This window comes from Prionailurus viverrinus, unplaced genomic scaffold (genome assembly GCF_022837055.1).
Source record: "Prionailurus viverrinus isolate Anna unplaced genomic scaffold, UM_Priviv_1.0 scaffold_35, whole genome shotgun sequence".
Classification (NCBI taxonomy): domain Eukaryota; kingdom Metazoa; phylum Chordata; class Mammalia; order Carnivora; family Felidae; genus Prionailurus; species Prionailurus viverrinus.
In genome coordinates this window covers 619,456-689,068 of record NW_025927605.1, presented here as the reverse complement: position 1 = coordinate 689,068, position 69,613 = coordinate 619,456, and the positions used below count along the sequence as shown (strand labels likewise).

At 50.0% G+C, this 69,613-nt stretch overlaps 2 protein-coding genes across 5 annotated transcripts; one reads left to right on the top strand and one right to left on the bottom strand.

Annotated features, from left to right (window-relative positions):
- Window positions 1-11,170: 11,170 nt before the first annotated feature.
- DCAKD (dephospho-CoA kinase domain containing) lies at window positions 11,171-38,258 on the bottom strand. Of its 4 annotated transcripts, none has more exons than XM_047845497.1 (5): window positions 38,020-38,258; window positions 20,172-20,404; window positions 19,330-19,533; window positions 15,790-15,877; window positions 11,171-12,434 (listed from the first exon to the last, which is right to left on the bottom strand). In XM_047845497.1, exons 2-5 carry the CDS (start codon window positions 20,281-20,283, stop codon window positions 12,143-12,145), a joined length of 696 nt encoding a protein of 231 aa, XP_047701453.1. In that variant the 5' UTR covers window positions 20,284-20,404; window positions 38,020-38,258; the 3' UTR covers window positions 11,171-12,142. The 4 variants fall into 4 exon arrangements, with proteins under 4 accessions (XP_047701453.1, XP_047701455.1, XP_047701454.1 ...); XM_047845499.1 differs by having other exon boundaries at window positions 38,064-38,258; XM_047845498.1 differs by lacking the exon at window positions 38,020-38,258 and adding an exon at window positions 37,766-37,999.
- Window positions 38,259-38,424: 166 nt separating this feature from the next.
- Window positions 38,425-69,242, top strand: NMT1 (N-myristoyltransferase 1). Its single transcript, XM_047845495.1, has 12 exons — window positions 38,425-38,596; window positions 50,049-50,157; window positions 52,703-52,847; window positions 59,835-59,953; window positions 60,539-60,630; window positions 61,502-61,618; window positions 62,430-62,600; window positions 63,405-63,513; window positions 66,134-66,304; window positions 66,928-67,095; window positions 68,082-68,219; window positions 68,884-69,242. The coding sequence occupies exons 1-12, from the start codon at window positions 38,466-38,468 to the stop codon at window positions 68,902-68,904; spliced, it is 1,491 nt and encodes a 496-aa protein (XP_047701451.1). The 5' UTR covers window positions 38,425-38,465; the 3' UTR covers window positions 68,905-69,242.
- The last annotated feature ends 371 nt before the right edge of the window (window positions 69,243-69,613 follow it).

Sequence of the window (69,613 nt, the reverse complement as noted above, 5' to 3'; positions counted from 1 at the left end):
TGGGGGTGGGGTGGGGGGAGCGGCACAGGAAGTGTGACTATGGGATATGGATTCAGAGAGGACTCATGGACACCCCCGACAGACCCTGCCCTTGAGGGGCCGAGTCTGCACAGGGCAGCAAGCTAGGTGCCGTCCCCAGTGACCCAGAGTGTGAGGCTTGGAGAGGTAAGTGTCCAAGGCCTGGGACACGCAAGGGACTATGGGAGACGAACAGGAGGAAGGCAGGCATTTCTGACTAGGCTGTGAAAGGCTGCCCTGAAGGGGTGGCCTGTGAGCCGGGGCTTGCAGATGGGTGGGATCGCAACACGTGGAAGCGGACCACTGTTGCAGGAAGGCGGAGGCAGGGAGGGTGGACCGCACTTGGCAGGGTCAGTGAGTCCCGCAAGCTGGGCTGGAAATGAGGTTCCTGTGTGTGTTAGGAAGCAAGGGCTTTGTGGCGGAGGGCTCTTTGAATGCCAAACTGATGAGTCTGAAACTGTATTTGGTAGGCGCTAGGGATCACGTCAAGTCTCTAGCTAGGAAGAATGGGCTTAGAGCAGTTTGGGAGAGAGGATGCATATAGACGAATTTCTTTTTTTTTTTTATTATTTTTTTTAATGTTAATTTATTTTTTGAGAGAGAGGGAGAGACAGAGCCTGAGTTGGGGAGGGGCAGAGAGAGAGGCACAGAATCTGAAGCAGGCTCCAGGCTCAGAGCTGTCAGCACAGAGCCCGATGCGGGGCTCGAACCCACAAGCCGTGAGATCATGACCTGAGCTGAAGTCGGAGGCTTAACCCACTAAGCCACCCAGGCTCCCCACATATAGATGAATTTCTGCGCAGGATGGAAAGATGGAAGAAACCTATAGCAGGAAGAGGGAGAGAGAGTGTGTATATGTGTGTATATGTATTGTGTGTGTGTGTACGTGTCTGTGTGTGTATACACGAGCACTGCATATGTGTGTATATGTATGTGTGTCTATACGGGAGTGTGTCTATATTGTGTGTGTGCATATTTGTGAGTGTGGGTGTCTAGAGCAGTGGTTCTTACTCTTTTAGGAGTCACAGAGCCCCCCTAAGCCTTCACAAGAGCTTAGACCCTTAGCTTAGAAAAATGCACATACTCATGGTTTTGCTTTCGATGAGCGAAAGTGTGCTCTTGGATCTCCTGAAGGCCATTTGCTGGGCCTCCTAGGGTTTCGATCTCCTAAAATCCCAGCTCTGCGAGAGCTACAAGTGAGAACTTACCATGGCTCTCAGGAACCCACAGGAGTCCTGGGCAGCCTGGTGCTCTCCCCATACCTCTCCCCTGGCAGGACAATTCTGCAGCCAAGGCCGGAAGCACTGCTGGGCCGTAGGGCTGGGGCTGCTGGGGCGCAGGACCAACCACCCCAAGGCGTGAGAGCTCCAGGCGGCCAGGCCCTCTTCCCCAGCTCCCAGCATCAAGCCGAAAATGTCAGGCTAGACCCAGGAGGGCTGCCTCCCGGCCAGTGCTGAGCACCCTTTGCATTGTCCTGAAATAGCCCTGTTCACTCCTCCCCACAAATCCTGGTGCTGAGAACAGCTGAGAAGCAGGACCCAGGTGTCCTGGCTCCAAACCTGGAAGCTTCAGCTAAGCCGTTTCTGGGTTTGCTGTGTGGTTCCTGGAGAATCACACCCTTCCTGGGCCTCTGCTCCTACCCTCTTCTTCCAGCTGGAGCCTGCCTCCCCTAGGAGTAGGGTGGCCCTTGAGGACCCTGAGAACATGCCCAGCAAGATAGCCACCATGCAAGGGGTGACCTTGGAAGGGACCCCCTCCCAGTGTCCCCATTTTCTCCTTTCCTCACACATGCTCATGGTTTACAAAGCATACTTTTTTTTTTTTTTTTTTTTTTTTTGTGCTGGAATGGGGTTGCTCATGACCATCCCCATGTGCATTCCTGAAGCTCATGGAAAGGGCCTTGCCTTAGATCCCACAGTCAGAAAGCAGAGGCACCAGGAATGAAAGGAGTTTCCAAGTCCAGCTGGCAGCCTTGTCCCTCCATACCAGGCTGCTCCAAGTGCCAGGGGATGCCAGGAAGCTCAGTCCACCCGGCGCCAGGTCCTGCCCAGGAGAACTGGGGGCCTGTGGTGGACCTACTGAAGGAAGACCCTGCCATCGGTCAGTATCCCCTGCCCTCCCCCCGAGAGCCTCCTTCTGGGGCGCTGGGGCCTCTTCACAGTCAGAAAATTGACCCTCACAGGGGCGCCTGGGTGGCTCAGTCGGTTGAGTGCCTGAATTCGGCTCAGATCATGATTTCACGGTTCGTGGGTTCGAGTCCTGCGTCAGACTCTGTGCTGACAGCTCAGAGCCTGGAGCCTGCTTCGGATTCTGTGTCTTTGTCTCTCTGCCCCTCCCCTGTCCTCTGTCTCTCTCTCTCTCTCTTTCTCAAAAATAAATAAATGTTAAAAGAAGGAAAGAAAGAAAGAGAACAAGAAAATTGATCCTCACAAAAGGGCGCTCTGCTTTGCATTTCATGGGAGCACACTGTTGGCCCTCTCTTTCCAGGGGCCCCTCCCTACTGTCACAGAAGCAAAAGCCCCTTCCCTGTGGGTTTCTTATTCTAGACCTGTACTAGTGCAATATGGTAGTCACCTGCCACATGAGGTAACTGAGGCCTTGGAATGTGGCTAGTGCTACATGTTGAAATGATAATACTTCAGATATATTGGGTTAAATTTATTTTTATTTTTTAAAATGTTTTATTATTTCTTTTTGAGAGAGAGAGAGAGACAGAGAGATAGAGCACGAGCAGGGGAGGGGCAGAGAGAGAGGGAGACACAGAATCCAAAGCAGGCTCCAGGCTCTGAGCTGTCAGCACAGAGCCCAATGTGAGGCTCAAACCCATGAGCAGTGAGATCATGACCTGAGCCGAAGGTGGATGCTTAACCAACCCAGCCACCCAGGTGCCCCTATTGGGTTAAATTTTTAAAAAAATTATTTAAGCTGGGGGGACACCTGGATGGCTCGGTTGGTAGAGTGTCTGACTCTTGATCTCAGGGTCATGAGTTCAAGTCCCCCGTTGGGCATGGAACCTACTTAAAAAGAAATGAATAAATAAAATTATTTAAATGGTCTAAGTTAAATTTCACCTATTTCTTTGTACTTTTTCTTTTTTTTGAAGCTTATTTAGTCATTTGGAGAGAGACAGAGAGCACGAGTGGGGCAGGGGCATAGAGAGAGGAAGACAGAGAGAATCTCAAGCAGGCTTCACACTGTCAGCGCAGAGCCCGATGCGGGGCTTGAACTCACAAAACATGAGATCGTGACCTGAGCCGAAACCAAGAATCGGATGCTCAACCGCCTGAGCCACCCAGGCGCCCCTCTATGTACTTTTCAACGTGGCTCCTAAAACATTTTAAAGCACATACGTGTCTTGCATTATATTTCTTTTGGACAGTGCCGTTCTAGATAGCAATAGCTCCTCACCCCTGCACAGTGTTTTGTAGGATCACATTAAAAACTGGGAGAGAGGAGTGGGGGTTATGTGCCTCCGTCTCACAGATGAGAGTGAGGTCAAACGACTTTGCCAAGGTCATATAGCCAGGAAGGGGTGGAGGCCAGATACGAAACCAGGTTTTCCTGACTGTAGAACTGAGACCCACTTTCCAAGGCAATCCAGAGAGATACCTCTCTCTCCACAGTGGTGCTGATCGTCCCCGCCCCCCCTTTATTCACTACCCCAGACCAGGCTGAAACCACACTTCCTTCCCCATGCTCTGGGAACTTCCCACTAGAAACATCCCCCTGATCTAACCCCATTAAGACTAATGCCTCTTGGCCCTCCACTGAAGTCAGAGTCTTAACTTCACATTAGACTCTGTGGCCTGTGATTCTGCCCATCAAAGCTGGTGCCTTTGCCCTATCATTAAAAGCAGTGTTCTTCCGTACCTGCGGCCACTCACGGGAGTGCCCCCAGGGCCAAAGAAGCACCAGGCCACTGCTTCCTGGGTCACACCCACTTCCTGTCCCACTTTTGATCCTGATCCTCCCACGCCCCTGTTCACCCCATCTGCCTCCTCCTTGGGGGGGGGGGGGGGAGATGAACATACTCAATGAGGCGAGGGGACTGTTTCTTTAATTTCCCCCCCCTGTCCGTCCCTGGAACGTGATAAAAATACCCAGCATTGATCTTTTTTTCTTCCCCTTCTGCCAGGATAATGTTTACCCAGGTGTCAATCAGGAGAAGAATTTGGCTTCCTAATTTCTCTTCTCCTCCCCGGGGGCCACGCGTCTCCCCGCCTCACATGGACACTGAGCTGGAATCAAGGTTACTAATAATCCCCCAGCACACACAGACACCGAGAGCACATATATTAAAGTCACATATTGATTTATATTTTTGGGTCCCTCTGCCTTTCTGCCCAGCCTCAGCCTTTCTCTCTGCCAAGGAGAAAAAAAGAATTACACAGCTATATTTATCGCCAAGATGTTTAGCGTAAAGACCATTGTGTCCGAAGCTAAGTCCCACCCCCTGCCCTCTTTGGGGGTATTTTTAAAAAATAGCGTGGCACTGCCTCTCCGTAAGCATTTATCTTTTGTTGTTCGTTCTTTAACTTTGCCCTGAAGGAAGTGGTGAGAGATTTAAGATAGACTGTCAGAAGGACTTCCTGTGTCAAGTCAGAAGGACTTGACAGTGGCTGCCATCCCCCGAGGAGGCTGGTGGAGGGGTCTTGCCAGCAAAGATAAACCTGTTGCAGGTGGGAGAGGGGCCTGTGTGGAAGGTAACCTCTGGAGGTCAGCCACCAGTCCAAATAGCACCCTGTAATTAGTGGCTCACCATTTATGGTCCCATTTCACAGTTGGGAAAATCAAGGGGCTGAGGAGCGAATTTACTTCCCACTGGGGCTCCAGAGTCCATGTCAGCCTTGGCCTTCCATCCAGACTTTGATGCTGACAGGAAACAAACAAACAAACAAACAAACCTTTGTTCCAGGCATGGGTAACCCTGGCCCCGAGGAGTCGAGGAGCCGAGGAGAGGAGTCGGAGTCGAGGAGTCGAGGTAAGGCTCTCAGAGCCCTAAGCCTGAGACCTGCAGCCTTTCCCCACACCTTTCCTCCCACCCAGAATGCCTGTCACTCTGTCTGGCAAGGCAGCCATTTAAAAATGTCATATTATTTGACTCCAGTTCCCTCAAGGGGTTCTCGGAATGGAAACAACATTGAGCATGGGAACTCACACATCTTTTTTTTTTTTTTTTTTTTTTTTAAGTCATCTCTATACCCAATGTGGGGCTTGAACTCACAACCCCGAGATCAAGAGTTGCATGCTCCACCAACTGAGCCAGCCAGGAGCCACGGCTCCAACTTCTTAACGCTTGCCGGGGAGTTTCTTGCTCTCTCACATACCTTGTCTCCTGTATTCTTCACAAATGCTCTGGGAGGTAGAGTGTCGGCCTCATTTTACACATGGGAAAACTGCTTCAATGACTTGCCCGGGGTCATAGATCTGGAAAAAGGCAGGCCTCAACTACAGCCCAGCTTCCTGACCCTGTAGGGCTCACCACCTCACTCTCTGCCATGGGCGTAGCCTCCTGGCACTCAGTCTATGGTGACCTTCAGAACCCTCCAGCCTCCTTCCCTGGCCCGGCCTTGGGGTCATGGCTCCATGTGCTCACCTTCAGGCCCATCTAACTCCCCATCCTTGACACTGAGAAGCATCTCTTCTGGTTGTACCCAGATGCACCCGGGCTGGGGTCAAACCTTTCCCTGATGGAGCCCGAGTCCTACTGTTTGCTCAGCCTCTGCCAGGGACTCTGAGGGGCTGGCTACCCCCTGCTTTCCCTTTGGTATTTTCCGGTAGCTTGATTGAGTTATTTCCAACTCAGTGTTCCTTACTTCATTCTGGAACCTATTTTCCCCCCTAGCAGGGCTGAGAACTAATATCTATGGAGAGTCACCATGTGCTAGCCCAGTACAGGGCTTTATCCTTCTCTCCTGTTGACTTCCACAACAACCCTGCAAGGTGAAGGTTGAGCCTCTTATTACAGATGGGGACACCGAGGCTCAGGGAGCATAAATAACTTCTCCTAGGTCACCCCGAGGGTAAGAGGAGTTAGTGGGATTGGGGTCAAGTCCCTGTGACCCAAAGTCCTTGCTTTGGAGCTCACTCTTTTTTCTTTTTCTTTTTGGAGCTCACTCTAGCTCACTCCCACTGGGGGCTGTCCCCATCAGACAGGCCGGGTGAGGGCGGGGGCCAGACAGCGCAAGGCGCGGCGGGAATCAGCAACGAGGACCCTCCCGGGGAACTTTTCCCATTGAAAATCTGTTCCCCTCGCGGCCACGGGTGATGTATGGCTGGAGCTGATGAGAAACGTGCGGCGGAATGGAGGCGGGCGGCGCGTGCGGGGGCAGCGCGGCATTGAGATTCCGCGGGGCGCGGGGGGGCGGCGCGGGCCCTGACACGGGCCGGGTAATTGATCTGGAGGTGCCAATTTGCAGCAACTAAATATTTGGTTTCTGCCTCTGCCCGCTCCGCACTCTGCTCAAACAAACTTCAATTAAAAGCGAAAAGCGAAGGGGGGGTGGGGGGGTGGGGAAGGCGGCGCGCCCGGGTCCCCGCGGCCCGATCGATGGCGCGGAGCCTGCGGGCTGCGAGAGCCGCGCGCCGGGCGGGGGGCAACGCAGACGCGGGCGGGGCGGGCGCCCTCTTCCGGATCGCCGAGCACCGGGCGCCGGGCCCTCGAGAGGCAGAGCCCGGAGGAGGGCCGGCGGAGGCGGCGCTTCGAGTGGGGAGCTTCGGCTTAATCAGCACCGCAGAGCTCGGGGAGCCCACTGCGTGCCAAGCGGGGAACACAAATAGGGCCAGCCTGGACATCCCACTCCGGACGTCCAAGCCTGTGTTCTTGGGCAGGTGCCCCGGGGAAGGAGGGGCCCCAGGGCGCTGACCCCCTTCTCCCAATGCACCCACCAAAGGAACTTTGATGATGGCCTTGCCCTTCAACGGCATTCACTCGGTGTCTTTCCTGGGCGCCGCAGCGTTCCTGGAGCACTGGGAGCCTAAGGCCCATCTCCTCTCCTATGTCTACCCTTGGGTTGGCCTAGCACTTGGCCTGTATCCAAGCCAGGCCCCACCCCTGGTGGGGTCTGGAGGAGAGGGTTTGTAATTGGGAGGAACAGTGAGATCCTGGGCAAACGGGGAGGGGTTCTAGGGAGTTGGCTACAGCCTGGGGCAGAGGAAGGATCTTTGGGTCACAGTTGCCTCCTTTTGGCATTCAAGACAAACATGGCAACAATAGTCATTCACTGCACAGAAAAGTTTCTGTCCCTCAATGATCTTTCAGTTCTTTGGGGGAGAGACCCTAGTGCTGGAAAGGGGAGGGAGCTAATCAAGGGTGTTGGGAAGCAGAGGGATCTCAGGGTCTGCGGAGTGGGGTAGCCCAGAGGGGTAGTTAAGACTGTTCTGGGAAAGATGTGCTGAGGGATGGGGGTGGGGGTGGCAGAGGCATCCAGGTCAGTGTGGAGGGTAGGAGCAGGTTCAGATGGATTGACATGGGGGGAGTTGGGGTCCTTCCATCTGAGTTAAAGTTTCTTGAGGGCCGGGTGTGGGAGGTAAGGCAGAGGGGCTGAGAAGTTAAGTGAGGAAGTCCTTGTCCCCTCCCATATGGCTGTGCCCCACCTTTGGGGGCAGAAAGGTGGCTTCCAGACTTACCCCTTCACCGAGTGAGGCTGATGCTGGTCCACTCAACTGCAGGCTGCAGCCCCTTTCTTCCCCTCCTCCCCTTTAAACACCCTCTTCTGCCCCCCCCCCCCCAGGATCCCCTTGGTTCCCAGCTGGGTGTGGTAACACAGGTGCTGCTTCTGTGCATGGATGGCTTCCAGGCACCCAGATGTCTCTGCAGGGTCCTCTGGGCCAGGGAGGCCTGGATGCCTACCCCATTCCCAAACACAGGGCTCTGGGGGAGATTGGTCTCATCATCCCCCCTTCTGTCCGCCTTCTATTCCAAGCTGTTGCCTCACCTCCCGGGCCCTCCTCATGGGCCCTCAGTGCCCAGTTCTCTTCGTGGCTTGGGATATGGGTCTCTTATTACAGAGGAGCTGGACCCAGAGCTTAGTGTAAGGATGAGGAAGAGCCCCCGCCTGGACTGCCCTCATAAGCGCCCCCCCCACCCCCTCCCGCCATCCACCCCTGCTCTCCCACCCTGGTCCCTCCTAAGGGCTGCTGCACTCCTCAGCTGAAGCCAAACCGCTTCCCAGCCTGCAAGCTGGGCTCCCGCTCCCTCCCATTCCCTCCCTCCCTCCCTTCTCTCCCTGGGCGCTGAGCTGTGGAGCAGAATGATTTCCTGTAATTGGCCAGCAATCCGGCTGCCCGACTTGTTCTATCGACATGCTGGTTAGCTGGAAATTGTATTGGAATCTGAGCGACGGGGAGGGGAGGGTGGGGAGCACAAGGAGGATTGGGCCCCAGCTAGGTGCAGCCTCAGCTCTGTGGGTGACACAGAGGAGCCACGGCCAAGTCTCTTCCGAAAGGAGCGGGAAAGCAGCCCATAGGGCCTCACTACCCCTTTCATTTGGCTCCTTCTCTTCTGCCATCTCTGGTGTGTGTGTGTGTGTGTGTGTGTGTGTGTGTGTGTGTGCGCGCGCATGCCCGCATCTCCCCTGCCATCACCTATGTGGCCCCAAGGCCCAGGGTCATCACTGCCCCCCCCCCATTCCCTCTCCTGCCCCTGAGACTGGTTCCTCCTGACCTAAAGTGCTTTCGTCAGAACGAGGGGCACTTAGCAGACCTGGCTGTCCCTCTGCCATCCAGTATCCAGCCAAGGAGGCTCATTATGGAGTGTCCCGAACCTCCCTCTGCCCCTCCTTTCAACCTCCCCAAGGAAAGAAAGAAACTGGACATCTGAAGAGGAGTTGACAGTAACTCCTAGACAAAGACCCAAGGTGTAATTAAAGCCGCCGTGAAGGTAGTGGGAGGGGCATGTACTGGGAGTCCAGAACTTGGTGACTGTGCCTGTTGGTTACTTGGGCCCGACGACTCAACCATAAATCCTAGCCCTGCTTCCTTCACCCCTTCGCAGAGTTGACAGATTTCAAGGAGATAACTGCGTGAATGTGCTTTGTAAACGGTAAAGCTCTGCTAGTTACCGTAGGGCCAGCCCGAGCCTGGGGATGGGGACGGTTTTAGGGGCCTTGCCTGTCGCCTTCGCCCCCACCGAGAGCCGTGCGCAGCCTTCACTGGTGTCTTTGTTGTTCCGCGGCATAGGTAAGGCCCAGAGTCCGGGAATGGGGCGCGGGGCCCAAGCGCGCAGGTGGAGGCTGGGAGGCCGGGGTCCCAGGCCTGTCATCCTCGCGGGGGTGGGAGGGGACACATCCTTCCGCCCCGCGGCGCCAGAAGCCCGCGGGGCCCGCAGCTCCAGCAAAGAGGACTCGGCGAGCTACACCGCTTTTTAATTAGCGCCCGGGGCAAGGCGGCGCGTCCGCGCTCCCGCAGCAGCCGTTTGGCAGGGGATCAGAGGCGCCCGAGGTCCGGGAGTGGAGGCGGGAGCAGGACCAGGCAAAGTTAGTAACCGCTTTGCAAACGCCCGCTGCGGAGGCCCGACCCCAACCCGGGCTAGTGCTGCCACCTGCCGGCCGGAGGGGAGGCCTCCCGCTCCGGCGCGGGGCTGGGCTCCCGGTGACCTGGCTCCCGCTGTTTCCTCTGGAGCCCGAGGAGCGACCGTGAAGTCATGCCCCTGGGAAAGTAAGCCTTATTCTTCATTTTTTCCTCTCTTTTTAAAACGTGAGCTCTACGCCCCACGTGGGGCTTGAACTCACGACCCAGAGTCTCATGCTCTACCGACTGAGCCAGCTAGGCGCCCCCAGTAGGCCTTCTAAGGCTGCCTTGGGCTACAAAGCCTGGGAAAGGGGAGCGGAAAGGAGCGAAGTGGAAGGTGGGAGGTGGGGCAGGACCAGGGTACCAGGAGGACTGGCTGGTGTTTTCTGCACACCTCCCAGTCTGCCCATCCTCTGACATTTTTGCATCAGATTCTGCAGGGGAGAAAAAAATTTTTTGGAACTGTACAGTTTGCAAAGGGTTTTCACTGTCCTCCATTTAAGTCCTTTGATGAAAGCATTATAAAGCTAACTTGATAGAAGAAGCTCCAGTCAGGAGGTCACATTAAGGAGGCAGAGGCAGTGGCGGGGGGGGGGGGGGGGGGCATGGTGGGCAGGTGGCTCAGTAGGTTAAGCAGCCGACTCTTGATTTCAGCTCAGGTCATGATCTTATGGTTCAAAAGACTGAGCCCATCGTTGGGCTCTGCTGCTGATAGCAGGGAGCCTGCTTCCGATTCTCTCCCTCTCTCTCTCTGCCCCTGGGAAAGGCCTCACTCTCTCAAAAAAATTTTTTTTCTTAATTAAATTAAAAAAAAAAAAAAAACAAAGGCAGAGCCTGGCTCTGCTGCTCCCTGAGAAATCTCAGAGGTACAGCCAGCAGGGGTCCGGAGCCTGGCTCTGTGACCTGAATCAGATCCCTCCACCTCTCTGGGGCGGGAATCAGTGATCGGTTATGTTAGCTATAGGGTGTTGCGCATACAGCACACTGTCCAGAACGTCACAGGCATTCATGAGGAGTCATTTTCTCAACGACTGGGGGGACAGGGCGCTGTAAGGGGTCCGTGCCTTTTCTCCTTTTCCTTCTCTTGCCAGGTCCCACAGAACTGGGTCCTATCCTGCCCTGCCACCCCTACCCCCCGCCCCACTCCCACACAGCCAGACACCTCCTTGCTGAGTCTTTCTTTGCCCCTCAGGGGTGTGTGGTGACTTAATGAGCTGGCCTCCGAGGTATAAGCAGCTCTGGGAAAGGGGGCACTAAATATGGCCACCACAGCATTTGCATTTGTCACACTCATTTGTGGCCTTAATAGGCTGCTGGCCGCAGGATCAGCACCTCAGCAGGTCTGCCAGCTCCGGCAAGAGAGAGCTGAAGTGTGCGCTGGTCTAATTGGTCAGGGAAGGAAGATGAAGCGAGCGAGTGGGAGGCCGGCCCCAGCACCTCCACCCACCTCCCACAGGGCACGCCTGGGCCTAGATGGAGTTCTCCCGGGGCCCCACGAGAAGTCAGAGGGCTACCGGAGAGGTGGAGAGGTGAGGGACCCAGGCCTCAGTGTGGGAGGAGACCAAGCATAACCCCTTGGTCACAGCCACATCGGGAACCTGTCAGTCCACGGTGCGAGAGGAAAAACAGTAGCGCAGGGCACTTCAGATCAACACTTTATTAAGCACCCACGACAAGTCAGGTTCTGCGCCAGAAACACAGAGATGAACAGTCCCTACCCTCTAGGGGCTTACAGTCTAGTAGGAGAGACCACTCAGCTTTTGGCAGATTACAGTTCTGTGGATTAAAGTAAAACACGGCGGAGGGGAGAGAAGGAGGCTATCCCAGAGCACCTGACCCAGCCGGGGGCTTCAGATGGTGCTTGAGCTGGGAGTTAACCCACTGCAGAGAAACAAAAGGTATTCTAGGTAAGGGAACAGCACAGAGAAGGCACAAGGGCAAGAAACAGCCTGCTGCGTGTGGGCTACCAAGAGTTCAGGGCAAAGAGGACACGGAGTGGGAGGCAGACTGGTGGCAGGTGGTGAGCAGGTGTGGGGAATGCGGGAGAAACGCCAAGGTGGGGCAGTGGGTCTTCCCCCGAGGGGCCCAGCTACAGCATTACCTACGAGGGAGTTCTCACTGCATCCTGGCCCAGGGCTTCAACCTAGAGAATCCTGTCCGAAGGTGGCAGCCGTTGGTCCAAAATTATTTCCCTGCTCCACATGGCAGGTTTCGGTCATGATGGGGCATGTGCTTGGAGAGGGTTCAGGCCCCAGGGAACCTCCCAGCTTAAACACTGCCAATGGCCACAGAGAGAGTGCTTCTCACCCGCACCCCCAAGAAATTGACACAGTTTCCCACCATCGCTTTCACGCCCCATCACAGATACCATTCCATAGGTGGTTCCAGAGGGAGGGGCCCGAGGGAAGGTGAGGAGGAGTATCTACTGACAGAGGGCTGTTTCTCTGCCTCAGACAGGATGCACTCCAAAGAAGGGTCGGCCCAGTGCAGGGCTCAGCCCAGATTCACAGGGCGTGTGTGCTGAGGGGCTAGGGAGGAAACAGGATGCAGTTGTTACCTGCTTCAGCCTCTGAGGAGATCAAGGCCTGGGGCCTCCTGCGCTGGGAGTGCCCAGCTAGGGGGAGGGCAGGAGGTAGCGGGCGAGCAGGTAGAGGAGGCCCGCAATGCCGGCTAGACCTGTCAGGACCCCCAGCCTCAGTGGCAGGTACTCCAGGGAGCGCTCCAGCTCAGCATGCAGGAGGATCACCTGGCGTTTGGTGACGCTCCACTCCCCCGAGTTGTCTAGGACGTGGTGGGCCATGCGGGCCTTGTCTTTCAGGGGCAGCTGGGCCTTGATCCGGGCCTCCGCGTCCTCGCGGTTCAGGTGGTTCCGCCGCATCAGCCGCGCCAGCTGTGTGTCCCGGTCACTAAGGACAAGGCAGGAGGGCTGCTCAGGCATTGTAGGCCCCAGCCTCCCTCCCGCTGGCGAGTGACAGGGGCGGGCAGCCCCTTCCCTCAACCCTCTTTCGGGCCCACAGTCAGGGAGGGGGGCTACCCCCGCCTCACCTCACTCTCTGAGGACCCCGGCAGCATGGCGGGCTACCTGAGCCCCTTGGCATAAACAGTAGGGGGAAGGGCTGCAGCAGCTGTTCTCTGCCATCTGGGGTCCTGCTGCCTTGCCACTAGGCCTGAGATTTCCCAGTTGTAAGACGGGAAGATCTGGTCATCTGGCATCAGCTACATCCTGGATCCCTGGACGGGTGACCTTTACTGAAAGGCCTGTGCCCGCCAGCCGACCGCTTCCTATAGTTCCCCTGGGGCTTGGGCCTGCCGCATCCCAAATAGCTTCCCGAGCCACCGCAAAGACCCCTCTCCTTGCTTCACCACCCCCACCCCTTCACATTTAGAGCCGAGGTGGTGGCTGCTGTGCTCGATGCCAGTGACAGAGGGGGACAGGCAAGCCCCAAGGTGCTTCCCCTTAGAGCAAGGACTTGAGAGCTGGATCTGGTCCTTGGGACAGCGCTAGGCACCGCAGATTAAGCCAACCACCAGCCAGTCGCCTAGCTCCAAAAAAAAAATTCAAAGAAAATACAATGAAAAAAAAAAAAGAAAGAAAGAAAGAAAAAAAGGGCCGCCTGGCTGGCTCAGTCAGTACAGCATGCAACTCTTGATCTTGAGGTTGTAAGTTCGTGCCCCGCAATGGGTGTATAGATTACTTAAAATCAAATAAAATCTCAAACAAACCAACCAAAGGAAATTCAAAGAGTACGTCTTTCGCCCCCTCCGATATTACCACCTAGGTCCTTCCTCGGGAAACCCCCATCTTGCCTTTGGCTACACAGGAACCACCAGGCTATCCCGTGGGGTCGTCTCAAACCCCTCTCTAGCTCTACGGCTGCCCGAGCCCCTCGGTGAGAACAAGAGGGGGTGGGTTGCTGCAGCTGTTCTCTGCCATCTGGGGTCTCTTCGCTTTGCCACTAGGCCTGAGTTCTCCCAGTTGTAAGAGGAGAGGATTTGATCACTACAGTTTGGTCTCCACTTAGGCGTGGCCTAGACCAGAGGCCCTCCTGGGATGTGTCTTCTGTGGACAGACACAACCTGAACACCAGTTAATTCCAATGCCACTCAGAACAGAAGGCTCCAGAAAGTCATTTCTGGCTGGCCAATGAGAGAAGACCTTGCAGAAAGATGGCATCTATACTGGCCTTAAAAATAAATAGGACTTCTCATCATTTCCTTTGTTATGGGGGCAGCATCCTCTCAGGGTCGTGGGGCCGACCCCTGTGTGGCTAAGAACAAGGACTGCATCTTAGGGACACTGCAAATCTGGGGCTGTGGAAATCTGGGTGAAAGCATGGAGGGGGCTCGGGGCCACCTGTGAGGGCACATCCTTAGAAGGTGTGGGCCTAGAGCAGAGGGCTTCCTGGAATGAGAAGGCAGGGCTCCCAGACAGCCTTTCCTGGGGCTCAGACACAGCCCCATATGGTTAGTTTAAGGAATGATGCTATTTATGGTAATAAGATTTCTACCCAAACACTTACTCCTCAGTTGGCAAATTCCTCAAAAATGTGAATAATCATGTTTCAGTATAATCACACTTTGGTAAATGCCCCATATTATTTCAAAGGCACAAGGGATAGTCGGATAGTTAAATGAATCCATGAGGGGATCTTTAGTTTTGTAAAGTGTAAATCTCTTTTATGAAAAGCGAATAATCACTCATTCACATGTCTCCAGCCTCTCTCAAACAGCACCCGGGATTCCAGCAAAGGTTCCTCTGGCTGATGAGCGGGCCTGAAGGATCTGTAGAACAGGCTGAATCTGGGGGCGCCCGGTTGGCTCTGTCAGTTAAGCATCTGACTCTTGATTTCAGCTCAGGTCATGATCTCACAGTTCATGAGTTTGAGCCCCACATGGGGCTCTGTGCTGGCAGTGCAGAGCTCGTTTGGGATTCTCTCCTGTCTCTCCCTCTGCCTCTACCCCACTTCCTCTCTCTTTCAACATAAATAAACTTAAAAAAACAACAACAAAAAACAGGCTACCACAGCTCTCTCTGCTCTTAGTGAACAGACAAAGCTGGAAGGAAAGTGTGGCGAGAGAAAGGTGACAGGGCAGGCGTGGGTCTTCTGGTGACTGCAGATATGACCAGTGTTCTCACCTCTACTGGAAGATTCCCCCACCCTTTTCTGATCCCTTGGTGCAAAGTTCCAATTGTATTAAGACCCCAAGGCAAAGTCTTCATAGAGCGTACTTGGCCTCAGTTGACAGTCTTTCACAAACAGGGCCTAAAGAACCCAGAGAAGCTGCAGGTTTACAGGGGAGATGTGGGCCAGCGGGGGAGCTATGAGGATGTCTGAGTCCCTACACTGGGCTCAGCAGAGTCAGACTGGGCTTTAAGTGGCAGCCTCGGTGGGCAGCTGCGGGGGAGGGCAGGGTTATGCTTAGGGCATGAGCACTCCGGGCCCCACCTCCCGTGTGCTAGGAGCCTCCCACGCACCAGTCTCTGGAGAGCCACCCTGTGCCCAAAATACCCACAGAGCCAAGTGCCCACCTCTGTGTCTGTTGTACTTGTGGGTGGCATCCAGGAAGCTTCTGGGAGGCAGAGACACCCCGCAGCCTCATCTACTCTCACCCCACTGGGACTGTGACTCATTTTCTCTGACAGTCTGATCTGGCTCTGTTTGCCAAACCTAGATTCTGGTTTGCTTCGTGTCCTGAGGGATTCTGAGAACAAAGCTCCTTCCTTAGTTGGACTCTGACAGATCCCTCCCGGCAACCGTCCATTCACAGGCGCTGCCAATGGGTGACCCTGGACACCCCCTCAAGTAGCTTCCCCCTCAGGTTTTCTCTTCTATAACTCAGAAGCATCAACTCCTGCTCGGGAGACCTCATGCTGAAAGGTAAATTGAGTGAAGTAATAAATGTGGGAGCTGTCTGAAAAATTGAGAAATGCTAGAGGAGGGAAAAGGGATCCAGTGACTAACAACATGGTAGCTCAGGGCATCGGGGCCCAAGTGCCCCCAATGGCCAGCAGGGGGAGCCCTTCCCAAGCAACTAGGGAAATCTGGGGGCCTTCACTTCCCACGCCTACCTGGGGCATATCTGGGTCAGGCACAGAAGTGGTACCTACAGTCTCTGGACACAATCGCCCGAACCCCCAGTGCCTCCAGGTCGCCCAGTGGAGTAAGGGCAAAGCGATGTGGGCCATTTCTCAGGTACACGCTTTACTCCGGGGGCCCACCTTTCCAGCCTCGGTCAGGCCTGGCCCTGACACACACTCACCAGTACACGACCACTGTGTGCTTCATGTACTTAAGCAGCTTCTTGGTCTCAAACAGCAGGGGGATATCCAGAATCACATAGCGATATCCTGGGGAGAAGCCAGGAAACCCACAGTTTAATTTTGCAAACAAACACTGTGTTAGGTTAGGGAGTAGAGGTGAAGCCGTTGGCCCCTACCATTGAGAGCTCTCTAGCAAAGGGGAGACCTTGCAAGGATAGGCATAACCTGAATGCTGGCCGGTTCTGATGGCATCCATAACAGAACGCTACAGGGTCACTCCTGACCAGATGAGCAGAGAAGACCTTGCAGGAGGGATGGCGTTTATACTGGTCCTGAAAACCAGGTGGGACTTCTGATACTTGAACATGAGTTTCCTGAGGTGAGGGTTCCAGGAATGGGGGGAACCAGCAAAGCATGCGGAGCAGCGAGGTTCTGCTTCTCTGGCCGTAGAGGCCTCGCACGATGGGCGACGAAGCTGGTGAGGTGGTCAGGGGAGGCACAGAGGGTTGAGTTCGCCTTGACCTTGAACCTAAAGAGTTGTTATTTGTGAGCAAGGAAATGACACAGCCAGAGTTGGAGGAGACTGGGGAGTTTCCAGGAGGAACCTGGCCCTTTCTGCCCTATGTCACCCATCTTTGCTAGAAAAAAACAAAAAACAAAAAAACAAAAAAACAAACAAACAAAAGTGCGGCTCTCTGTTAAAGAAGAGTCCTACATGGCTCTCTCCACCAACTCTTCATAAAAGGCTCATCTGCGGGCAGCAGTAGTAGCCCCAAAAGGAAAGAGGCTGCTTCTTGGCACAAGAGGCGGCCTCCAGCCAGGGATGGCAGAGGCTGGTCTGGAGGTGGTAGGCGGTTACGACTAATAAAATATAACTTGCTCCAGTGAGGGAAAAGGCACTGGCTGGCCCTCCCAGTACGAGCCAAGGCCAGTCAAGACCCACAGTGAGAGGGCGGGTGCCCAGGCTGCCCACACAAAAACACCATGAGCTGCACACTCCCAGTTCCCTTCGGGCCAGCGTCCCCTGTGTATGTGCAAAACGCTGGTGGGGGACTGGGAGCAGTGAGAGAAAGGGATGGGCGCTGCCTCTGCCCACAGACGCCCGCCTGGCCGGGATGGCCTCCCGCCACAAACACTTCCAACCAGAGCCAGACACACATCACACCGGTTTCGGGGGGGGTCGTGGGGAAACCGGCACTCCGGGTGACGCAGGGAACAGGGGAGAGGACCCAAGCTGCTGGCTTTCCTGCTCCCCACGATCTGCTGCTCAGGAAGCCCAAGAAAAACCTTCAGCTGAACGAGGGGGTTAGGATAGTGGGCTCCGATGACACGCCTGGGTTTGCAGCCCCCCGCTTTCCCATGTGACTTTGGGCCCCTTCACAAACCTCATCTGTGAGTGAAGGCCACGTCCCTCACCGGAAGGTGGTAAGGACCAAGTGAGCGAAGGCATGTAAGCCACTTGGCGCCTCCTCACCCAGACGTTCCCCAAGTGCTCCGTAAATGATGGTTATTATTACCACCATTCCCTGGAAGAAGGGGGGCCGTTCAATGCCCCCGTTCCCCTCCCAGCTCAGAACAGGAGCCAAGACCAGACCTTCTCTGGGCCTCTTATCTCCCTTTCCTGCTCCGCCTCACCTCCCCTCTCCCCCCCACTGTCCTTTCTCCTCGGGCCCCTCTCGGGAGCTCAGCTCGTGGCCAGCTCTATGGTTCACCGGCAAAGGGCTATTCAGCTGTCACATCCCTCCTGCTTGATAAGCTCTGCAAACTATCCTGACTCTATTAAGACATCCGTCTGCCTACACAGAGACCTCCCCAACAGCTGGTGATCTTATCTGACGTTTGATTATACCAACTTTGACAGTTGTATTTGTTATACTCATCAGGGAAAAACTGGGACTGTGGAAGCCACAGCTGTCGTCCCCATTTTTCACCTTATCGAGCTGAAAAGAGCTTTCTAGCTTTTATTTAAGTGGCGGTGGTTGGGGAGAGGGGAGGCTGGGTGGATGACACAGCAGGGGAACTTTGGAGCGGGTGACATTATCCGATGCTTAATTTCAGAAGGGGAGAGCCGCTGTGGCCTCAAGGCCCTGCAGATGTACTTGTAACTGGCCAGGGAGCGAATGCGAAAGGGCAGGACTGAAAGGCAGAAGGCTTCGCTCCTGGGTGGGGGACAGGAGGGGTCCTGGCGCAGACACAAGAGGCAGGACAAAGGCAGAAAGAGTCCAGAGACGCTCCTTGAGGGAAGAGAGAGGGAGGGGGGCCTGCGGCAAGGGGCTGAGGTGCAGAGCAAGCCGGTCCAGCAGGGAGAATGTCTGGAGCCCATCCCTGCCCTGGCCAGAGCAGGGGAAGAGGGATGGGGGCGGGGGAGGTCAACGTCATGGATGCCTGTCATCTCTTTCCTTCTGAAGGGAGGTACGGGCCAGAGGAATGTGGAACCTCTCCCAACCCTACATAAGAACTTGATGCGTGAGAGAATAAAATAAGGCGTTTGGCCAAGATCATAGTGCACAAGCCAGGAGAAAACCTAGAAGGCTGCCCCATGCCCTCCAAGAAGGGAAATCTCTGCATCATGATTGATGATGGGAAGACAAACAGCCAGGCCTTCCACTCTGATGCCCGGGCAGGCAGACACATCTGCCAAAGGCTGGTGGGCAGATCTACAGGGCCCCTCGGCCAACTTTCCCGCCCGATCTCATGCCACTGCTCTCTGCTCCTCCACTGCTGGTGACTGACCCCATCCTGCATGATATCAGGTCACCCCTGCCCAACACCGTCCTATAGAACAGGGCTGGCACCGTGGCGATAGCTTGGGAAAGGCTGACAACCTCTACTAGAAGTTTCTTGCCAACTGAGCACAGACTCTGGCTTTTCACTCTCCTTTCTTTCAGTCCTGGCACATGACAGGCTAACTCTCTCCACTGAGCCCTAGCCTCAAAGGATTATCCTCTGCTTAGAACCCCCCACCCTGCACCCGCCCTGGCCATCTGGGACCCTCCCCAGTGTCCAGTCTGTAAGCTTTCCCAGGCAGCTCGACCAGCACCAAATCTGACTTTGACCGTGGGTTATACTGTGTGGTGATCGACAGTCACTCATGTGGACTCGGTTCCCCTAACAGTTTCTCGAGGTTGGCATTATTAGCCTCACTGTGGAGACGATGGGCTGGCTCACTCAACAAAGTCACACAGTTAGACGCTGTGAGACCAGGACTTAAACTCCAGTCTCCAGACTCCATTATTCGTCAGCTGGTATTACTCCCATCCCTGCCAGAAAAATCAACTTACTTCCTGGGGATCGCGGCTCAAAAGCCTCAAGTGTCTCTTCTCATTCAATTGTCAACCTCTTTAAATGCTGAGGGACATGTGTACCTTTCCTCGGGGGTTGGCACAGGGCTCTGCGTGGGGGGTGCAAAGGAACAGTGTGAACTTGGCAGCCAGGACAGCCAGCGCCTCTGTCCCTGGCCAGACTTTCTGCAGCGGAGGAGGGCCCTGGCCCTGGAAGGAGAGGGCTCTGCCTCACCTGTCCCAGGCCCTGGCTCTTACCCTGGAGGAAGTACTTGAAGGTCTCCTTCATCATTTCCTTGCGGATCTCAGGGTGGGTGATGGTGTTGAGTAGATGCCGCCGGTCGGGCTGGTTGAAGATCAGGTCCCCTAGGACCTTGCGATCGATGTTACCATTCTCCAGCAAGACCTCGGTGCCAAAGGCCTCCACGATGCGCCGGTGGGCGGGGTATCCTGGCTGGACAACTGTGGCATGAGGAGGGGGCTGGTCACTCTCCAGAGCCTCCAGGCTAGCCAGAGGCCCCCGAATGACTAGGGGCAAAATGATGGGGGAACCCAGGGGTGCCTCTTTCAGTTGGACAGAAAACGAGAGGAGGGAAAGCAGTTAAGGAAGAGAGCAGAGTGCACAGAACCCCTCACGTTGGTCACAAGGTGAGGTGAAGGAGAGGGGAGAAGAAATGGAGCGGGGAGAGGGGAAGTGAGAGGGGCAGGGAGCAGGAAATCAGACCAGGCCTGAAGGAGAAGGCTGCCCCCTCCTCCGAGGCCTTGAAAGGGCTTATAAAAAGGTGAGATAGCGGCGCCTGGGTGGCTCAGTCGGCTCAACGTCCAACTTCAGCTCAGGTCATGATCTCACAGTGGTGAGTTCGAGCCCTGTGTCGGGCTCTGTACTGACAGCAGGCCTGGAGCCTGCTTCGGATTCTGTGCCCCTGTCTCTCTCTGCCCCTCCCCCACTCATGCTCTGTCTCTCTCAAAAATAAACAAACATTAAAAAAACCTTTTTTTAAAATAAATAACTAAAAAGGTGAAACAAAGATGAGACAAGATGGCAGAAAGGGGCGCAGGGGAGTTGCTGTGCACACCCCACCCACCACCTTCCAACTCACCGTGCCGGGCGATGACGTCAACATCAACCACCGCACAACCCAGCTGCTGGAACACCTGGATCACCGAGCTCTTGCCTGAGGCGATGCCCCCTGTCAGGCCCACCAGGAACATCTTCCCAGGAAAGAGGAGGCCAGCGAGAATGCAGAGCCGGGAGGCGGGGAATTACCGGAGTAGGGCACGCTTGGCTGGCTGGGATGGCCCACCCCAGGAACACCAGAACGACCTGCCCCGCCTGTGGACGACACCAGGCCTGATAAGTGTCATGCCCGAATGACCCGGGGAGAGGGAGGCACAGGAAGGGAAGGGAGACGCGGCCTGCCCACGCAGAGTGTGGAGTTCTGAGCTTGGGGAACTCTGGATCCATCCGAAGATGGAAAATTCTCTCAGGACAGGCCTCCAGCAGTCTTTAGAAAACACTCATAAACAAGGCAAACCAACACGGTATAAATTTAGCAACCAAAATGCCGAGTAGGCAGAACAAGGTCAGGTGCTGCAACGCAGAGTGCTTTCTGGAGGCGGGGGTACCCGCTATAGGCGAACTTCCCATAAGAAGGGCACACCTGTCCCTCCGTGGTGAACCCAAGGCACTTTCCAGATGCCCACAGAGCTCCCCTGTCTCTGGCCACTTTGTAGTCTGGGACACTGAGGCTCACAGGGAAGAATGTCCTCCCACCCCCCACCCCCCCCACCCCCCAGCACCAACACTAAGACCGTCTAGGTGGCTAGTTTAGACAGAAGAATCCTCCCTCTTCAACCAACAAGTGGCCCAGACGGGAGAGCTCAGCGGAAGCAGTGGCTGGTGGTGATTAGGCCTGAGGTTTAGAGGAGTATGGATCTTGCCCAGGAGGAATGTGAGGGAAGGATGACAGGCTGCGGGAGAGAACTTGGCGTTGGAATTTGCGGCTCTCTCAGACTGAGCAGCAGCAGCATAGAGGAGGTGAGGCGCATGGGCCTTTTCAGATCCAGTTCCTCCACTTACAATGCTGTGCAACCCTGGACAGGTCGCCTGTCTCTCGGAACCTCAGTTTTCTTGTCCATAACATGGGGGTGATGGAACCTATCTCATAAGGCTCTTTGCAGACTGAGAAAATGCCTATAAAGCCCTTCACGCAGTAAGTGTCCGGTAAAGGAAGTGAGGACGGGAGGCAGGCGCTGAAGTCACACCGCGAGGCACAGAGACTAAAAGAGACGTTCATGAAGTTACGTCCCCATTCTTGCAACCTCAGACTATCTCACAAGAGACTTTTTCTTGTAAATGTTTATTTTTGAGATTGAGAGAGAGACAGAGAGAGAGGAGCACGAGCTGCGGAGGGACAGAGAGAGGGAGACAGAAGATCCGAGGCGGGCCCTGTGCTGACAACAGACAGCCCAATGCAAGGGCTCAACGAAACCGCGAGATCATGACCTGAGTCAAAGTCGAATACTCAACCGGCTGTTCCACCCTGGCACCGCTCACAAAAGACTTTTTTCAAGTCATGTTGCATTTTGGGGAGTAAACGGGGTTACCAGGTCTTGGAGTCTGCTCCCAGGTTAGAAGAAATTAAAGTGAAGGTCAGGCCTCTCCCACCCCTCCCTGAGCATCAAATCACTTCTCTAGGACCTTGAAATCTGTCATGGGTTTTGCTGTTTTTTTTTTTTTTTTTATATAAAACGGCAGATTTACTGTCCTAATTACACTTTGCTTGAGCTTATACCGAAATGAGTTTGCCTCCCCTGAGGACACACCAAGTGACAGGGGGAGGCAGCTGCTCGGATGTGGGTGGTGGGGGGACCAGCCCAGAAGTTTAAATCTGCCCAGGCTCGTCCTCCCAGGGCAGCCAGGGGCGGAGAGAGGAAAATACCCACTAGAGTCGTCATCCAAATGGAGAGATCTAACTCAATTATTAAACGGTTTACGAAGCAGCGCTCCTCAATCTGGGACTGGCGTCGCCCCCAGGTGGTCTCCCTCCAGCTGACACAAAGAAGACTTAAGGACAGGGTTCAGTTGTCAAAAAAAATTTTTTTTTGTTCACTCAGCTGAAGCTGTGAAATGGAAAACCCAGCAACAGCATTGTAATCCCAGCTCTGTGCTGTTGTCCCTAAAGTCGCGAGCTTGCTTCTCCTCTGCAGAAGGCCGGTCTGAAAGCATGGGAGTGGGACCTGAGGACAGGTGGTGGCTGAGGGACAGTGTAAAGGCCAAAAACCCACTGGCCTCTGGCCCCTCATTGCTGCAAGCAAGCTACTGTCACCTGGTCATCCAACTTTGCCAGACGTGGCTGAAGGGGCCCCGAAGAGCATGGGACCCCAACTGCTGCCCTTTCACAGGACCAGGACCCCTCCCGAGATACACCGAATCACAATCTCTAGCGATCGAGGGGCGCCCGGGTGGCTCAGCGGTTGGATGTCTGACTCTTGGTTTTGGCCCCAGTCACGGTCTCACGGTTCATTGCGTACGAGCCCCACATCGGGCTCCAGGCTGACAGCAAGGAGCCTGCTTAGGATTCTCTCTCTCCCTCCCTCTCTGCCCCTCCTCCACTTGTGCATGCAGGTTCTCTCTCTCTCTCAAAATAAATAAATAAACTTAAAAAACAAAAAAAAGAATCTCTAGCAACGGAGCTGCCTTGGCAGTTCTGTGTCACAGGCTTGGGATCGACTCTAACTCTTCATTAAGGACCAGAGAGGGGAAGGGACTTACCCAGGGCCACAGCTATTAATGGAGCCCTGAATGGAATTCAGGCCTCCCACCTCTGAGTCTAGATTCCTACCTTAACGTACTCAGGGAATGAAAGTTTAATTTATCTTTAGAGTTAGACAAAAGAAGGACAGTGAATCTGGCTCTAAGCGGATCGGTTCAGAACCAAAGCAAGATGATTTCTAGATGATCGTATTGGTGCTCTCCCTCTGCAGGATAGGCGTGAGGTCTTATGGACAGCAACCAGAGCACAGATGGAAATTCCAGGCTCAGCTCTGTCCCAGACTCCTGGGGCAACCTAATGAATCTCTTCCTTTCTCTGTGCCTCGGATGACCATCTGTGGAAACAGACCAACAGCTGCTTGGCCTCTGTCAGGAAGGCCAAGGGGATGAAGGAGCACATGCCCTGGGAGGCCGTGGGCCCCTGGCTGAAAGGGGCCGGACAAATACCAGCTGTTCCCGTCCAGTAAGCCCCTCCATAACTCATTCCTTCACCAAGCGCTGACTGAGCACCTCTGCGCTTTGCAGCTCCGCGCCGGGGACTCTCAGGTGACCGAAGGAAAACTTAGGTCTTGCCTCTCAGGAAAACTGGAGGGGGAGACAGTAACAAATGAAACCAGCCAAGAAGAACACAGCACCAGCAGGTGAGCCAGAGTCGTCGTGTGGTACGCCCCCTGGGCCTGGGTGCGTGCATGTGCGTGCGCATGCGTCTGAGTGTGGCAGGGAGCACCCCTCCAAGCTTGGCCAGGAGGAAAAGAAGGCTGAGGTTTCGACTGCCTCTGAGTCTCACCCAGACCTGTCTGGTAGCTCCTCCCCAGGCACCCAGCGACAAGTGACCGCCTCTTTAACCCGTGTTCCTGACCCTCTTCCTGCTCTGGCTCAAAAGTCCTTCTCCAGGATCCACTTATTTCCCCTCATTCCACTGCCATTTACACGCAGGCAGTGAGAACCTCACAGCAACTCCTAAACCTGGTCCTGATCTGAATCCCCTGTGAAACTTCAGAAAAGGGACAGAAACCCAGGCTCTACCCTAGCGTCCCAGCCAGCTGGGCACCAGAACCGCTGCTAAAATGGAAGGTTATAGACTGGAAGTCGAGAAGCCTGGGTCTCAGCCCCTCGGCACTCTGCCATAAAGCTGTGTGACTGCCATAAGCCTTCTAATCAGCCTGGCCCAGGGTGGTTAAGTGCTCCATAAATAACAAATAGCTCATCCCCCAAATGTCTGCCCCTGCCCTATCCTGTCTCCAAACCCGTAAGTAAGGGGCTGATGCTAACAGGGCATCAGCCCCAGGGGAGGCTGTGAGGCACATTGGGGCTCTCTTCCTCCTTTCTGTGGTTCAGCACTTCCCAGAGCAGTCCATAGAGGCTCGCCCTGGGTGACCAGTGATTGACAAGACCGCTGGTGGCCTGGGAATCCTCCTCCTCAATACCAAAAGCTGCTCCCAGAGCTGGCTTGGCTGGAAGGGGAAGGACGGCCCCAAGTCCCATGGTAACAGAGAAAAGCTAATGCCCAGTACAAGAGACATGGAAGCTGGATTCTGGGAAGTAATCCCAGTCCTGAATTCATGAGCAAGGCAGGACTCCAACCCCAGGGGAGCCACAACCAAATCCTTTCTTCTCCCTCATTCTCCCTGTCAGGGGAAAGACGGCAGGGTGTAAAGGAAAGGGTAGGGACTTGAGTCACAGAGGCTGGGTCTGCAGCCTGTGAAGTGAGGATCAAATTCTATTGTGCTCTGTAAATGGGGGAGGGGTCCCTTTCATTGAGGTTCCCCAAACCTGCCTTTCATTTTTTACCTCTTGGGCCCCAACAGCCTAGAGAAGACGAAGAAAAAAACATTCAAGGAGGAATAGTCTTGGGGCACCTGGCTGGATCAGTCAGTGGAGCATGTGAGTCTCGGTCTCGGGGTTGTGGGTTCGAGCCCTACATTGGGTATAAACAATAGTTAAAAATAAAATCTTTAAAAAAAAAAAAGTCTCTCTTGGAATCTTCTCTGGCAGTGTTTCTTAGGGAAAAATGAGAGCGGGCTGCTGGCTTCTCCATGGGCCTCTAGACAAAAAACCCCATGGCCTTGGGTTGCTGGTCCTACTTCTGACTCCACTGGCCCCACCCTATGAACCTAAGTCCCATCACCCTGTGCCCAGACCTCTGCAGTGGCCTCTTGACTCTCCAGTCCCCTGCCTAGCTTCTCCCAAGACAGCCAGGGCCATGGCTTAAAGTGGACTTCTGATCACGTCACTTAAAACCTTCACTGCCTTTGGGACGCCTGAGTGGCTCAGTTGGTTAAGCGTCCAACTCTTGATTTTGGCTCAGGTCATGATCTCACGGTTGTGGGATGAAGCGCCACACTGGGCTCCATGCTGACAGTGCCGAGCCTGCTTGGGATTTTCTCTCCCTCCCTCTCTCTGCCCCTCCCCAACTCGTGCTCACTAGCTCTCTCAAAATAAATAAACAAACTTAAAAACAAACAAGCAAAACCCCTTCACTGCCTTCTTCCCTCGCCTCCTAGCCCGCCCCTCTTTGACCTCTCTGCCCCCCATCAAGGAATTTGTTGCATGCCGGCCTTCTGCCCCCGAATGCACAGTCTCTTTCCCTCCATGTGCAACACTGTTGCCCCTGCCACCACCAGTAGTGCCCCAGGCACCACTCAAAGCAAGAGTAGAGTGCCTGCCCCCTCCGAGCAAAGCCTCCACGCTACCGCGGGAGGAGCGGGTGTAAATAATCTGCTCACAATGTGTGTGGTGAGGTTAGCGGGGAGCATATCCAGAGCGATAGGGGTTGCTGTCTTCCGTCAGGACCACGGAGGTCAAAGTGAGGACCTGAAAGCAGTGAGAGGGCACCACAGTTCCACTCAGAGCAGCCTTGTCCACCCGCCGACTCAGATCAGGCCCCCGACCTCTCTCTGCGCCATTCTTTTCCTTCCCTGTACCCATCGTGTTTGTATGACCGTTTTCAACGTGTTAGATAAAATAAGCTCCACGAGGCCACCCACCATGTCGTTTGTACCCCTCTGTCCCCGGCATCTAGCATAGTGTCTGCTGTCTATCCATCATGCACCAGGTGAGTAATACTGCTCAAGTTACTCGACCATATTCTTTGACTCAGTTTCTTCACCTGTAAAATGGAGCTAATGGCACCCACCCTGAGTACCTGTGAAGAGTAGAAGAGGTCATACATGTAAAGTGCTTACAACAGTGCCAGCACTCACCCATGCTCCCCATTAGTTATGAGAAAGTGTATGAAAAGTCTTTATAGAATGAATGGCTGGATGGTTCCGTGGAAAAAATACTTGGGGTTGCATTCTCCTGTCAGTGGCAAGGGGGAAGCTAGAATCAATCTCCCAGCCTGCTCCCTTTTCCATTAGAATATGCTGCTTGAGGCTAGTAAATCCCTCCTGGGGGGTAAAAAAAAAGGAAATAAACAAAACACCCAATGGGTTAAACAGAATAAGAAACTGATACTTGAATGGACACTCTTTTTTTCCTCCCTTGGGAGAGCTCAGGACTTAAGTTGGAAGCAAGTTCTGTTTCTTTGTGTGTCCCAATCAACAGCCCCAACCTGCTTGTGCTGGGGCCAGGACCTGGCTCCCTCATTAGTTTCCAGCTTCCTTTCCTCCTCCTCCTGCAGCCTCCCAGGATTTAACACTGGGCATGCCTGACCTGCCAGACACTTCTCCTTCGAATCGCTTTCCAAAAGGGATGTATCCATTTTGCTTCAATGATCAATATAATCATTCATGAAAACGAGTCATTCCCCGCCTTGGGACCCAATTATTTTCTCATGGAACCAGAGGTTGCAAAAATATATTGTTTTCTAGTTAACTAGTAAGTGCTATTTTTATCTATGGTTTCCCCACTCCTAATCTTTCATTATTGGTGAGAGGCTGCTGTTTAAACCTGAATCCAAGTTCTCGTCTGCTAGGCCTATTAAGTCACTACCTCCTCCAAGCTGCCAATTACCTGGAGGGAGCCACAAGAGAAGGTGTTGGCGGTAAGTCCTCCTCTCCCTTCTCCTCTGCCAACACCAAGGGAAGGGGAGGGAACAGGTCACTCTTCTCGAGCACTCTCCAAGCACAAACCATCAGTCCAGGGAGCTTTTATGTGTGGGCAGGGAGACTGTTTGCACTGGACTACTATGCTGGTGCTTATGCAGAAAAAGGATCACAGGGAAGACCAACTCTCACGGGCTTCAGAGTCATGGGGGCCTCAGCTGGGGTCTCAGCCCTGTCCCTTAACTAGCTGTGTGGCCTCGGGCAACTTCAGCATTGTGGGCTTACTTCCTTGCGTATCAAACGTGATTAATAATGACTACTCATGGGTTTTATCAGGATTAAATGATGTAACGTATGTCACAGTCACCTCATCTTCCCCAGCGTGTGTGACACATCAGTCATTGCAATCAACTCCACCTGCACCCTTTTGGTTGCTCAGGCCAAAAATTTTCGTGTCCTCCTGGCTCCTCGCTCACAATCTTCATCCCGCTCACTAGCGCCCCCTGCTGGCCGTGCCCACCCTGCACCTGCACAACCCAGCTAGACACCACAGGGTCCATCCACTGGCATTGTGCTCCTGGATTACTGCAGTAGTCTCAGAGAAATTCTCTTATTGCCACCTTTGCTCCCCAACTGTTGTCTATTCACAATACAGTATCTAGTGTGAATCTTTAACAATGCAAGTCCGGGGACGCTGGGTGGCTCAGCCGGTTAAGCGTCCGACTTTGGCTCAAGTCATGATCTTGTAGTTTGTGAGTTCCAGCCCCTCGTCGGGTCTGTGCTGACAGCTCAGAGCCTGGAGCCTGCTTCAGATTCTGTGTCTCCTTCTCTCTCTGTCCCTCCCCTGCTCACGCTCTCTCTCTCAAAAACAAATAAACATCAAAAAAAATTTTTTAATCCAAGTCCAATAATTTCACCCCTCCGCTCAAAACCCTCCAATGGTTCCTCTCTCAGAGCACCAGCCAAGTCTTCATAGGGTTCTACAGGGGCTTCCGGATGCCCATGGGCATCTCTCCCGACATGTCCTACCACTCCCCTCCTGATCTCAGCCCTCCAGACACACTGGCCACCTTGCTGTTCCTTGACTATGTCGAGCACACTCCCACCTTGGGCCCTTGGACATATTGTTCCCTCCAGATGGAAAGCTCTTCCTCCAGAGGGCTGCATGGCTTACTTCCCTCCTCACCCTATCAGAGACTGTCCTGAATAGCACCCTCATTTCACTCTCTAGTCTCCTCACCATTCCACTTTTCTTCACAGCAGCTATCAACTTAGCACCACCCAACATGTTCAATATCTTCATGGTCATTTATTGTAATCTGCCTCTACCCAGAATCTGGGCACTACTGTATCCAATGTGCTGAAAACAGGGCCTGACAAGTAGAAGACCCTCAAAAAGTATCTGTTGAATGAACACATAAAGCACAGCAGGAAAATGTCCAGCTCATAGGTGAGCAGGAACTCAACATTAACTATTTTAAAGTAAGAGCATACCTGTTTCAGAAAGCCTACTATGGGAATCACAAAATCTTTTCCACATCACTTCCCACCCCTACATTTCTGGGCTAACAATTTCTTGGGCTCACAGATGAGGAAACTGAGGCAGAGAGTACATAGGAAGGCGAGGTTTCCAGCAGGCAGGAAGTAGAGTATAAGAGTAGCTGCCCACCATTTGAGCACCATCTACGTGCCAGGGACATCCCTCATCTTGTCTGATCAACACAACAACCAGTAGGTTCTCTGGTTCTTTCCCATTCTAAAGGGGAAGAAATGGAAGTTAAAAAGAAGTTAGAAATTTGCCCATCAGAGTTCTAGGCGATCTTCACACTGGGGAATGAGAACCCCTGAGGCATGCATGAAGCTCTTCCAAGGGGCACAAAGGCACAGTTTAGGAGGAATAAATTTCCACCTGAATGCCCCCTGCCTCTTCCTCTGGAAGCAGACCAGCTCTGGAATGTCTTCATCCTCTCCCTTCCCAGGTCCCCCTTTCACCCTCCCCCATCTCCTAGGTTTCAAAGAAAGACACAACTAGTCACCCATGCCAAATCTTGCAAAGGTGCACTATCCCTAGTGCAAAATTACCCTGGCACCATCCAGGAGCACTTTGAAACATCAGTATTCCCGCGGATATGTGCCTGCCCATAGCCACAACATAAATCTTCCTGCTGAGTCAGGTGGTTTCCAAATCTTTGCCTTCAATAGAGTTAAAGGAGGACCTAAAAGAACTGTCTGCCGGCAGGTCATTAATAACTGATTTCAATGACAGCTCACTGTGATATTTTGGCCTGTAACTCAGAGGGTGTTCAAAGAATTAAGTAATATTACCACAACAAAATGCCTTCAAGTCCTGCATATTTATTTACATGAACAGACTTCTTCAGTGCTTACGGCCATGAATAAAATCTCTGCTCATTCTAGCAAATATACATGGATGCACACATGAACTTTACAAAGTTCTACTCAGCTTATTAAGAGAAGCATTTCAAATAAAACTTAGGTTTTTGACAATTGATCAAAACCAGTTTTGATCGACTGTGTATTTTACAACTATAAAAACTCAAGTCAAAAGAAATTGTTTAATATGACCACAAGACAATTTTCAAAACTGTTTTAAATATTTTTTGTTGTTTGTTGCAGAGATGTAGGACGACAAACCAAAGGCTTTCAAAATCTATCATACGAGAAAAAAATTCTGTGGAGGAAATTAGGTGGAAATATAAGTTCAAGGAAAAAAAATAACAATGTAAAAGTTCAAAGGTTAAATAAAAACTGGTTTGTATATTTTTTTTCCCCCAGAGGATAAGGGAAATCAAATCACTATGGTATTGAGATTCCACTGCACAGGTTTAAATGCCTGGTGTAACAGTTTTATTTTTAAAGTGTCAATATTTATACAATTAACCAGAAATCATATCCTTTGCAACTACTGAAACTTTCAGAGAAAATTTTTAGTTATCTGAAAATGTGCCAGTGGGTAGTTTCCAAAACAAAACAAAAGTTCACTGCTTGCCTGCCTTCAGTTATCAACCTTAATCTTTTCTCCTAAGGCAAGGCACCAAGAAAGGATCTGAACCCTTTAAACATATTACCCAGGAGGACAGGTTCAGACCTTGCACAAGACATAAGAGAATCCGGTGGGAACTTAGGGCCCTGCTCAAAGAAAACCACCCCAACCAGCCAGTCTGCTTTGTATTCATCAGCCAGAGTTCTAGCATTTTGCCTTTCCCAAGACCTAGGTCTGCACCCAGCCAAATCCATCTGATTTATTTAGGTAAAATCAGCCATCAACACCCCTCAACAAAGGGAGGGAGGGAGGAAGGAAGGAAGGAAGGAAGGAAGGAAGGAAGGAAGGAAGGAAGGAAGGGAAGGAGGAAAGAAGGAAGGAAGACGCTGAAAACCCGTATTCAAGGCTTCTATTTTTCCTCATCTTTAAAATTAGGACTTAATGTCAAGATTCATTCGGGTGATAATTTTCCCATAACTAAGAGAGGAAGAAAACTTCATAAGCTAATTCAATGACAAAGGTCTCCACTGGGAACTAGGCGTAGAAAGAAAAACAGGAAGCCAGGCCACCCTCTTTACAAGTGAATGAGTGGGAATCCACCATGCCACCCAGGCCTGGTGTGCGGGTGAGGGGAATCTTCCCTAAAACTTTATACCCAGTCCAGCCTCCCGCGGAAAAGGAAAGTGGCGGTGATCACTCAGCAAAACAGCAGCTACCCAGCAAAGCACTTTCATTCCGCCCGCTCCCAGATGAGCAAACTGGCAGTCGGAACGCTACTCGAGTTCACATAACTGGAAGGGGCAGACGCTGGATTCAAAAATCAAACAGGTCTGACCACAAGTTCTGAAGTGTAGTGACTTTGGACTGAACCTGCGTTTGAAACCACAATCTCTGCCACAATTTTAGTTGTAAACCTTTCTTCATCGCCACAGATGTAAACAGCACCCTGTTTAGTCCGGTTGTTGCCAAGGCAACGAGTCCTGGATGCAGAAGTGCTTGACCCAGGGGCTGCTACACAGTACGTGCTCAACAAACGGTCGCCAAGGTTTGGGGGCGAGGGGAAGGCGCGTACTGTCTGCCCCATCGCGCAGCACGCCCGGGGAGCCTGGGGCGGTGCTTCTGAGCGCCCAGAGCCAGGCCCGGCGCCGGGACAAGTCTCGGGGGGTGGACTCAGCTCTCTGAGCCGGAAAGAACAAACCAGCCCCGGGGCGCCACCGTCCCGCCCACCCACTCCCCGGGGCACGGCCGTTTCCACCCCACCCCGCGCGGCGCGCTACGTACCCGAGGCCTCTGACCCGGCCTGGGGCGCCGTCGCTCGCCCAATCTCAGAGGGGCTTACTGGGTGGCTCCCGGCGGGCAGGCGGGGCCTCGGGAGGGCGCGCACGTGGACCGGACGTCCGGCCGGCGGAAGGGGGTGGGCGGGTCTGGAGAGGGGTAGGCGGGGAAGTCGCACCGTCCGGGAGCGCTGGGCCGGGTGGGAACCTTAGGGTTCCTGTTCTGTCGGAGCCAGAGTCCTCCCAAGCCGAGGAAAATAACCTCGAAAGTACTAGTTCCAAAGTCAGGCCTTGGCAATCACTAGCTGCGCAACCTCTGGGAATGGCTGCGGCAGTTAACTGAGCACCTCCAAACTTCAGCCTCCTTAAGAGCCCTCTAGAGGCCTTAACGCGTTGAATTTTCACAATCCTTCAGGTGGGTACTGTCACCATCCCCATTTCACACAAGAGGAAACTGATTTTTATAGGTTAATCCATTTGCTTTCTTACAGTGTCAGTTGGTTGCAGAGCTCATTCTGTACAAGCCTAGCAAGTCACTTGCTCGACTGAAGTATAATGATTGCTGCTATCCTTGTTGAAAGCATTAGAAATACATAAAAACATCTAATGGTGCCTCACATATCGGTGGGTCCTTAATTACCCTGCTTCCTTTCCCTCTCTCTAAACTGTACCTCTACTCTCTGCTTCCTTTAAAGTAGGAATCTTGCCTATTTCCACCACCAATAAATATCCCCAAGCGCCTAGAACCGTGCCCAGCACAGTAGGAATCTGATACATTGAAGAATGAAGTAATTCAACATTTTTCTATGACTACTCCAGTCTCTGACACCCTTCTCCCTAATGTCACCATCACCTAATAAATAGGATTGTATCTCATGATCAAAGGGCCCATTTGGTTCAAACACCAATCCAGTGTTTGAAATCTCCTCCACATCATCTCTGGGGTCTATACTTAGCCATGTCCAGTGTCAGGGAACTGTCTTTCAAGGTAACTTCATGATGTCTTTGAAGTCCAGTCCTGACACTAAAAGTTTTTCCTTAGGTAATACAATATCTCCCCTTGTTCTAATCCATGGGGTCAGGCAGAACAATTCTAATTCCTAGTCCATAGGGCCAGATCTAATGGCCCTGTTCCCTTCCTGAACCAAACAATTTACAGATACCCTGGCTTTGTGGTTCTCAACTTTTCCCCTACTCCTGACACATCCGAGGACTACACAGACTCCCATCATTAATCATGGCTGCCATGGCAATGACAGGGATAGGACTATGCCTTCACTCTTTCAAATTATCAAGTTCTTCCTGGAGCATGTTGCTAGGAACCCCTTATAGATGATCCTGCTTTTCCCAGATACTGCCTTACAGTATTGTGATCTATTGGCATACAGGCCAGGGGCTTGTCTTTTAAGTAGGCATCCTTGTGGTTCAATGGGCCAATAGTAGCTTCATCTCTGCTCTTCATCTCTGCAGAGATGATCCCACAGGAAAAGTTGAAGGATGCTGCAGGGGCTTCAACTCGGGCACAATCTTGAAACTGAAGCTCCACGTTGGCTGTTGGGAGGTGATGCCATCAACGATTTTTTTTTCAGCTCAAGCACATATCCTCCTTTATTCAGGAGGGCAATAATAAAGTGGCTCTAGCTGCTTACACGGTCTCACTTCATCCTGACAATGACCTGTATCTCCGTCACCTCTGTGTCCTTGGCATTAAGCATGATGCATGGAATATAGTACCACTTCAAGTTGTTTGATGAACAACCCTCTGAGTCCAAGAGAGATGACTCCTTTGACTCCTGGGTCTTTGACTCTTGGTTCTTGAAATTAAACTACTTTCTGTATGTTTATTTTAAATAAATATTAATATGCAATTAAATTTATACCATACCTTACAAATACCATTAATATTTATTCTTTATTAAACAGCTTAAAAAAAAAAACTCTCATAGGTTGTCACCAGCTGCAAGATAAAGTCCAAACTTCTTAGCCTGAAACTTAAGCCCTTCTGTGACCTGGCCCCTGGGGACCCCCTCTCCACATATGTCCTACTGTATGTTCTCCATTGAGAAAAACCCAGGAGGAAAGTGATTTAGTTATTGCACCAGACTTCATGTTAAAACACCAGATGCAAGTCTGAATTCCTACTAAGTAGCAGTGAAACTTTGGACAAATCCTTGAACTTCTTGTTCTCTCATTGTAAAACTGGAATAACAATTGCCCTGCTCATTGCACAGCATCAAACAAGACCGTTGATGATAGGGATCAAAGGAAATAGTGTGCTAGCACATTCTGTGAGCAATAAAGCACCGTCCGAACACAATAGGTCACCGTACTGTGTGTTCCTGTTCTCTGCCCTTTACTTGTAATGTTTCCACACCTGAAGCTCTTATCCCTTCCTTCTCACCACTCATATGTTAAGTAATGCAACAAATATTAATTGAGGGCCTACTCCGTGCTGGCCCAAGGGATATAGAGGTGAGGAAAATCCAATGCACTCTCTCCCTTCGTGGAACAGTGTCCTGTTCCAGGAGGAACCACAGGGAAATGGTTGCAAACTGTATAACCACACAAACAGAAGTAAAACTGCAGCTGTGATTCCAGCTCAAGGGTGGATCCACACAGCCCCCAGAAATTATAATGGAGGATCCGGCACTCAAGTTGCCTCCAAGGCCAAGCTCAAAGTCTGCCTTCTCCAGGAAGCCTTTTCTAACAATGCTACTCACTCCAGAGACCTGCACCCCTGCCCCACCCCAAACTTCAGTTAACTTATCTATCTAACTCATTTAATCATACCCAGTCAGGCCTTGGTATTTTGTTTTCAAATTGCACCTGCTTTTCCCAATCTCACTGTAAGTGTCTTCTGGGCAGGGAATGACTGCTACTCTTAAGTCCCACAGATTTAAGCCACGGAAGGCTGGACCCACTGTGTTCCAGGCCCATGTGTCAGGGGCTGTCATAGGAAGGAAGGGTACCCTTCCTAAAAGTGAGCTCCAGAGGAGCCGGGAAGCTACCAAAGACCATCTCCCTGTCCCTTATTCGTGACTGAGCCCACCAGCTCTGTTCTTCAGAGAAGAAGCACTCCCTTCCCTAGGACAGCCAGGCTGCTGCCTAGTATGATCTTTCTCCAATAAAAGTTCGATCCTCTCTCTCTCCCCAGCTAAAAATCTTTTAGCAGTGAGGCGCCTGGGTGGCTCAGTCAGTTGAGCATCTGACTTTAGCTCAGGTCACGATCTCACGGTTCCTGAGTTTGAGCCCTGCATTGGGCTCACTACTGTCAGTACAGAGGCTGCTTCGGAGCCTCTGTCCCCTCTCTCTCTGCCCCTCCCCCTTCTCTCAAAAATGAATAAACATTAAAAAAAATCTTTCAGCAGCTTCCTAAAGTCTTCAGGATAAAGCCCAACCCCCTCAGCATGGCATCCATGTCCCTTCCTGTTTCCACCTCCTGACTGCCTCTCCAGTCTCAACCTCCAAAATGCTCATAGCATTCTTGCTGCAGTACCTCAGAAGCATCCCGGTCTCAGGCAGCTGGACTCCCTCTGCCCCTGCCCTTCCCGTTTATCTGTGTCTCCTTTGAAAACTCAGCTCAGTGATCTTTTGGGTCCAGAACCCCTTTCCCCAGGTTAAGGGTCCCTCCAGGCTCCTGCTACATCTGGTGTTCCCACTGTCTTACACTGAGCCACAACTGTCAGTCTGTAATAGCTGCCAACTTGTAGAGTGAACCCAGGAGAGGGACTGTGTTGTTCTATCCCTGACTCTCTAGTTCCTGCCATGGAACTCACAGGTGGTGAGCGCTCTGCGGTGTTGAATAAATGAACCACAACCTGGCTCAGGCTCTCCTAGGCCCATTAGAAGAAACGGATCTCTGGTAGGCTGGGAGTACAGCAAGGGCCTCGATCTGTGACGGACATCATGAGAAAATTGGTTATCACAGGACATGCTGACTTCCCGGGAAGGGAAATCATTTATTAGGTATTGACTGTCTTAGATGCTTTAGTGTTTTCTCAGCATTGTCTCATTTTATAGGTAAGGACACTGAGACTCAGGGAGGTTGTAAGTGACTTACCTAAAGTCACTCATTAGGCAGAAGTAGCACCAGGATTTAGAGACCAGGGAGTCTGAAGCCTGTTCTCTTAATCACTATATTCTATGGTCTCCAGTAATAACTGTGAAGGGATAACGGGGGTATCCACAGTAGGAGTAAATTCCAGAATTTGTGGCATTTCATAGGCACATTCTTCGGCCACCCTTTGGGCCCTGCTGCACCCCACTGCCTTTGTATAATGCTTCTGCCCAAATGGGGAGGATAGGAAGAGCCAGCACAGCTAGATGGGAGAAGCCTGCTATTTTAATCTGATGAGGCACTCAGGGAGCCGGGAATGTTTACCTTGAAAAAAAGAATTTTAGGGAACCAGGCATTAATTGAAGAATATGTAACAAAATTATCTAGAGGGACACAGGATTGCATGCTTCCACATAATTTCCTAAGGCAGAACTTGGCCAAGTTTCCACCAATGAGAGTTGTCTGAAAGTGGAAGGCTCTCTGTTACGGGGCAGTGGAGAGGAACAAATAGGAGACCTCTTGGAATCCCAAGAAATGACCCACAGACCCAATTTAGGACACTCCACCCTGCACTGCTCTTAGTGATCATTCTGTTCCAATGTGACTAAAAAAAAATCACATGTGGCAATATTCAGTTCTAAGTGGTCATTTTTAAAAAGTATCACATGTACTCAATTTCTTTTATTAAAATTTTTTTTTAATGTTTATTTTTGAGAGAGAGTGAGAGAGAGCGTGCGGGCGAGCGGGGTAGGGGCAGAGAGCAACGGAGACACAGAATCGGAAGCAGGCTCTAGGCTCTAAGCTGTCAGCACGGAGCCCGACGTGGGGCTGGAACTCACGAACCACGAGATCATGACCTGAGCTGAAGTCAGATGCTTGACCAACTGAGCCACCCAGGCGCCCCTCAATTTCTTTTCAAAAACGTAACATTTAAATTTTATTATGGAGAAATAATGGACCCTACAAAATCTAAGTGAGGACTCTAACTAAAGATCCTGAGAGAGAGGAAATAAATGCATTTCAGGTGCTCTCAAATTCTGAAATTCTCAGAGGTGCTGGATTCCAGAACTTTGGACTGGTATTTGCATTCTGAGTGTGGACAATCCCATTGCCTGTCTACCTCCCAGGAAAGCTCTCCACCGAACAAAATCTGCTCAGTTTGCAGTAAAATATAAGGCAGTGTCTTTCTTAAGCTCTGAACTATAAGAATGGCAGGGTCCACAGTGGACCCTATAATCACTCTTCCTTGGTCATGTTTTATTAGCTTTCGTTCAACCTCTGCATATCTGTGAGAAAAAATACAGGATTGGGAATTAGAATACTAGATTTGGGTTCTGTTTCTGCCACTAGGTCTCACTGTGATGTGATGTACATACACACACACACACGCACACACACACACATATATATATTTTTTGGCAAGCCCAATTTTCTTAAAGTCCCCTTCCCTACCTACTTTACAAGATCACATGAGTTAAAATAGATGAAACACTTAGACGTTAAGTCCATCTAACACATGTAAGGCTTCGTTATTATTATCTTTGACCTCCTCCTCTGGCCTGCAGCTGCGTACAAGACATCATATTGACAGCATTCTTGGTCCTGGAGAGATGAGTGTGGGTGACAACTCTCAGTCTGAGCGGGTGTCTTTCCCTTCTAAAGTCAGATATAAATGAGGAGATTATCTGTTGTTTTGGATCATATTCACTTCTGCTCCTGCCACTGAGAAAAATGAAGAACTGACAATATTTATCTCTCTTTTGTCTGGTTTCCCTGAGTCAGATGGGAAGTGTTTCTTCCCACTTCATCCCTCTTTCCATGTTGAAGAGTTTCCCAAAGGCAAAGATCATTTTTTTTTTTTTTTGGTCATGGAACCCTCTGATGATAAGAACATGTCCTTTCCCTACAACCCACAATCCAACCTGCACGGGTGATTTCTAGAAATGGGAACCATATCTTTGGGCGCTGGCCTCAAGGTTCAGGTGCAATTACTCAATCACAGGGGTGAGACCCAAGGGATTGAAGCATTCAGTTCAGTCAATGCTAAAAATAGATTAAGATGTTACAACTACTTTCTTTCTTTCTTTTTTTAAATGTTTATTTCTGAGACAGAGAGAGAGCATGAGCGGGGGAGGGGCAGAGAGAGGGAGACACAGAATCGGAAGCAGGCTCCGGGCTCCGAGCTCGAGCTTTCAGCACAGAGCCGGACACGGGGCTCGAACTCACAGTCGCTCAACGGACTGAGCCACCCAGGCGTCCCCAAATTTTACAACTACTTTCTAATAACTGTATCAGACAATGGGACTTTTGCAGTGGTAAAGAATTCAGAGGGCCTAAGGGCAGACAGATCCAAATCTGTATACTGATTTTGCCACTTATTTGCTATGGGATTGTTTACCATTTACCAACCAATCTGGGCTACATTTCTTCCTCCGTGCCAAAGGGAGATAATAATACAATGCACATTCTAGGCTTGATGACAGGATTACATGAGATGTACGAAAAGCCTTAAATACAGACTCAGGCATGTAAAGGCTCATTAGAGAGTAGAGGTGGAGAATGAAAGGGCTACAGTGTAAGCTTCGTGGAGACCAGTACCTGGAGGCCAAGAGGCGGCAAAGCTTGACGGAGCAGTCAGGTTTCCTGACTCAGGATCAGTGTTCCGCATACCACAATCCACCACTTCTCAAGGGGCCTTGAACCACCAACGACCAGGGGACGCCCAGAGTCAAGAGTGAAGAAAGGCAGCCAGGAGCCAACCTGGCTTCTTAAAGCAAAGGCTCTCCAAGAAGGCCTGACGCATTCAGGTTCCCGGTGGGTAGCACCCACAGGGCTCAGTCCTTACTACTTACCCGGGAATGATAACGGTCCTTAACGGCAACCAATAACGGCTCACCTGTGGTCCAGGCACTAGCAAGGGCAAGCTGAGGTCAAACCTTGGATTTTGGCGCCTCATCCCGAAACCCTACGCCTGCATCGAACTACAACTCCCAGCATACCACGCGGCCGCCCCGTCGCAGAGTGTCGGCCCAGCCAACCTTGGAGCCCTTCTTTCCTCAAAGCGCGGCTGAACGCCCAGGACTTCCGGATAGTGCTGGCTCCCCACCCAGGACAGCCTCCCTTCATGATTTCTGGGTATTGTAGTCCAGCTTGTTCCGGTTTCTAGGGAATGAGCTGTTCTCAGTTACGTCTCTCTTCACCCCAAAAACTACAAAACCCAGAATATACCGCAAGTTCCTCTCGTCCAATAGGAACCCCCCATGTAGTGAGGCGCGGAGGCCGGCTCTCGCAACTCAAGATGGCGGACGAGAGTGAGACAGCAGTGAAGCCGCCGGCACCTCCGCTGCCGCAGATGATGGAAGGGAATGGAAACGGCCATGAGCACTGCAGCGACTGCGAGAACGAGGAGGACAACAGCTACAGCCGGGGGTAACGATATCCTCGGAGTCCAATTCCCGTCCAGTCTCCCACAGCCTGGGTCTCTGGGGTGCGGGGAAGTCACCGGGAGCTTAGTGTAACCCCACCCCCATATTCTTATTGGCTGAGACGTTGGGGTCCTGCCTGGCGATTGGTTGCTGTCTTTGTCATTTACCAGGGTGGGTGCTCAGTATATTAAGGGCCGGAGACATTCAGTACTTTTATTATATAAAAGTTCTTCTGTGTAATGTTCCACTCGTGTGCTTCACCTGCATTCAGGGAAAAGAGCATGTTGGACGATGGTTTCAATGCACAACACGGGTCAATGTAACAGAACAGTTCAAAGGAACGTTACTTATAGAGGTGTGTGAACAACGTGATTAGCAATAAACGAATAATAAAACATTTCGCTGCAGTTCACCTTCAATGAGGAAATAAATCAGGCTGTACAAACCATAATTATGTTGTAAAATATCACTACAGGAGAAACTCAAAATACAAACTTACCTTATAAAACCCTACGTGTAATTACTGTATGATAATGTTTTGATGTATTCGGTGCCTGTTGTTCCAAATAATCCATAAGTTTCCTGAACAATATATAATTAGATCCTGGATCTTTGCTCTGTTAACTTTGTGAAATAGCCTCAGAGCTTCAAGAAATTGAGTGATGTATCTTGGTCGGGGGGCTTGGAAGTGGGTTTAATACTGCATCTCCTGTACTTTACAGTTTTGCCTACTAGTAACTATTTGTTACTTGGGCAGAAGAAATTCATCAGGCATTTCAATGTTGAGTTCTATTTCCAAATCAGGTTTTGTTCTTATGAGCCACACCCTGTCATCCTTCTTTCTTCATATTGTTACAGTGGCTGGTGCTGAAGTTCACTCTGTCCCTGTCTGTCTACATTTACATATATGTTTTTTAGTGGAAAGTTATGTGTAATTTTGGGTGAGTCTGTGGTGGTCTGATTTAGTGTGTGTGTGTATGTGTGTATGGTAGTCCCATTTTCATAGCCATGATGTCATTTGCAGTATTAGCAGTCATCCTGTAGGTAAAAGTACAAGGTTGAAATCTTTGGATAAACTTAAAAAAAAAAAAAATCTATTGCCTTGTAGAGATGGAAGAACAAAGGATTATTTAGGTAGTTTACAATTTGCTTGTGATGAATCCTGGGGTTAAAAAGATAAAGCTTTTATGTGTTTTGACCAGGATTAAAAATCACAAGAAGAATGTAGAAAAAAAGAAAGTTTGTTAGATCTGGTTTTATAAGAGTGTGTTCTTTTGCTATAACTCACAACAGATATAATGTAACAAAAGCCTTGAAACTTGAGATTCCTAAAAAAGAAAGCTTTTAAAGAGGAAATAGGAACAGGAAGAAGGGAAAGTGCAGCCCTCCTGAGTAGAAATCCTAATCATAGAATGAGAGTTCTTGAATTCAAAAGTCATTTCAGAAGGCTTTTTCTTTGCTGTGTGTGTAGTCGCTTTTATTTTTCTCTGCTAAACTGTTGCCCTGACTAACATCTATAGCTCTCTAATTGGTTTAGTTCTCTATGATCTGTGAATCACTTTGCAAAACTGTTTGACAGAAAGTTCTGTTTTATTTATAGTACAACAAAGAGGTAACCTTAAAAAAGAACTTTGACGGTGTTTTGTTGTTATTGTTGTTGCACGTACATATATGGTCTGGGTGAACAAATTTATTAGCATCCCAACTCTAGAGGTCTGTGTAAATGAGTTTGGAGGTGGCAGGTGAAAAACAGAGGACCTAGCTTGGAGGACAGTCTACTTCTGACACTTGGAACCTAAGGTCAGATCTGAGGTCTTGAATCTGAGGAGTCAATATTTTCTTATTAATTGTCAGAGGAAATGATTTTGGGAAGAAGCAGTGTGGCACAGTGGGAAAAGCATGGATTTTGGGGTCATTCATACCTGGGTTCTAAGCCTGGTTCTGACACTTGACCTGTAACCTTGGGAAAGTTACTTAACCTCCAGTTGTAGGGATTAAATGAGATAACATCCAGAATGCAGCCTTGCCCCTCCCTCGTGTTCTTTCTTCGTATCTTCTCCGTCCTCCTTCCCCCAGCTTGTGCTCTTATCCCATACCCTGTTGTTGTGTACGTGGTGGTTTTTTTTTTTTTTTTTTTTGTAGCTTTTATAACAGCAGTTAAATAACATGTGTCCAGTCCCTGCCTCACCTGACTGTAAGGTGCTTGTGTACAGGGACCATATCTTTGAGATGCCTGGCACTTAATGGGCATTAGTGAGTATTTGCTGAATGAACAAATGGCAAATGTTAAAATCATGGCTCAATGTTAGTGGAATTTCTCCTCTCTGAGGGGAAGAGTGTCAGATTTTTCTTACATACACACTTTCTTTCCCCAAATCAGTCTCACTGTAAGCCTTACGACAGTTTTCTGTGAACTGCTTACAGAAATCAGGGATCCTCTCATTTGCCCTGGAAAGTTTCCACTGTTTTGTTTTTGTTTTTTGTTTTGGCTTCTTGAAATTTTTCTTGTCCTTACTTAATATCACTTAAAATGCTTTCAAAAGTGATGTAAAAATTGAAGGGGAACACCTCCTTTCGATGCTAATGAGTCTTAAATACAATATGCAATAAAAGTTAATGATAGTTTAAACTAATCATTTTCTTAGGCCTTCCTTTTAGAAAGGGCTCACGGTACTTTACAGTAATGAAATAAGCTACGTTCGGGCACTGGAATAATAGGAAATACAGACATGCTAGTATCTTGTGTCCCTTTGTATATAAACTTAGTTCTTCGCTTTTCTTATTATGTGTTTTTTCCATAATTTATAAATAAACATTTGATGAGTATTAATTTCACATATGCATTGAAACACAAATGTGTGTTCACATGCCTACATGTAAGGTATACGTATATATCTATATGTATCTGCAGTTTTTCTATCAGCTATGTTTTTAAAAATCTACTCGACAAAGGTAGGCAGCATTTCCTCCCCAGTTACTTGCCTGACATAAGTTACCCTGAGCAATCGAGAGAAGAGTCAGGCTAAAGATAATCTTAATGCTGTATCCCCCCTGCAGTTGACAGTTCATCTGTATGATTTAATTTGTTTGTTTTTAGTGAAAGGCTTTCCAAGAATTGTTATTAAAGGATAAACCTTATCAGCTAGCATTAGATTTTAGTTTTGGGTTAACAAACAAGTAAAGTTTATTTGGATGATTCGAACAGGAAAGGACTTTGATATTTTGTTCCTAGGATTCTTTTAGGATTTCTTTTGCAGTGTCATTGATACCTCTGAAATGCTGGTAAGTTGTCCCTTTGATAAGGGATGTCTCTTTCCTTGTCCAGCTTTCTTTCTCCATGGGGACAGGTTGAGATGAGTTCTTGTAAGTTTCCCTCACTGGTCCTGAGCTGTTATCCCTTACGAAGAAACTTAAGAGAAAACAGAGGGCTTTTTGCAAGGAAATGCCATAAAGCCAGCCTCTCTTGCTTTTGTTTTATTCTTCAGATTCTCCGAGAGTGGTTCTTTCCATATTTATTTGATGGCCTGTAGCTGCATCTAGCTCTTGGAAACAAGAAGTCTTTTAGGTCCCTTTTTCGTAATTTCTCCCTCAGCTTTTGGTTTTTCAAAACTAGATCAAAGCAGAAATGAAAAGAGAAACCTCATCACTGATATCAAATAAGTGTTCTAATTTTATTTCCCAATTAAGTGGCAGTTAAAAAAGAAACTAATCAAGGGCTGCTTCAAAGAGAAGAGACTGGAAAGCAGAAGAAATGAAAAGTAAATGAGAGCCTATTTCAGGGAGACTGCTGCTCGTGGCAGACCAGTTTTGCTGATTTTTCACATTGTTTAACTCATGTGCTCACTCTGAAATTTCCCAGCTTTACCAAATCTGCAGTTAATCCTTCGCCTGCAGACTCCATAGATTTGGGGGCCATAGATGTAATAACTTTAGGAGGACCTCCTTCACTTCTTCTCTGTAACCTTGTCGGAAATCTCTACCCTGCAGGCGCCTCTTCTGATTCCTCAAGGAAGGTGCTGTTGGGATTGTTGCATTTAAGGCAACACAAAACATGAGGTTCTCTAGTGAGAGCAGCCGCAATGGCAGCAACAAAAAAGAAGCCAACTAATAAAATTCTTCGCCAGGGTCAGTTCTTGGTTGAATATTTTTTCTGCTGCTGCTGACTTTGAGAGACAGCTGAGGGGGTTTCACTGTTGCTAAGTGTTTGATAAATGTTATCTGTGGACGCTGGTCACTGCACTAAGCCCTCTCCATGGATTATGTCATAACAGACTTCACTTACAAACACTGATTTAGCTTTTGTAGTGGCGCTTGAGATTTGCTTCTCTGCTTCCTTTGACACCCCTGGAGGATCCATTCTGAACTTGCTGGATTTCTTTCCCCCACCGCCTTGGTTTCTGCGTCCTGACTCTGCAGCAGTGTGAGTCCTGTCTTTGGGTCCATTCAGCAACCCGTGGACTTTCCCAGGCTAAGGATCCCGTTGGTGATGGAGATGGCCGGCCCCTTTAAACTCTTCTTAATGGATGAGTATCTCTTGCAGAGGCCATTCTAATGGGTGAAGTTTCTGCCAGCATTGAGTCATTGCTCAGAAAATTACTGAAAGTGATCTCTGAACAGCATTTGATTCGACCTTGGAGTTGCCAGGTTACAGTCTGGCTCACCAAAGCAACCCAGAGGATGTGGAATTTACACTTCTCTCTCAATCCTGTTCTAAACAGCTTAGTATTTCAGAGCTTTTGTGACCCCTAAAGAAACCAGTTAACCTCCATGACAGGAACTGGCTCGTTCACCCTTAAAATTCTGGCTAACTGTCCCGGGAAGGGCCGAGGATGGCAGTGCAAGCAATTTTTGTAATCTCTTCGTACAACCTGCTGTTCTTTTCACAGGCCTCCTGGAGTACCTTGATGGCAGTGCTAAAGTGTTTCAACTTTTCCCATCATCTAGGATTCACAGGCAGTTCTCTATATAAATAACTGATTGGTGGGACTCTGCAGGGTTTGGGGTATTGCCTGCAGCCACAGCAGTGCAGAGGATAGGCATTTGATAGTGAGTCATGCCGTGTGGTTTCTTCTTGGGTGCCCTTGTATGCCACTTCATTCACCTCGTGGGCCTTTTGAGTACCAACAGGATTACTGGTGAACATATCACACCTCGTAAGTAAATTGATTTGTGGAAGGATTTCCTGAGATCCAAAAGTAGAATCAAAAGAATACTAGAGGCTAGGGTTTATTTAATAGGTTTCTGTGGAAATTTTGAATTTTGGCCCAAAGAATTAACTTCCAGTTTTTAGGGGTAGAAAGTAAGTGATGAAAAGTTGTGAATTTTGTTTTCTGAACTCTTTTTTTCTTTGCTCTCCTAGTAAAAACTAAACCCATGGTCTGTGCTTAAGACCTTGGAACCATTTGAAACAGTTTCACTGGCACTTTCTTGTTTGAACTTTCCTAGGACTAGGACAGATCTGAAGGAGGGAGAAGATGACAAATAAGGAAGTTGATAATTTAATAAGAAAGTCGATTGTTTAAAATCTCAACCAGTGGCTCAAAAGAGCACAGCGTCTCTGCTCCTTTCATAGAATATTAACACAGCTGTTCTATGGAAACATTACTGGAGATGTTTTGCTGACCCTCTTTTGGTCTCTAGCTTTTCAGGGTTTTATTTTAGTCTGTTATGCTGGAAAGCAGCAGTCAAGCACATCATTTGTTGAACTGTTAACTGCACTCGGCACGACTGGAGGTGCTGTAGGAAGCAGCTGTATAAGATATCCCTTGCTCAGGAAATTCTTAATCTTATTGGGAAGGTAGGGAGCAACACATTATATGTAGAGTATTAAGTTGTTTGGGAGATCATAATCTTAGATATCAGTGAGAGCTAGGGTAGTCAGAGGAGGCTTTCTAAATAAAGCAGGGCTCAGTTTCCTCCTTGCCTTTAATACGTGCTCCTCTGATCCACAGAAATTTGTTTTAGGGCCCTGGGTGATGAAATGGTGTTCTTTTGGCTTTGGAGGAGTCTCACAGAAGTTCCCATAGAAACAAGACTCTAGTGTTTGGGAAGGAATGGTCCGAGTCTTTCAAGATTGGTGGCTCGTCCCTGGGTACCAGTTGGTTACTTGATGACCAGTTTGTCTCATGTCTCTGGGCCTTGGTTTCCTCTCCTGTAAACAGCAAGTTAAGCCTGGTGGCCCTGAGATTTCTTCCAGCCCTGGTGGCTGAGCTTGCAGTCACCCACAAGAACAGCTTTCTGTTCCCTCCTGCCACACACCTTTGAGTGGATTTTGTCACCCACTTTGTGTGGATTTTGAGTGGATGTTGTCACTCCTGCCACCCAGGATGGAGAAGGGGCCTGCATTATGAACCGTTCCTGCTTGTGGCATTATCTGGAAGTTCTGTGCTCCTGCTGCTCATTTGTCAGCCTGCCCCTCCTTCCCACCCACTCATACATCCTGGCACTGCATTCTGTTTCTAGAAATCAGCACTAAGGCTCATTCTCTATTCCCTCCCTGAGCTCTGACTTTATACCAGAGCATCCGTAGGGTTTCTGTGTTTGAACTGAGAATATCTTGGCCTTCATTAAAAAATGATATTTCTTGGAGTGCCTGGCTGGTTCAGTCGGTAGAGCACGCAACTCTTGATCTTGGGGTCATGAGTTCGAGCCCCCGTGTTGGGCACAGCGCCTACTTAAATTAAAAAGATATGTATTTTAAGGTTATTTATTTATTTTGATAGGGAGCGAGAGAGACGAGCAGGGGAGGGACAGAGTGAGAGAGAGAGAGGATCCCAAGCAGGCTCCCGTGCTGTCAGCCCAGAGCGTGATGTGGGGCTCAGTCCCACAAACTGTAAGATCATGACCTGAGCCAAAATCAAGAGTTAGACGCCTAATCGACTGAACCATGCAGGCACCCCATTAAAAAAATGTTTTTTAATGACATTTGAAAAATAATTTTTTTTAACATTTATTTATTTTTGGGAGACAGAGCATGAGCAGGGGCGGGGGGTGCAGAGAGTGGGAGACACAGAATCTGAAGGAGGCTCCAGGCTGCTAGCTGTCAGTACAGAGCCTGACCTGGGGCTTGAACTCATCAACTGTGAGATCATGACTTGAGCCGAAGTCTGATGCTCAACTGACGGAGCCACTCACGCGCCCCTTTAATTTTTTGATTGCTGTCTTCCCTGTTCTGGCTAATTCTGCTAATGCATCCCGTATTCACTAGGGTTGGTCTTGAGCTTATCAACTTTAGAATGTAAACTTTAAAATTTTTATGTGAACTCTTCTGTCCGTTTCCATTGTAGGGACCCCCTTCCCCCAGGAAGGCAAATTTCACTAACTCTTTCCTCATTATTTTGGAACCAAATAAGCCAAAGTTGTACTTTGATTTTTGTATTCTGTGGTTCTGGCCCATCTCTTTGGAGTGCGTTAAGGTGACTGGCAGGTTCAGAGAGCTCTCTGAGATTTGTTGCAATTTGCAGAATCCCTAGATGTCCTGGGATGCCTAGCAACTGGGTATGGCCCTCAGTTGGCCTTTTTATGGCCTTTTTTTTTTTTTTTTTTTTTTTTTTTTTCAACGTTTATTTATTTTTGGGACAGAGAGAGACAGAGCATGAACGGGGGAGGGGCAGAGAGAGAGGGAGACACAGAATCGGAAACAGGCTCCAGGCTCTGAGCCATCAGCCCAGAGCCCGACGCGGGACTCGAACTCACGGACCGTGAGATCGTGACCTGAGCTGAAGTCGGACGCTTAACCGACTGAGCCACCCAGGCGCCCCTTTATGGCCTTTTTAAATGATGCTGAATTCTTAGAGGACTAGCCTGCTTCAGTGGGGTCCTCTGATTTGGTTCTCCCCAAATCCACATTGAAGCTATTCTCTGAAATGGTATTGGCTTCTTGGGACACTTCTTGAAGACTTACAAGGCCTCTGAGCTTGGTTTCTTATGAATAGTTAAAATTGCTATAATCAGCTTGAAAACTAACCCTTTGGAAACCCTTTGGATTTCTTTGGAAATCTCTTCTCTGAGTCCATTGTCATCCTGTCTGGGTTGTTGACTGTAAGACCATGGTGAGCTCATAATGTGTTCTCATGGATATAGCTCGGTACCTGGCAGCTCAGTGAAAATGACTCTTCTCGCTTTTCACTTCCCTTTGTTCTTCATCTGTCTGTATGCTTGATGTGCAAGTTGAAACAGGATTGTTGCTCAGTAGGTACATGTGCAAATTCAAGGCAGTACAAGGGAAATGAAGTTTGCTCTCTGGTTGTAGTTTGAGTCTTAGAGTTTGTCAGACATGTATGTTGGTGATGCATAAAACAGAACAAGTGCTCAGTCTAAGATCCTTCCACAAAAATGGGGTCCGTGAGGCAATGGTTACACAGAAGTGTCTGCACTGAATAGCAGAGCAAAAGCAGGAAGATAGTTTTTAAGTGATTTTGCATTCTTGTAAAGATTTCTAAAGTCGGAGGAAGTAATCTCTTCTATTTTCCTTACGTGGAACTGTGTTTAGTAAGTTGGTTAATACACAGCACTTCTTCACCGTGACCTTTTTTTATCCACAGAACTTTTGAAAAAATATTTTTTATGGTAATTCATAGACAGGAACTAGGGAACTCATTCCATAAGCTGAAATGAATGAGGACTTACAAATTGTATCAACAGTGGGATACTGCTTTGTTTCCTAAATCAACCAGCTTTTAAACCTCATAATGCTTTATATAATCTTGAGAATGAAGTGAGAGTATGTCTGGAATTTAAAAACCACTTAAAGTTGTTATAGGCTGCGAATAGGCCTGTATATGATAACATCATTGAATTATTAAGTGGAAAATTTTTTCTTTAGGCCATAAATGACTTCCTGGTTAATGTTCTTTGCCATGGCCTTGAGGGTTTTGCTGAGCATCTGGTATTAAGGAGTTCACCTTATCCCCCCTCTGAATTTTATTGGTTTTTCTTTCATGTTATGCATTCTGTGTCTTATTAAGATAATACCTAGAGGGGTGCCTGGGTGGTTCAGTTGGTTAAACCTCCGACTCTTGGTTTCGGCTCAGGTCATGATCTCACAGTTTTGTGAGTTCGAGCCCCATGTCAGGCTCTGTGCTGACCCTGCAGAGCCTGCTTGAGATATTCATTCTCTCTCTCTCTCTCTCTCTCTCTCTCTCTCTCTCTCTCTCTGTCTCTCTGCCTCTGCCCCTCCTCTGCTCACGCTCTGTCTCTCTCAAAATAAATAAACTTAAAACAAAATTAAAAAAAAAAAAAAGATAATACCTAGGAGTTGCACTTGCATATTGACTTCATGACCTTACCCTTGGACTAAAGTAACCTCCAGCCTTTGGTAGACCTGACTCCGTAGTCTCCCTATGTCAGGGGCATTGAGAGGCCTGGCAGATGGGTGTAGGCAGTTATCACAGAGCAGGGCAAGGTGAGAGTGAATGAGCTAATTGGGAACTGAAGGCTCTGGGCCTGAAAAGTTGGGCTTGATACATTCCAGGATAAGAGGCTGCTGTCACTGTAGGCTTTCTAGCATGGGAAGGACACACTTTCTAGCATGGAAACCCTTTTCACAGAGGTAAGTCCCACAGCTGAACAGAGTTTAGGATGATGTAGAAAGGTTATGAAGTCAGGGAGCTCCAGGAAAGGCTGGAGGTAACTTTTGTCCACATATAAGGTCATGAAGTCTAGACGCCAGTGCTCCTACATCTCCAACAAGAAATGGCAGCACGTGGCTGTAGGTTGCCTTCTCCCTCTACAGTACCACTTGCTGTCAGAGGAAAATGAATATTCATAATCACCCCAAGGCATTTAAGACCAGGAAGACTTTCTGAATTACAAAATAAAGCTTAGATGGAATTTGCCATGATGGCATGGAAAACATTTTATGCTATTTTAATTCTTTGAAAATTGATTATCTAGAATATAAAGCAAACCCCCTGCGCTTAGCTGATCCTGCAGATTAGGGCTCAGTGTAGTCTCGGGTGGGACTGCTCATTTTGAGTTTTTAATGGAAGATTTCCAACGAAGATGGTAGAGTCGCCTTAGGCATCGCTCCCAGGCTGACAATGCCAAAATCAGTTTAGACATGGCAGACGCCAGCCATAGGTGACCCATGCACAGCACGGGTTTGAACCACATGGGTCCGCAAACTTGTAACGGTACAGCACTATCCATGTGTTTTCCTTAGGATTTCCTTGACAATATTTTCTTTCTTTTTAGCTTACTTTATTTTAAGAATACAGTGTATAATACACATAACTACAAAATCTGTGTTAATTGACTTTATGTTATCACTAAGGCTTCTCATCAACAGTAGGCTATTAGTAGTTAAGACTTTGGGGAATTGAAAGTTGCATGCAGATTTTTGACTGTGTGGGAGATTGCCACCCCTATGTCGTTCGAGGGTCAACTGTACAACCATAATGAGCAAAGCTAGATGCAAAGCGAGCCTTAAAATTCACCTATAAAATAAAGGAAACCCAATACAAAGATAAAATAAAGGAAACCCAGAAATCAAAAAGAACTGGGACAAAATATTAGGGAGCAAATGAATGGAAAATGTCAAAGAAGCCCAGTATAGTACATGATTTGTGTGTCAGTGAAGATATTGATAGAAAACAATGTTAAAAGGCCGTAGGAGACGGTTAAATTTGGCTAAGAGACTGTTTTTGCTGCATTCGTTGGGTGTGTCACGCAGAGGGAAACAGCACAAGGAAGTCGCCTTTAGTAGGCTCACAGGCATGTTTCATGTAATCTCTTTGTGGCAGGAGTGGCTGGGTGCTTCATTGTTGTTTTCCCCGGATCCCCAATACTGGGTTTTGCCAGTTCTGGGTAATCACACAGCCTGAACCAGCTGATCGTCGTCCTCTGTCCTGCAGGCTTGATGTAGGCAGTTCTCGCGATTGTCTTCCTGGCTTGAACACAGATCGTAGCAACGCAAAACTGCCTTTTTCCTCGTTCCTTCCTCCCTTTCCAGCACTGCCTTGAGCTTTAGATCCAGCTGGGGAAGCTCACTAGACCAATTGCAGTGGGAGGGTGGGAGTGGGGGTGAGGAAGCTTTCCAAAAAGACTGCTATGGGCTGTCATCATTTTAAATTCAGGGCTCTAAGGAAGTATTGGTGGTATGAATGCCCTGCTAACAATTCATTCGCCTCTGGAGCCAGCACTCTGGCAATCTGGAGAAAAAACACACATAAAATAGAAACAAGAATTGAAAAGTTCCTTCCAAACAAATAGGACGTTTCTTGCGCAGGCCCCCCTCCCACCCCACTCCCACCACCCCCAGAGCTGGTGGGAGTGAGGAGAGCTGTGTCCGCTGGTGTCCTCCAAATGCCCCTTTGGGACCTGGATTCTCTGGTCTGCTTCTGAAGCCAACAGGCCTGATTAAGGAAGGTCTGGCTCCACAGAAAGCTCTTTGTCAGTGTGGCTCAAAACAGATGATTTTTAAAAAACCCTGCATCAGTATTTACTTTGTCTTACAGTGGTTTGAGTCCAGCCAATGACACTGGAGCCAAAAAGAAGAAAAAGAAACAAAAAAAGAAGAAAGAGAAAGGCAATGAGACAGATTCAGCCCAGGATCAGCCTGTGAAGGTAACAAGGAGGCTCTGTTTTCTTGTGACTGAGAGAGTTGCTTTTTCAGACTAAAGAGTTTGGGGGTGAATGTATAGGAAGAATTCAGATTGACAGTCTCCACTGGCATTACTTCAGGATGGAGGAGTTGGACCCCCCTGCTGCCCTCTGCTGCCCTAGACCTAGGTGATTAAACTTCTGTCCGTACCTTAAAAGATGCAGCAGGTTAGACACTGACCCCCAGGCATGTTGCCCCCTCAGTATGTACAGGTACAGATAGCTGCATGTGGTGCTGTGCTAGGTGCCATAGAGCACTTCCGTCGGAACGGCCCCTGCCGCCTCGAGCAGTGGTTCTCAGTCTTTTCTGTCTCAAGTCCTCGCCAGTGGGAGAAGAAAAGGCCTGTTCTTTTGAAGGCCAACCTTTATATATTGCAAGCATTCTCTTAGCGCCATGGTCATTGTAACAGAACCTGTGAGTCCCACAGTTGAGAACCACTGGCCTAGACCTTACAAACCTAAGACTGACACACTGACCTGAAATTCAGAAGTATGGGGAGGGATTGGTTGGTTTCTTAAAAGAACAACATTACAAAACACAACACAACACAACACAACACAACACCAGCACCTTTTATTTCAGGTGAAGTGCTGCCCCCTTCTGAGTAGACCCCAGGAGAAGCTTAAACATATAATTCCTCTCTACGAATTGCCTCCAAAACAGTGTCTAACCCTCACAAGGAATCCAGTCTCGCTCCAGTATACCCACTGTGTTTTGTGCCACGAATGTCACGCTCCATCTTGAATCTCCTACGTAATTGAGAAATGGCTTCAAGTAATTTTTTACCATTCTCAATATCAAATCCACTATGAAAAAAAAAAAAAAACCACACCCCACCGTTATTGACCACTGTGTTGGCCAGGTTCTTGCCCGGTGCTTCATTTAAATTAACCCCCAACCTTCAACATCCCTACTAGGGAGGTGGGGGTCTTCCTCGTTTTTAAGATGAGAGCAGTGGCTCAGCCACATCTCTGGGTCAGGGATTCTAGCCCAAGCCCGTGATTTGGCTTTAGAGACTTTTGTTTCATTGTTTGTCTGGGGGTGGGTATTTAGAAGACTCCAGGGGGATTTGAGCTCGAGCATGTATCAAAGTGATTCACTTTGAAATTAGAAATATTTAACAAAACATCATTTACACAGCACCTGCATGCTAGAGCAGGTAGCAGTGAAGAATCTAGGAAAAACAATAAGACGGAGAAAATGAAAATCACTCGTAGTCCTGTCTCCAGGAAAGATGCACTGTAAACATGTTCGTTTATGTTCTCCCTGTCCTCTATCTAAATGGGAAAAGAAAACAGTAAAGTAAAAATATCAGAAGAAATTATGAGTATTTTTATATAATCGTAAGCCTGACATAAGACCCAGAAACCATAAGAGAAAAATTGACAAATTTAAAACTTTTCTGTAAAAGTTAAAAAGATAAACAACAGGCTGGAAAAATATTTGTAATACATGAACCAGTTTAAACTAATGAAATGAGTAGGCAGTTTACAAAATTAAACTGTTCCATCAGTTTAATGTGATGTAATTTCATCACAATGAATGAAAGAAAATTGAAATTTTTTTTTTCTCCTAGATTGGTAGAGTTTTAAGATTTGGCAAATCTTATGATGAGGGTGAGGAGAAACGTGCTCACTTGGTTATTAATTGATATTAGTTAAATGAACACACTGTTCATTGCGCTCTTAGTTGATACTCTGTTTTTAGAGAGCAAGTTGATGATATATAATTTCAAATGTGCATATCCTTTGACCCAGCACGCCTTTTTCTTAGGCTTCCTCCTACAGAAATATGTATCCCAGTGAACAAAAATAGATGTACAAGAAGGTTCATTACAGCATTGTGTGTAAAGCTGAAGAACAAAACCACAGAAATGCCCATCGGTGAGAGACTCACTGAATATACTATGGTCCAGGCACAAAGTGGACTCAGTTGTTAGAATAAGCAGGTCTGTGTGTCCACATGGAAGGGTCTCTAAGACATGGTGTTTAAAGAACAGCTTGTAGAATAATACCATATGATCCAGTTCTAGTTTTTGAAAAGTGTGTGTGTGTGTGTGTGTGTGTGTGTGTGTGTGTGTGTGTGTGTGTTTGGAGCTTGCATGCAAAAAAGCCTGAAATTATATTTGCCTCTTTTCACCCTACCTCCTAAATTAAGACTGTTGATGACAAGGATTATATTTAAGGGGTGGGTTTGTTGGTTTTTTACTTTCTGTACGTTTTACACATTTCTGCATTGTTTGAAATTTGACACTGAGCACGTATTCCTTTTGCCATCAGACATCATGAGACCAAGAAGGAGAAACCCAGTGGGAAGCACCCACCTTTCAAATAGCCCATCGCCAATCACTCTTTTCCCAGTTGTCGTATGACACCTGACCTCTGGGATTGGGATGGAGGAACCACGCCCCTTCCTTGAGTTGCACCCCTTAACTACTGAATTAGTGATTAATCAAAAGTGCTTGTTAACATAATGGGCCTTTTCTCTCCCCAACTTTGTCTTGTCCAGATGAACTCTTTGCCAGCAGAGAGGATCCAGGAAATTCAGAAAGCCATTGAACTGTTTTCAGTGGGTCAGGGACCTGCCAAAACCATGGAGGAGGCTAGCAAGCGAAGCTACCAGTTCTGGGACACGCAGCCTGTCCCCAAACTGGGTATGTATGTGCTTTCTTCCCCTGGTGAGGGCGAGGGATGTATCTTAGCCGTGCTTAGGATGCCTTGCTGAATCTGTGAGGGAGGACAGTAGAGTCCTGGACTTCCTTCGTGGTTATTTTTAGAAGGTGGTCTTTAAAATGTAGTATAGAAATGACTAGGGGTGCCTGGCTGGCTTATTCGGTTAAGCATCCTACTCTTGATTTTAGCTCAGGTCTTGATCTTAGGGTCATTCGTGAGTTCAAGCCCCAAGTTGGGCTCCACACTGGGTGTGGAGCCTACCTTTTTTTTTTTTTTTTTAATGTTTATTTATTTTTGAGAGAGCAAGCACAAGCAGGGGAGGGCCAGAGGGGGAAGGAGGGGACAGAAGATCTGAAGAAGGGTCTGCGCTGACAGCAGAGAGCCTGACTCGGAGCTCGAACTCACAAACCATGAGATCATGACCTGAACTGAAGTCAGACGCTTAACAGGCACTTAACCAGACATCCCTGATTTGGAGCCTACTTAAGAAAAAAAAAAAAAAGGAATGGAAAAGACTAACGTTCAGGGACCTTACTATTTCACAGGAGTTCATGCTGAGAACAAATACTGATTCTTTTAGTCCATCGTCATCTACTGTAAGTCACAAAGAAAAACAGTATATCGGCACACGGTCAGTGGAGATGTGTGCCTATGGGTCTGTCTTCCCACAAAGAGTTTTACAGAGGGGCTGTCTTGTTTATCTGGGCAGATGTCTCATCCTGGGTTGGGCTGAGTCCCCAGCCTCTTCCCTTTGTCAGCCAGTGCACGCTTACCAACTGCAGGTAATTTTGACATTTGCTTAACCACAATTGTTCAACCCCTGGAAATACCCTGTGCAGGTTTGGTTGGCACTCTTTAATGAACTCTGAAAGGGGTGGGACAGGCAGAAAATGTAAAGAGATGACATAACAGGCGAGTTAGAGATTCCTGCTGAGACCAAGCCACAGCTAACGTTGATGGCTAACTTCAGATGCTGCTGTTGACAAAAAGTTTCTGGAGTGGTTACATCACAATTCTGGGCCCGATTTCTATTTTCTCTGTGACTGAGAAAGTAAGTATGTTGAAAAAACATGGGTTCAGATACCAAATGTAAGTGGCCTTCAGGTTGTGCATGTACTGATCGCCTCCAGGATGTTTGGTCTGGAGGAGGGGGCAGGGGCAGGGTAGCGCCAGAGACTGGAGAGGGGAGAGGGGAAAGGGGCAGCTGGAATGGATAACGGGGGTTATCTATTCCAGAGGTGGGAAGTATGCGACACAGGGAGGTGCTACTCAAAGTGTGATCCTCAGGCCAGCAGAGTGGGCATTGCTTAAAAGCTTGTAGACATGCAGACTCTGAGGCCTCACCCCAGACCTGTGGAGTTCGAACTTGCAGGGGATTTGTGTCCACTTTGGAAGTTTCAGAAACTACTCTAGAGCAGATGCAGTTCTTGGACAGTGTAATCATAATCCAGAAGCAAGCTGAGGTGTGCCCCTCAGGGGGTGGAAAGCAAAAACACTGCCTGGATGGTGAGGAGCGGGCATTATTCTAGAACCCTGTCCCCACCCACCTGCTTGTTTGTCAGGCTGCCCAGGTCAGCCAGGCCCCAGGCCCACTGGCTAAGCCCTCCAAGAAGGCTTTGGATCACAGCAATGCTGTTACTAGGACATTACTAGGAACGGGTCCCAGGGACTACTCCCCACCAAGGAGCAGGAAGAATGCAGACAGCAACACACTCCGCCTCTGAGTGAGATGCACGACAGCATTTTGTGGTGGCTGCCAGGCATCCTGGCCCAGTTTTCAGATGGGGCTTGGGGGTTTTGGTCTGGTTTTACTCTTCATTAGGAATTTGCAAATGGGTAACTTAGCTTCATTCTTCATAGACATGGAACCCGGTAAAGAGGTAAATTGAGATCCACGGACTTCTCTTCCTCATTAGTCCTGTCACACTGTGTTGTTTGCCTCAGTTTCTCCTCCTGTAAATATAGAGAGTGCTCCAAGGGTTGGCAGAAAGTTCACGAGAAAGCCACACATTTGCTCCTGAGAGCTTCCTGACGCTTTCAGGAAGGTGGAGCGAGGTCAGCTGTATTTCTTCTGGGTGTGCCTTCTGGGCCATCTACAGTGTGGGGTGCTGGGGAAGGGCCGGTGCCCTGAGCACCTGACCAGTCTGCCTTTCAGGTCCACGGTCAGGCCCAAATGAAGGATTCCGTTGTTTTAGTGAGTTAGCCCGGCAGAAAGCACCACATTACAGGCTTCGGTCGGTCGTGTGGCTGACATGTCAGCCTAGTTCTTCCAAGTATCCTGAGGGTAGTGCGGCTTACAGCTTCTTGCTGTGATTTTTTTTTCCCCTGAGGTGGGCCCAGTGATCATGCCTATCAAGTGTACTGTTTACTCCCCACCTTGTTGGGAGAGGTAAGATTAGGTTGTATTCCACTGAAGAGACCTGGAATTCTTGAGAAGTTTACAGCCATCCTAAGTTCACCACAAAGGGCCTTCTAAATAGCATGTTTTAGGCTGTGTGACCGTTCTGTGTTCCCAAATACAAGCATAACTCTGTTCCCAAATAAACTTTTCAGATCATGTCCTTCTACTTTTTCAAAGTCCCCACTTTCCCACTGTAGTAGAGGCATGTGGAACCCTCTCTTTTCCCCCTCATCTCCGTGGATTGGAATCTCGTCACTCTTAGGTTAGTTTTAATTTTTTTTTATGTATTTAATGTGTTTTAAGATTTTATTTATTAAAAAATGTATTTTTAATGTTTATTCTTTTGAGAGAGAGAGAACGTGCGAGCAGGGGAGGGGCAGAGAGAGAGGGAAACACAGACTCTGAAGCAGGCTCCAGGCTCTGAGCTGTCAGCACAGAGCCCGACATGGGGCTGGAACTCACGAACCACGAGATCGTGACCTGAAACAAAGTTGGACGCTTGACTGAGCCACCCAGACGCTCCTTAAAGATTTTATTTTTAAGTAACCTTTACACCCAGCGTGGGGCTAGAAGTCACAACCCCGAGATCAAGATTCTCATGCTCTACTTAGTTTTTATAAGTAGCTACCCAAGGGAGGACTTGGACTTGTACGTAGTTTCTCTGGGCTCCGAGAGAGAAGCCTCCCCACTCTTACCTTCATCCATGCCCTATTCGTTTGGTTTAAAGTCTCCCAAATTTGGGGGTGCCTGGGTGGCTCAGTTAAGCGTCCAACTTTGGCTTGGGTCACGATCTTGCAGTTTGTGGGTTCGAGCCCCGTGTCGGGCTCTCTGCTGTAAGCTCAGAACCCTCTTGGGATCCTCTGTCCCCCTCTCTCTTCCTGTCCCACTCACACACGAGCGCTCGCTCTCTCTCTCTCTCTCTCTCTCTCAATCAAAAATGAGTAAACATTTAAAAATAAGATAAAGTCTCTGCACGCCTGGGTGGCTCAGTCGGTTAAGCGTCTGACTTCAGCTCAGGTCATGATCTCATGGTTTGTGAGTTTAAGCCCTACGTCGGCTCTGTGCTGACAGCTCAGAGCCTGGAGCCTGCTTCAGATTCTGTGTCTCATTCTCTCTGCCCCTCCCCCACTTGTGCCCTGTCTCTATCAAAAATAAATAAATGTAAAAAAAAATTAAAAAAAAAATAAGATAAAGTCTCCCAGATCTCACATTCTTTGTTTCCGAGTCCTTCATGGTTGCTGCATTGTGTGGTTTTGAATCTTTGATGTTGGAAGACAGAACGTTGTGGGGAAAGGGTACAGAAAGAAACCCTCTGAAAATCCAGGGTTTTCTTTTTTAAAGTTTCCAGCATCCTCAGTTGGCTACTTGGTTTGGGTGGTCTAGAGATCATTGGCTGCACTCCCAGCATGCTCTGAGGCAGCCTTCCACACCGACGCAGCAGGAGGCACTCAAGAGCCCTGAGAAGCTGGAGGATAGGTCACTCCCTGCAGGTGGAAGCCTTGAAGCTAGGCTGGCAGGAGAACATTGCAGGAGGCTCTGGCCACTTCTGCGCTTCGTTGGCACCCTAGACTGTGAAGCTTTCTGAGTATTTCCTGTAACTCTGCTTTGTCAGCTATGTCTCGAAGATATCAAACAGCCTTGAGGCAACCTGGGAGAACTGGTTTGTCATTGTCGGGGGCCCTCATCTTGCTGGGTGGCAGGTGCCCGTGATGATGAGGACCTATGCTGTTGTATTCATCAGCTCCCACCCCAGAACTGGCACATTCTAGGACTCCATGAACATGTGATGAAGGAGTGAATGGAAATGCTTGTTGCTTAGAGTGCCTAGTAACCAGCATAAGTGAAAAGATGTAGCCTTTTTTTTTTTTTTTTTTAATGTTTATTTTTGGGAGAGAGCGAGAGAGAGAGCGTGAGCAGGGGAGGGTCAAAAGAGAGAGAGGGAGACCTAATCTGAAGCGGGCTACAGGCTCTGTGCCATCAGCACAGAGCCTGACACAGGGCTTAAACTCACAAGCCGTGAGTTTGTGTGACCTGAGCCCAAGTCGGATGCTTACCCGAGTAAGCCATCCAAGTGCCCCTATTTTTTTTTAAGTAAGCTCCACACTCAGTATGGAGCTCAGTGTGGGGCTTGAACTCATGACCCAAGATCAAGAGTCAGACACTTGGGGTGCCTGAGTGGTTCATTTGGTTAAGCGTCTGACTCTTGCATTTGGTTCAGGTCTTGATCTCATGGTTCTTTTTTTTTTTTTTTTTTTTTTTTTTACTTATTTCAAAGTTTTTTGTTTTTTGTTTTGTTTTTAATTTATTTTGAGAGAGACAGAGCTTGAGCTGTGGAGGGATGGAGAGAGAGAGAGAGAGAGAGGACGGATATCCCAAGCAGGCTCTGTAGAGTCAGCACAGAGCCCGATGTGGGGGTCGAGCCCATGAAACCCATGAGATCATGACCTGAGCTGAAATCAGGAGTTGGATGCTCAACCAACTGAGCCACCCAGGGGCCCCATGATCTCACGGTTCTTGAGTTCAAGCCCTCCGTCGGGCTCTGTGCTGACAGCACGGGGAGCCTGCTTAGGGTTCTTTCTCCCTCTCTCTGCCCCTCCCCTTCTTGCACGGGCATGCTCATTCATTCTCTTTCTTTTTCTCTCTCTCTCAAAATAAATAAACATTAAAAAAAAAATCGGATGCTTAACCGACTAAGTCACCCAGGTACCCCTGAAAAGATTTAGCCTTGAGATTATTGTAGTACAGTGGGGAAGACCACCACTATCTTGTCCATGGAAATCATTTAGAAAAAAATAAAAAGATTCTGACGTTAGGGGCGCCTGGATCGCTCAGTTGGTTGAGTGTCCCAACTCTCGAGATCATGATCTCAGGTCATGATCCCAGGGTCCCACATTGGGCTCTGTGCTGGGCGTGAAGCCTGCTTGGGATTCTCTCTCTCCCTCTGCCCCTGTCCCCAATTTGCGCTCCCCCGCAAATAAATAAAGTTTCTGGAGTTAAATATATTTTGGAAAGGGTATAAATTCAATAGAAGGCCGGGAACATCAACCAGCACCTCAACAAGACTAGCGTAGACATCTTAGTACTTTCCAAGGGTCTAGCCCTCAACTTTGTAGCCTCCCAAAATTTTGCATGGTGGTGAATTAGAATTAGATTGACTTATATTCAATTAATTCACAAGGGCCACTTTATGAATAAATCAGAAGGCCAGTTTCTAAACTAGGGAAGAAAAATATAACCTCTTTCCCAAGCAAACCTACTGGGGAGCCTGATGTAAATAGGAGGTAGCTGGACGCTTCCTTGCTATGTGTCCTCGCTGTTGCTTGCGCTTTCCAGTTTGTGACTCTTAGCATGTTGGTAATGACTTGCTTATGAAATATTCACCAGAAGATGGGACATCTCGTGGGAACAGGGACCTTGTGTTTTCCCTGCCGTATCCCAGTGCGTGACATCCGAAGCAGGGTGTTGTTCACGAAATGTGTTGAGTGAGAGAAAGTTAGATGGTCAGTCCCAAACAGTGTTGTCCTCAGCTCATAGCTTGAGCTGGCCGTTTCCGCTATCCCTGCCCCATGGGTCCGTGACCGGGGAGGGTCTGCAGCTGCCTGTTACACATTAGAATGACATGTTTGGGCCAGGGGTCTGAAAGTCAGGAAAAGCCCAAATTGAGTGCCTAGTGTGTACAGAGCCTGATGCTGGGAGCAAGCAGTGTGGGTCCCTTTTGAAGGCTCAGTTTTCAAAACACATTAAACGTTGCCTTCTTCCAGTTGTGAGTATGAATGAGCTATGAATTGTAGACACTAAATAATTCCAAGGGCCAAAATTAAGTGGTCGATTTGTTCAGGTGTCTCACATGAGTCCATTTGGGCTGTGTGCGGGTATCAGGGCTGTATCGTCTGACACCCCCAAGCGCTCCCCACACACTCCACAGAGGAGGGGTGTCCGTCCAGGGTGGGGATGTCATGTCAAGGGTAACTTCCTGTCAGCGTTGTGTGGATTCAGTGATTGAGCCTAAAGATACTCGCAGGACTCTGTAAACACTGAGGGGCCAAGTTGGCGGCAGCAGTTAACTGGCCCACGTTGCTGAAAGCCAAGGCTGGCAGGGCCAAGATTGAGCCTGGCGCCTCGATGCCATCATCTGGTTCAGCAGTGGGCCCGGTGCATTGTTGCTGTTGACACAAAAGCAGCCTTGTTGCAACTCCTTATAAATCCATCCAGGTTGATGGGCCTGAGCCAGGACCATGAGAGTTGTTTTTACACCAGCCGGGAGGCAGGAAGCCAAATTAGTCAAGATAAATGTTTGTCATTTAGTAACCGAAGGGAGATTTAAAAGAATTTCCAAAAAACCAAGCACCTTGGTTCTTAGTGATTATTCTGAAGCTTTGCCACGAGTTGGCTCTCAGTTGGGGACGAAGGGTAGCTGGAAAGATGGTCTGCAGTTGCCAAGCACAGAGTGTTCTTCAGATGGAGGGCTCCTGGGGACAGGAGGAATTTGCTGCGGTCGATGTCTAAGCTGAGCCCCCGCTTGCCTCCCCCGGGAGACAGAGGGTGAGGCTCTGCGCTCTTCTTCCAGGAGAAGTGGTGAACACCCATGGCCCCGTGGAGCCTGACAAAGACAACATCCGCCAGGAGCCCTACACCCTGCCCCAGGGCTTCACCTGGGATGCCTTGGACCTGGGGGACCGCGGTGTGGTGAGTAGGCCTGGGCAGCCTGCAGTGTGGATTGAGTGCCACTTTGAGTGAGCCCTGCTGTCATACGGAGACAGCTACTACTCAAGACTTTCTCAAGGACTCTGTTGAGAGCCAATCAAAGCAGGTCGGAGCAGACACACCTCCTCTCCCACCCCGGTCCCCTGTCTTTTACCTCTGGGGCCTGCCTGAGATGCCCCATTAAATAGCCCTTGGCTTCTCGGGCAGGTGGAGAGTTAAGCTCTGTAGCTCCCTAGAGTAATACCCTACTGCCATGTGTTCATTTGTCTCGTTCATCTTTTCATCTGTTCCCTGTTGTAACGACGCCGTGGCTGGTTAGTTGGCTGACATTGACATTCTTGCCCTGCCCCTCTGTGTACTTGGGTCACAGCCGCTCTACTTCTCCGTGGCTCAGTTTCCTAGTACAGCTGGGGTGCTTGTTCCAAAAGAGTCCGTGCCATGCCTGGAGTGAAAAGGGTTTATGAGATGAAACATGGTTTTTGATAGTTTACCTTGTCCCTCCGAAAAGCTTTGAGCCCCAGGATGTCGGGCAGAGTGGTTCTGAGGCCGCCCCTTGTCTCTCTGCAGCTGAAAGAACTCTATGGCCTCCTGAATGAGAACTACGTGGAGGATGATGACAATATGTTCCGGTTCGACTACTCCCCGGACTTTCTGCTGTGGTGAGCTGTGAGGGCTTCTTGGCTCGGGTGGGCGTGGGGCAGGGCCACCGCAGCGGGCCCACTTTCTCATCCTTGCTAAGAACCAGCCTTCAGACGCAAGCTAGTGTGTCTATTTTGAATCCCCACATCTGAAGGAGAGAGGGTTGCTTTCAGTGGAGCTAAGAATCAAAACCTTATTTAAGGTAGAATGACTGGGTGAGGGAGGCCTTTGTGGCATCAGTACCGAGAAGAGATTGGTGTGTTGTGTGGTGACTTTGTGTAAGAGGGGGAGGAGGGACGAGACCTACTGAGATTTCAAAAGAAAGAAGAGTCCTTTTCTATCCAGTTGCTGAGCATGCCCGGTTATATGAAAATGGCCTTGCCTGGCTGAGCCATCCAGCCTCCTGGGGCCATGTTGAGTATCCAGGAATGTAGAGGCCTGAGGCTGAAATGGAGAGGGATGACTGCCTGAAAAGGGAAGACTGGGCAGGCAGAAAGAGGGGGTGATGGTGTCCGGGGGACAGGTGGAGACCAGAGCTCTGGGTTCTCTGTGATCTGCTCCCAACCACAGGACCCACTGGAGTCTGAGCCAGTGAGGCCCGTCCTCCAGCGTAAGCTGTCATGGTGAGTGAGCACAAAGAAATTGGATCGGGTGCGAAGTCCTTAGTGTGACAGCTTGGATTGGGTGGGTAAGTAAGCCAAATGGGCTGAGCTGCAGGAAGGGGCTCTGGCTCAATCCCATGTGTGTCCCAGAGGGCTTGGCCCTATGGAGAATTTAGCTGGTAACCCCCAGGGAGGTGTAGCAGGAGCTTAGAACAGACTTAGCTATGGAGCCCAAGCAGCCTGCCCAGCCCACTGGTCAGCAGCACCATGGCCTCTGTCTCTCTTCTAGGGCTCTCCGGCCGCCTGGCTGGCTCCCTCAGTGGCACTGCGGGGTTCGAGTGGTCTCAAGTCGGAAACTGGTTGGGTTCATCAGTGCCATCCCAGCAAACATCCACATCTATGACACGTAAGCACCAGCACCACCCCTTACGCCCCACATCCCCACCATCCTGCTTGGTCTGGGAGCAAGGGAAGAAAAGATACACATACCTTCCACAAAAGGAAGGGTGAAGATCCCTTGAAGGGAGGGAACTCAGGTCCTGGGGATAGAAATTCATCATAGGAACCATGTCTTTTGCTCTGAGTTGTTGCTGGTTCTCTCATTTGTGCCCTGGGCTGAACGGGGTCCACCCTGAGGACCAGCGTGCTACCTGCACAGGGACTCAATGTTTGTGCTTGCACCCGTCACGTGGTGGTGCACTTGAACAGCTTCAGAAACAGGCCGGAGCCAGTGTGACTCAACATCCAAACCCTCACGGGACCTCTGAGCTCTGCTCTTCACATTTTCTCTGGAAACATCAGAACTATCTGCTGCAGTCTTCTGGGCTTACAGGCCTCGGATTCTAGTGGGAGTCAGAACCCTTGAAATTCCAGGATAGCCCTTGACTTACTCTGAGGTGCCCTGCCAGCTAAAGGTGGGCATCCTGCTATTGGGGATCTATGAGGTAGATCCTGGTGGTGCCTTCAGATAAAGGGGTTTGCTTGAGCCCCACCTCCCGTGGAAAGCGCGGTCTGCTTGAACGGAGTGGGTTCCTTGCCTGGTGAAGCAGAGCAGCGGCGGGGTCGAGGGACTCCACGTGCCAGCTGTCAGGTGCAGGTGGTGGCAGGACGCATGCCTGAGCTGAAGGCCCCCCTCCCTACACGGTGGCTCCAGGAGCTTGAGGGAGTATCTTCCCCATTAAAAGCCTGGTCACTGGGAGTTCTCCCTTTCTCTCCAGAGAGAAGAAGATGGTGGAAATCAACTTCCTGTGTGTCCACAAGAAGCTGCGCTCCAAGAGGGTGGCTCCGGTCCTGATCCGGGAGATAACCCGGCGAGTTCACCTGGAGGGCATCTTCCAAGCTGTTTACACTGCCGGCGTGGTATTACCAAAGCCTGTTGGCACCTGCAGGTAAAGATCTCTTACAGGGCACTCGAAGTCCGGGCGTGCCCACTCCAGCTGAGGAGCTCGTGCTTCAGACTCGCAGCGCCGGCGCTAAGTTGGTGCCCGCCCCAGAGCATGTCTCCTGTCTGATAAGGTGGCAGGTGGGCGCCCACGGAAGCCAGGTAGGGAGCACGGAAGAATGAAGGGGGAGGTTGTAGGCACAGACAGGAGAGCGGGTGCCCTGTCCAGAGGGCTTAGCCATTCTCAGCTCCCACTGATTCCTGCCTTTTGGAGAAGGGAGGGCAGTCTGCTGGGGATTTGCTTTAGTTTTTAAGGACCAGCCCAAATCTGGATTTTGATGGTAAATGTCCAGAGGTGTTCGGTGGTTGGCTCAATTTTGTTTTGAATATTATGTGGGCCAAAGAGACATGTCGGATCCCCGTGTGAGCCAGGGACAGTCTCTGCCTCAAATTCAGAAGAGAAACAGCAGGCGAAGGCAGTAGTGGAGGGAGGAGGAGGATAAACATTCCGAGACCTAGAAGGCTTTCCATGGACTTCATTCCACAAGTGACGGTTACTCTTCCCAGACAACTGCTGTAACAGAGAAGTGGCTTTTGAAATCAGGAAAGACAAATAGGAAATCCGGGAAGAGCTGTGGCAGGTCTGCTCTTACGGTGGGGGGATGTTGGCGAGCCCAGCGCCGACACTGGCGCTTATGGGGCCTTGACGGGTCTCTCACGCCACCTGCTGGCCATCTCGAGAGCTCCATGCCATCGCCCTCCTTGGGACTTGCCAGAATCCTCTGAGGACAGGACATTTGTGTCCCTACAGGTACTGGCATCGGTCCCTAAACCCTCGGAAGCTGATTGAAGTGAAGTTCTCCCACCTGAGCAGAAATATGACCATGCAGCGTACCATGAAGCTCTACCGACTGCCAGAGGCCAGTGGTGCCCTGGGGCGCTGGGCAGGGGCAAGAGAGGCCGAGGAGATCCTGGCCCTGGGCAGGAACGCAGCAAGGCTTTGGCGGGGTGATGGGAGCGGGAGCTCATCAGAAAAGTGACCCACTTCGTCGTTTCTGGATTCCAACCCTCCTGCCTCTGCTGTTTCTGTTGTCTGTAGCAAGGGTTTTATTTTAGTTTTGCTTTCTCAGTTCTCCTGTGTCTGCACCTGGGCTAGCTTCCCTGTCATCTGTTGATGAGCTCAGAGAACATCTATCCTCTGTGATTTTAGCCTTAGCGAAGTATAAAGAGCAAGATGAATCTATCACTGACCTGCAGCGCAGCCCAGAGCCCAGTATGAATACGCTCTAGAGCATCTGGTGGGCAGGGAAAGGAGGGGTGACCCCAGCCTGTGAGGGAAGCCTCGATTTCTTTCTTTTTTCTTTCTTTCTTTCTCTCTCTCTCTTTCTTTCTTTCTTTTTTTCTTTCTTTCTTTTCCTTTTCTTTCTTTCTTTTCCTTTTCTTTCTTTCTTTCTTTCTTTCTTTCTTTCGTTCGTTCTTTCTTTCTTTCTTTCTTTCTGTTTATTTTTGAGAGAGAGACAGAGCATGAGCAGGAGAGGGACAAAGAGAGAGGGAGACACAGAATCTGATGCAGGCTCCAGGCTCTGAGCTGTCAGCACAGAGCCCGATGTGGGGCTCAAAACCCATGAACTGTGAGATCATGACCTGAGCTGAAGTCGGACGCTCAACCGACTGAGCCACCCAGGTGCCCCTGTAAGCCTCAATTTCTAATCCCAGCCCCTCTGTGCCCCCCCACTCCCACCCCCCACCTCAATCCAAATTTGGCTGGTGAAGGACTAGGCAGCCTTGAGTGAGCTGGTTTTCTGCTCTGGGTCTCAGGTTACCTAGTTTCTCAATGAAAGAAATGCTGCATCGTGCTCCCCAGTTGTGCATGGCTTCGGGATCCCCCCTGCTCTGAAGGCCACATGTCTTCCCACAGAGCTCTTCCATTCCGTGGCAGCACGGCCACTGGGCACCTGCAGACCAGAGGGGCACCCGCCTGGATTCGTCAGCCACCAGACTGGCGTAATCACCCTGGAATTGGGCTCCTCCCGCACTGGCCCCGGGTTGACAGTGTCCAGATTTGAGAGACGGTGTAGCGCAGTTAGATACTGCCCCAAAGATCAGATTTGGGAGGGCTATGATGGAAGTCTTTCTGTTATTATGACAGACTTGTCTTGAGTTTTAGGCAGGCAAAGAGCATTCTTACAGGGGTGTCATAGCTAGAACGGTGTCTCTGGATCTCCCCACCTGTGGGTGAGAGGCCCTTTCACTGCAGGATTGGAGGTGTCATTGTGGGACCCACCATGTAGAAACGAGGTCAGTGAGTGTTCTCTAGAGACATCAGGATTAGCGAGAATTTGGATGGGGAGAGATCCTCAAACTCTTTCAAAAGCAGTTTCTACACAGGGAAGCAGTTGTATCAGGCAGTCCCCCAGATACAGAAACTGTAACTACCCCCTGCTTTCAGACTTGGCTGACTCCACCTTTGTGTGTTGGGCCTTTGGGGATGTTCTGTCGGCACCAGTATTTACTCCGGAGCATCACATGTCTTCATTCCACTGAAGCCTTCCTTAAGAAAAAGCAGCTGTGGGGTGGGATCCTGATTTAAGATGAACTCCCAGGAGTTTGGTGCTTTTCTTCAGGATTTAACTTGCAGCAGGCCCTGCTGGAGGCCCTACTGGTGCAGGGTCCGAACAGACAGACAAAGCAGGCGTCTGGTGTGGACTCTGCTGGGCCCATGGGCTCCACCCGGCCTAGACTGGAAGCTGGTCTGTGACATGCTCTAAGTCTGCCGGAGAGAGACCAGCCCAGGAGGAGGTCAGCTACAGTTCAGTGGGAGATGGCGAGGGTTCGGAAGAAAGGAGCCAAGAAAGGCTCCACTAGGCTGATGGGTAACACTGGGCCGGGCCTTCCCCAGCACATCCATGAGGGTTTTGCTCTGTCACAGCACTGTTGACATTTGAGGCTGGGTCATTTTTTGTCATGGGGAGTGGCTTGTTCATTGTAAGATGTTTAGCAGCTTCCCTGGCTCCTGCCCACTAGATGCCAGTAGTGCCCCTCCCCCTTGTGCCAACTGAAAATGTCTCAGAGTATTGTCAGATGTCCTCCGGGGCACAGTTGCCCCCATTAAGAACCACTGGGCTGGAACGACAGGACAGTCAGAACTGCCAGCTGATCCAGAGGGTGGACTGTCTTGTGCTCCGTGTTAGGGAATTGAGAGCAAGGGAGGGGCGTGATGGGTTGTGTTTCCTTAAGCAGGTGGCCGGGCCATATGGATGAGCGATCAAAGCGATAGCCTCAGCCAGAGAGGGTAGCCTTCACTAGGAGGGAGAGGGCCAGAGACCCCGACAAGGCAGGACTCCGGCCTGAGTGCAGTGGGGCCGTGAGCGAGGGGCCATCGCCAGGGGTGACTGAGGATTGTCTCTTGAGCACCTGGGTGGATGGATCCAGGGTTGGGGTAGGAAAGGAGACTGTGAAGTTTTTGGTTCCTGCAGGACATGAGAGGGAGCCAAGATGCTCACGGCACAGCTGATACCGTGTCATCTTTCTTCATTCCAGACTCCCAAGACAGCTGGACTGCGACCAATGGAAAAAAAGGACATTCCAGTAGTGCACCAGCTCCTCACCAGGTACCTGAAACAGTTCCACCTCACACCGGTCATGAGCCAGGAGGAAGTGGAGCACTGGTTCTACCCCCAGGAGAATATCATAGACACTTTTGTGGTGGAGGTGAGTGGGGAGGGGTGTTCGGGCCCGGGTGAGGGATCCTCCTCGAGTGGCTAGGTTTCTCACACCTGGTGACTGAAGATCCAGCCGGTTGATGGCAGTGTTGGCATCCTAGACTTCCTTGGCCCTCCTTGCTTGGTCCTCCCTGAAGAACGGAAGTTGTAGCTTGTACTTGCTAAAATGGTGCCCTCTGGACTTGGCACGGGCCCTTCTTTCCTTTATCCTAACCCCCAGTCCCCACTGGTGACACAGTAGAAGAGAACTGGTCCCTTTTCCTCAGGTAAGCCTTCGTTTCCCTGGCCGTCCGGCTTGAGGTGGTGCGGGCCGGGCATCAGGGACACCGTCTGGGGGAGCGTGAGCCGCCTGAAGTCCCTGACAGTTTGCAGGCAGGGCGAGAGCTCAGCAGGGTCAGCCCCTGGTCCAGCCTGCCTCTTGCTCCCGGCTCTGTCCTCGGGTGCCCTCGGCAGTGTGTTGTATCCTGCCTGCACATGCTGTTTCGGTGTGCCCCCATTGTTCTGAGGGGGCAGAGCTGCCTGCGGGTGGTGTGGAAGCAATAGGAAACACTGTTCCCAGGCTGCAGGATCACCACGCGTGCGTGACGTTGCCTTTTATTGTTTTCCCTGCAGAATGCAAATGGTGAAGTGACAGATTTCCTGAGCTTTTATACACTTCCCTCCACCATTATGAATCACCCAACCCACAAGAGTCTAAAGGCTGCTTATTCTTTCTACAACGTCCACACCCAGACCCCTCTTCTAGACCTCATGAGCGACGCCCTTGTTCTCGCCAAAATGGTGAGGAGCAGACTGGAGGGCCTGGACACGTGTGGGGAAGGGCAGTGGGAGCAGTGGTGAGCACAGCTGGCCTCCCGCTCTGCTGAGGAAGGGGCCCACCACTCCTCAGCCAGCGGCTCAAAACTAGGAGGACCCACATGAAGTGAAGGCACTGAACTCCTGATTTACTTCAGTGAGTTTCGTTCTCACGGGAGACGCTCCCAAGGAGCCTGAACAGCCAAGCCTGCTCCGGGAGTAAAGGGGTTCTCCTTATGACTTCCCCAGCATGGCAATGGGGAGATTGGTCCCTGTCGTGGTGAGTCATTGCAGTGGCTGACTGTAGCACATGGGGGAGGGGCCCAGGCTTTAAAAAAAAAAAAAAAGAAAAAAAAAAAGAAAAAAGACTGAAGAGGTCAGTGTCAGTCAGTCCTTCGTCGTGGGTCCCGCCCCAACTGAGAGCGGCCCCCGTGGGCCAGCCAGATGGTGGCCAGTCTAGTCTGTGCCCGTGAGAACTTCTGGTCCATTTGGTGAGATTTAGGAAGCTTCTTTCTCAAGCAGTGTATCAGCGGCCCTAAAGTCACAGGGTGCACACTGAGGCCTAGTAGTTGAGGTGTCTGGGGAGTAAGGGGAAGACAGAAGTGCTGAGCAGCTGCTAGGAGCCAACTTCTCAGAGGAAGGGCTTCCGGGCTTGGTCTCCAGAGAAGACTGTGCCAATGACTAGTGTTTGGGGGAGGCAGGAGCAGTGACCCGGACGCCGAGTACACGAGTGTGCACTCGGAGGGCCAGTGAGGAGAGGCCGGGTGTGGTGGCGTTCTGAGTGTCCTGAGCGCCTCCAATGGAGAGCGGGTGCCGGCTGGAGTCTGGATTTAACGTGGATGCAGTTAGAGCTTCTGAAGGGAGGTTGCTGTCCTGGCCACCTGTGCCATATGGCTTTGACATGATGGAGGCAGGAGGACGAGGCAGCTTTGATCTCTCTTCACCTGTTCTTGTTTTTCCCTGCTGTGCAGAAAGGGTTTGATGTGTTCAATGCCCTGGATCTCATGGAGAACAAAACCTTTCTGGAGAAGCTCAAGTTTGGCATAGGGGACGGCAACTTGCAGTATTACCTTTACAACTGGAAGTGCCCCAGCATGGGGGCAGAGAAGGTACGTCCGCTCCTTCAGCAGGACGGGGCCACGGGACTGGGCCCTTGTCAGCTGGCATTCCGGGCCCTGGAAAGTCTCCTCCCTCTGAGGGCCAGACCGGCAGAGTCCACATTCCTCTTTCTGCAGCAGGTGTGAAGGTGGCAGAGGGGACAGGCCCCAGAGCCATACAAAAGCAGGAACCCTGTCTCCAGCTCTTCTCCCCACGAGATGAGCCGCCTCGGCTGGCTGGAGGCAGGGCATTCGGGACCGCTTCAGGGAACCGCAGGTCGAGCTGTCCGAGGTCAGCTGGGAGGGTTAGAGTCAGAGGGTCTGAGGCGTCTCCTGGGCTGGGCTACTGCCCTCATTCCCTGCATGACCCTCAGCCCTTCCTCTGATGGCTCCAGAGGGCAGCCCGGGGCTATGGTGTCCTCAGCACTTACAGAATGCGTGACAGACCAGCTGGAGGGAGGCCTCATGACGAGTGTGGCTCAGGTTGCTGGCGGTTGCTTTCCTTGAAGGAGCTGGGTGATGTACGAAGCCCCTCGTGGAAGTTGAGTGAGGGCTCCCGGCTCCTGGCGGCACTGTGCAGATCCGGTCCCTTGGACCTTCTGAACCGGGTGGGAACATGGGGTAGACTTTGGATGGCTGTCAACTCAACCCTGCCTCTCCCTGTTGGCTCTCCTAGGTTGGGCTGGTGTTACAGTAATCAGTTGCCAGTGAGATTCTGGATAAAGCCACTGAGAATTCAAACCAGAAAATGGAACCCCACCACTCGTCGGTCCAACTTTCACAAACGTGAGAATCCCTGGCAAAGGGAACAGAACTGAACCGGCTTTACCAAACCGCCGCTGAACTTGACAATTGTATTGCATTACGATGGCGTAGGCTGCGCGATGTCACCTCTGGCCGTGTCTCTGGTCTCCCTGTTTTCCAATTAATCACATCCTTGCGCAGCCGTGATCAAGGGAATGTAACTGCTGAAAACTAGCTCGTGATTGGCATATTATGGAGTTAACGGGTGAATAATAAAAGTATATATATATATATATTATATATATATAAATATTTTAAATATCTTTCATGTTCCAAATGTACAAGGATGCTCGGTCTCTAATGAAAAACTGAATCCAGATCATTCCTCAAAATTAGAATGCAAGGACAGTGCCAGACAAACACATACTGGTACAGTGAATTGTTTCGTTCTGAAAAGCAGGCATTGACTTTTCTTAGGGGAGCAGGAGAAAGAGGATATGGGGAATCTTAACCGGTCTCCCTTCTGGATGGGCTGGAATGCTTATCTTCGAGAAGGCAGGGTAAGGTGGAGGGACTGTGCTGACCTTGAGGAGGGCTCAGAACTCCCAGGGCTGCAGGTAGAGTCCTGGGTGGGGCTGTCCCTACTCAGAGGCTGTCCTGCA

What these genes read in the sequence shown, in the direction of transcription:
- DCAKD (XM_047845497.1), bottom strand. Translation starts at nt 20,283, where the DNA reads ATGTTCCTGGTGGGCCTGACAGGGGGCATCGCCTCAGGCAAGAGCTCG. An exon ending in CTTCAAGTACTTCCTCCAGG is followed by an intron (nt 15,878 to 19,329) that starts GTAAGAGCCAGG and finishes GCTTCTCCCCAG; the next exon opens with GATATCGCTATGTGATTCTG. An exon ending in CACACAGTGGTCGTGTACTG is followed by an intron (nt 12,435 to 15,789) that starts GTGAGTGTGTGT and finishes CCTTGTCCTTAG; the next exon opens with TGACCGGGACACACAGCTGG.
- NMT1 (XM_047845495.1), top strand. Translation starts at nt 38,466, where the DNA reads ATGGCGGACGAGAGTGAGACAGCAGTGAAGCCGCCGGCACCTCCGCTG. An exon ending in GACAACAGCTACAGCCGGGG is followed by an intron (nt 38,597 to 50,048) that starts GTAACGATATCC and finishes TTTGTCTTACAG; the next exon opens with TGGTTTGAGTCCAGCCAATG. An exon ending in GCAGCCTGTCCCCAAACTGG is followed by an intron (nt 52,848 to 59,834) that starts GTATGTATGTGC and finishes CTCTTCTTCCAG; the next exon opens with GAGAAGTGGTGAACACCCAT.